At 43.8% G+C, this 60,948-nt stretch overlaps 1 protein-coding gene across 3 annotated transcripts; it reads left to right on the top strand.

Moving 5' to 3' along the window:
* The first annotated feature begins 2,993 nt into the window (after positions 1-2,993).
* KIF3B (kinesin family member 3B) lies at positions 2,994-43,017 on the top strand. 3 transcript variants are annotated; one of them, XM_032858905.1, is made up of 9 exons: positions 2,994-3,091; positions 26,299-27,766; positions 32,122-32,223; positions 32,437-32,559; positions 32,667-32,785; positions 38,816-38,929; positions 39,519-39,624; positions 41,551-41,729; positions 42,618-43,017. In XM_032858905.1, the coding sequence occupies exons 2-9, from the start codon at positions 26,363-26,365 to the stop codon at positions 42,712-42,714; spliced, it is 2,244 nt and encodes a 747-aa protein (XP_032714796.1). In that variant the 5' UTR covers positions 2,994-3,091; positions 26,299-26,362; the 3' UTR covers positions 42,715-43,017. The 3 variants fall into 3 exon arrangements, with proteins under 3 accessions (XP_032714796.1, XP_032714795.1, XP_032714797.1); XM_032858904.1 differs by lacking the exon at positions 2,994-3,091 and adding an exon at positions 22,003-22,236; XM_032858906.1 differs by lacking the exon at positions 2,994-3,091 and adding an exon at positions 23,544-23,674.
* Positions 43,018-60,948: the final 17,931 nt, after the last annotated feature.

The following is a 60,948-nucleotide window of genomic DNA, read 5'->3' as shown; positions in this document are numbered from 1 at the left end:
CAAAACAGACACCCTATTAAATACAGTGGATTGATGACATTTACATGAACTCCACTTATATGACAATAAGGAATTTTAAAAAAATGTATCACCCTACGATGCTAATGGTACAGGAGGGAGACATTAGTGGTCCAGAAATTTCAGAAAGCTTTTAGCAGATAGAGACAGAGGGCAAGAAGTAACTGACTTTACAGAGGGAGGAAGTTAGGACCTAGAGTCTGCAGAAGGGAATATTGATGACTGAAAGGTGAGTCCAGAATCCTTCCACTGAGAGGTTGAATGCTAAAGTGGAGGAAATCTCCCAGACAGTAGGGGAAAAAAAAGCCAAAAAGAGGGAAAATAAGAAAAAACAATGAGAAAATTAAGAGCTCATTCCATGAGATACAACTGACCAAGAGAAGTTCCAGAAAGAGAGAACAGAGGGGGAAAAAATAGAGAGGAGAAAATCATCAAAGAAATAATATAAGAAAATTTCCCAGAACAAAGAGATACAAGTCTCCAGATTGAAAGGACTCAGCTAACACAACGAGGGAAAAAACTCACTGAGGAGAATCATCATCACATATCATAACATTATAGATAAAAAGAACAGCCTAAAAACTTCCAAAGACTAAAAAAATAATTAGTCTTCTACAAAGGAACAGGATTCAGAACAGGGTTAGAGGTCTTAAATATAGATACCAAAAAGAAAATAGGGCAATACCTTGAAAATTCCAAGAGAAAGTAATTTTCAACCTAGATTTCTATACCCTGCTAAACTGTTAATCATGTGTGAGACTAAACATATTTGCTTCCATGCACCTTTTCTCAGGAATCTACTGAAAAATGCGCTACACAGAAATGAAGAGTAAATCCAAAAACTGGAAGACGCTGGGTCCAAGGAACAGGAAATCCAATCCAGGAGACAGACACAGGAAAGAGCAAGTATGACAGTTGTGCATTAGGTTTGGTGAGCACCAGTCCAGATTGGAGCCAAGGTCTTCAAGAGAAAAAACAAAACTCATGGACTATTTGTTGTGTCTAAGCATCTGGAAAATCCACTGCTAAATATTTGCCTGATTTATTGACACTATACAAAACAACAACAACAACAACAACAACAAACAAACAACTAAACTAACAATAGCTACAAAGAAAAGTAATGAAAAAGAAAAAAAAAACAAGGCAATTACTAACCTCAGAAAATACCAAAAGATGTGGAAGAAAGGAAACATAAACATAAACATATTATTTGATTCAGTAGAAAACAGTATGTTTCTTTTTGTTGTTTAAGATTTTATTTATTTCGGGTGCCTGGGTGGCTCAGTGGGTTAAGGCTCTGCCTTTGGCTCAGGTCATGATCTCAGAGTCCTGGGATCGAGCCCCGCATCGGGCTCTCTGCTCAGCAGGGAGCCTGCTTCCCCTTCTCTCTCTGCCCACCTCTCTGCCTACTTGTCAAATAAATAAATAAAATCTTTAAAAAAATTATTTTCTTGTCCATCTTAAATGGTAGGGGTTGGCTGGCTTCTGGCCAGCTGTCCTTTAAGAGATGTCTCATTGATCTCCTCAGGCCTTGGAGTCCTTCCCTTTTTTTTTTTTTTTAAGTTTTTATTTTAATTCCAATTAGTTAATGTGCAATGTTACGTTAGTTTCAGGTGTTCAATGGAGTTCTTCACTTTATTTATTTTTTTTAAGGTTTTATTTATTTATTTGACAGAGATCACAAGTCTGAGAATGTGCATATCATACTCAATTGGCCAGAAATTGGTCTTAACTGCAAGGAAGGTTGAGAAATGTCGTCCGCTTGTGTGTTCAGGAGCAAGGAAAAAAGCTCTGGGGAGCAAGTAGCAATATCTGCTAGAGTAAGCAGAAGTAGAGTGTGGGGTAAGGAAGAGCATCTCAGGTATTCATTTATGTAATACTTAACATGTATTTATTGAGCACCTACTATCGACTAGGCAAGGTTTTAGGCATGGCAGCTATAGTAGTAAACAGACTCTGCTCCTATGGAGCTTTCTGTTTGGTGGGGAATGGCATATGGATTTTATTTTTAATAAGTAGGCTTCAAACCTAGCATGGAGCTGAACACCAGGCTTGAACTCATCAGCCTGAGATCAAGACTTGAGCTGAGATCAAGTGTGAGAGGCTTAACCCTGGGAGCCACCCGGGGCCCCCCAGCATATGGATTCTTCTTGAGGGGGTGGTGGTTAGACTGGCCTTTCAGACCAACGTGGCTGGAACAGATTTATAGCAATTTTGTGGAAGCAATAGGGGTTTTGGATTTGATTCTAGGAGCAGTGAGTTTCCGTCAAAAGGATGTTAAGCCAGGACCGTGACATGCTTTCTTTTACCTTTTGAAATGATCCCTCTGGCAGCCTTAGGGTAAAATGGCTTGGCAGGGCAGGGCTGGACATGAACAGAAGCAGATATTTCAGCCAATCTAGAGGTGAGGGGAGAGCGGCCTGGCTTGGTACGGTGGCACTGAAGATGGAGAAAGGTGGACCGACGGGAGAGATATCTGAGAGATAGATTAAGAGATATGGTGGCTGAGTGGATGAGGGGGTGAAGGAGAGGGAAAAGGCAGGAATAATCCCTAAATGTTTTCGGCTTGAGTGACTGAATGACTCTAAATGAGAGCAGTCTCAGTAGCAGTTCAGGACTTAAGTCAGATAATGAATGTGAAAGCGCTTTCGGAAAGGTCAAATGGCGGCTGAAATCCTGTGGCGCGACCAAGGCAGTGAGTTCCATTTTACAGATGGGGAAACTGAGGCACGATAGTCTGGCAGATGGAGGCATTCCACGACGCGCTCGCCTCACACCTCTTGGGTGGGTGAAAGGACCCAGGCACGTTGGGAACCTACTAAGCGCCAGTACCCTGCCCCGCCTGGCTCCGCTCCGCGGGTTTCCCTGTTCGCCGCTCGTGTTCCAATAAAGTTATTGAAATTGACACCGGTTGCTAAGGAAGTGGGTCGCTGAGCCGGGTTGCTAAGGAAGTGAGCGGCTGCCTTCTCTCCCCATCCGGGGCAGCGGGGAATGGCTGAGCCCGGGGTTTGCCGCCGCCCCCGCCGCCGCCGCCGCCGCCGCCGCCGCCAGCTGTCGGCTAGAGCCGCAGGTGAGTCCGGGAGGGTCCCGGGCTGCAGCGGGGCAGGCCCATCATGCCCGAAGCCCGCCTTCTGCCCGGGGGCCCGCGCCGCAGCCGCAGCCGCCGCCTGGCTCTGCTGCTTCGCGAGCGGGAGCATCCTCTGCCCTGCCTCCCGGGCATCCTCCGGCGGTCTGGGCGGCCTCGCCCCTTCTCCTTCGGGCGGAGGTGCGGCCCGACCCTCAGACCCGGCCGCGAGGGGTCGGGGTCCACCCCGCGGGGTCTGCGGCCGTGGTCAGGGACCCAGCTCTGGAGAGAGGCGGGGGAGCGAGAGCCTGGGGTCTGAACCTCGCCGCTGCCCCGGCTCACTGTGTGACCTTGGGCAAGTCCCTTCTCCTGTCAGGCTTCGGTCAGCCGTTCAGGGATCTCCGAACACTTGCTGCTCAGAGTGGTTAAGATGATGAGTTGTGTACGTTGAAAATGTCCTGAATGGGGAGAGGGAGAATTCTTAGGGCACCCCGACATGAGGACCAAGAGTCCGGTTTCAAGTCGAGAGTGTCTGAGTAGGAGACTGCATCTCCATTTAGTAATTGTGTGGCCTTGTCTTGGGCAAGTTAATCTCTGAGCCGCCTTTTCTGTATCTGTAAAATGAGTTAATGAACCACGGAGGGAAGCCCGTGAAACAGGGTATGTTAGGTAGTTTGGTGCATAGTAAGTGTCCTGCAAGCTTATTAGCAGGCATGTGGGGAGGTTTGGGCGAGGCTTCCTGGAGATGACTTTGAGACGGGTGGGATTTAGGTGTGCAGAGCACCGGCTCCTATGTGTATTCCTCCGCTTTTGACATCCCACTGCCCCCAGTTTTCCTTCTCCATGCTGGTTGGAGCATGGGAGGTGAAGCGGCCCTGCGCAAGTAGCCCTGGTGGTGGAGACCGAGAGTTCAAGTTCTTGTAGATGACTGAGCTTATGGTCTTATTTTCAAATACTTGGGCTTTGTTGACCCTTCTGGAGCAAAAGGGTGTGTCCTTTTTTTTTTTTTTTTTTTTTAATGTCTCTTGGAAGGTGCTTAAAGTTTAATCGCTATTTGTAAGTGTATAATTAAGAAGCACTTCTCAGGTACATTATCTCATTTAATCTTCACGTAGACTTGGCCAGGTAGGTGTGATGTTATCCCCATTTCATAGACGAGGAGACTGAGGCTCAGAAAAGTGAATGACTTGCCTAAGAATCTTATCTTTATAAAGTGGTGGAGCTGGACCCATTTCCAGGTAAATCTCCTATTTTCTCCCCTGTATCCTGATGTCTCTGCTTTCTCAACAACAGCTGTTACAAAGCCACCAGGTATTCTCTGTTTTTCTAACTGCTATGGCTAGAGCCTTTTTTCCCCCCAGTGGCAAGGAAATAAGATCTTATATAAAGCTTCATTTAATAGATACCATCCAAAGTGTGGACCTCAAAAAAGAGCTGGCATGTTTAAAAGGGGGCTTCTCTATCCCTCAGTCCCCTCCTCTTTAAAATGAAAGAGGAGGGCTAGATGACATCTGAAGGGCCCTCTGTTGTGCAATTCTGATGGCAAGCTAGTAGTTTAACAACATGGAATCTGGTGTCTGGGTTCAAAGCTTGGCTCTGCCGTCTCCAGGCTGCATGCCACTGATCAACAGACTTCATCTCTGTGCTGCGCCTTCCTCATCTGTAAAATGGGGATAATAATAGCATCCACCGTGTATGGCTGTTGTGAGGATTCATTTAAGCTTAATACACGTAAAGTGCCTGGCATGTTTGATATTTGTTAGCCATTATTATTTGGGCTTAACATAGCACCTATACTCTATATTCTATTTACAGTTGGTGAGTGAATAAAGTATGTGCTCACAGCACCAGGTTTGTCAACCTCAGAAGATCACTGCAAGCTTGAAACAGTGGCTGTCACAGTATAATGTAAATGTTAGTGTTATTACAGGGTGGCTCCAGGAACCTGCAACCCCATGCCAGAATGGGTTGAGAAGAAAGATGAAAGCTGATGGTAGGATGTCAGGTGGTAGCCCAGCTCCCATTTCAGTAAATGTGTACTAAACCCCTCGGTGCCGAGCACAACAGAGGATGTGGAAATGGGTCCCAATGCCCTATACTTCAAGGGCCCCAGAACTTAGTTTGCATATCACTGGCTTTGGAAATAATCTGACTTCTTTTTTTTTTTTCTTTTTAAGATTTTATTTATTTATTTGACAAAGAGAGCAAATGAGGGAACACAGCAGAGGGAGCAGGAGAGGGAAAGGGAGAAGCAGGCTTCCCACTGAGCAGGGAGCCAGATGCAGGGCGATCGCAGGACCCTGGGATCATGATCTGAGCCAAAGGCAGACGCTTAATGACTGAGCTACCCGGGCGCCCTATGATCTGGCTTCTTTAAATGAATTCCTATCTTGTGTTTGCTGCTACTGCAGAGTAAAGCTGCTGGTCCACATGTCTTCTTTTGTGTCCCTAGGCTTCTGTTGGGTGCCTGGGTCCCTGAGAAAGAACCTTCTCTTGTGCTGGTTGATAATACAATGCTCTCTGTATGGTGCCTACTGGTTTACAAAAGTGTTTAAGTGTGCCTTCACTCATTTGGTATTATTAGTAGCCCTATAAGGAAGGTAAGGTGAAGATGTAAGATCCCCATTTTGCAGTCAAGGGACGTAAGATGAGAGAAACCATGCTGGTAGTAAGTGTCCCGTTTCACCTGGGAATTGGGTCTTCTAGCTCCAAGTTCAGTGCTCTTGCCCTATCCTGCCTCAGTTTTACTCATGCCGCATTTGCTGATCACCTCATATGTGTCCGGCCCCTGTTGCAGCCTGGAGATATGACGGTTCAGAGGTAGATGAGGGTCTTTGCTTCCATGCAGTTTCCATTCCAGTGGCAGCAATGGAGAAATAAACCAATAAATGAACAAGGTAATTTGGATAGAAATAAGAACTGTGAAAACCCCTAAACAGTGATGTCAGAAACAGTAGCTTCTTATGGGGATTGGGACGCTGCTACTTTATTTATTTTTAAAAGATTTTATTTATTTACTTGACAGAGAGAAATAGCAAGAGAGGGAACACAAGCAGGGCGAGTGGGAGAGGGAGAAGTGGGCTTGCGGCTGAGCAGGGAGCCCAGTGCGGGGCTCGATCCGAGGACCCTGGGATCATGATCAGAGCTGAAGGCAGACGCTTAACGACGGAGCCACCCAGGGGCCCCTTGACACTGCTACTTTAATTAGATGGTCAGAGAAGGCCTCTCTGTAAGGTGGTGACTTTTTTTTTAATCAATTTTTTTAGTCCATTTATTTAATTTAGTGAGAGAGAGCGCACCTGCACACTCACGTATAGTGGGGAGCGGCAGAGGGAGAGAGAATTCCCAAGCCGACTCCCCACTGAGCAGGGAGCCTGATATGAGCCTTGATCCCAGAATGCAAGATCATGACCTGAGCCCAAATCAAGAGTCGGATGCTTAAGTGACTGAACCACCTGGGTGCCCCTAAGGTGGTGACACTTTTGCTGAGATTTGCTGCCAGAAGGGGACCAGCCATTTGGAAATGTGGTAGAAGGAACAGCTAGGGTAAAGCCTCTGAGAGAACAAGTTTGGTAAGTTCTGGGAACTGAAAAAAGGCTCAGAGCAGCTGCAGCAGGTGAGCTGGAGGTGAGAGGAGGAGAGTGGAGAGGTGGGCTGAGGAGAGGCCTCAGGTCTTACAGGGCTTATAGGCTAGAGTAAGTGATTATGATTTGATTTTAAAAGCATGGGAAGCCATTGAAGGCTTTAAGAAGGGGAGTGACAGTAGTCTTTTTTTTAAGGTTTTTATTTATTTGAAAGAGAACACGAGCAGGAGGGAGGGGCAAAGAGAGAAGCAGACTCCCTGTTAAGCAGGGAGCCCTATGTGACTCTATCCTAGGACCCTGAGATCATGACCTTAGCCTATGGTAGACACTTAATTGACTAAACCACCCAGTCGCCCCTGTTTTTAAATCACTTTGACCTCTTTGTGGCCAATGAATTTTAAGGGGGATAAGCGTGGCAGCCAGAAGGATAGTGAGGAGGCCAGTAGAGAGGTGATGGTGGCCTGCTAGAGGGGTAGCACTGGAGATGGGTACAGGAGTGTGAATCGGGGAGGTGTTTTGGGGGCAGGAGCCGCAGGATGGTGGTTGCGAGAAGAGCCGAAGGAATCCAGGATGACTGCTGGGTTTTTGGCCTGAGCAGTTAGGTAGATGTTGGTGGTGCCATCTGCCTGTAAAATGATGAAAGAACTTTTGGTAAGGTGCCCTGTGAGGAAGAATGAGCGATGGCTTGCGCTGAACCTGCTGGAGGGGCAGAAGGCATAAACATCATACCTTCTAGTCCTAGGGGAGGAGAGCCCAGCTCATGCTGCAGGAGGACAGCCAGATGCGTCTCACGGAAGCCCCCACTTTGGACACCCGCAAGCCCTGCTCTTCTTGCACGCTGGCTCTTGGCCAGTTTGTGGAGTGGCAGGCGTGGGCTTTGCCAGGGCAGTGCCCATCTGTCTCATGCTGTTGCCATTGCTGTCCTGACTCGAGATCTTGGCTGATGAAGGCTGGAAGGAGGCCGGCCAGCTCGGGGAGAGAGAATGGAATCGCTGGAGAAGCTCACCGTCATGCCTCACATGGCCACAGTTTCCCTGCCAAAGTGGTTCTTTCCTTGGCCATCAAATGACATTTCTAAAGTTTCAGAGCTTTTGATTTGGGGATCCCTTGAAAAGCTGTTGTGTCCTGCCAGAATTCCTAGAGGATCCTTGAATGGAGGATCTCTTCTGAGCAAGAGAATTCAAGCCCTTTTTTCATACATGTTAATAATTGCTCTTGTAAAGTTAGGCTTTACAATGTTCTAAGTTCCACGCTGGGAATAGTAAGACTGATAATTCCATCACCTCCACTTGTAGAGCAGTTCAGAATGCTCTTTCCTGTGCATTCTTACTTACTAATGCCCGTCAGTGGAGATCACGTGGAATATGATCTACCCTCAGTTTATAGACGAGGCGCTGAGATGCTAAGAGGTCATTTGTTTTTGTCAGTGTTAGGCACCTGTTAGGTGCTGGGTTAGGTAGATCCTTGCTGCTCAGATTGTGTTTTGCGTGACCGAAGTACCCATGTCCCCTGGAAGCTTGTTAGAAATCTGGACCATCTTAGATAATTCACCAGGCTATATTTTACCAAGACCCCCAGTGTGTCCTGCATGAGTTAAGAGTTTCAGGTGCACTGATAATAATATAAGTGGCAAAACTAGGTCTTGCCCATGATAATGATAATAAAAGTAATAGGACTAGCCAGCACTTATCCAGCCAAGCACTGTCATAAGTGCTTGACACAGGTTGTCTCTTTCAGTCCTCAAGGCAGCCCTGAACATGGGTACTGATATGAATCTCACTTTCCAGAAGAGGAAAGTAGAGGCATACAAAAGTGAAATAACTTCCCCAGATCTTCTGAGTCCAAGTCCGTTCTTCTACCACTGAGTTCATTCATCTTTCAGGGGGACAGTATATCCTTGCTGTCTTGTCTGGAGCCCTTCTCTTCTCTTCGTGGGTAACCAATGTCAAATGCTGATGAAAAAGTGACTTCAGGGGCACCTGGGTGGCTCAGTGGCGTCTGCCTTTGGCTCGGGTCATGATCCCAGGGCCCTGGGATTGAGCCCCACGTGGGGCTCCCTGCTCAGTGGGAAGCCTGCTTCTCCCTCTCCCTCTGCCCCTGCTTCTGTTCCCTCTCTCACTGTGTCTCTGTCAAACAAATAAATAAAATCTTAAAAAAAAAAAACCAACCCTATTCATTTAAAAAAAAAAAGTGACTTCAAAGAGTGTTCGAGGAAATCAGGGGAAAAACTCTTGAGCTATATTAACTGACCTGGATGTCAATCACTTGACCGATAGTCAGTAAACAGATTTCCAATTTATAAGATAAGCCACCTCTGACACTTCTTAGCAGTCCAACACTCAAGGCCAAAACAGCTGACGCCAGTGGGAACTGTGAGCTTGTACTGCTTGTACTGAGTCATTTGGCCCTACACTGTCTTGATAGTGGTGATAACATCTGTATGGGTGAGAAGAGGGCAGCCCAAGTCCTGTACTACCCTCTGACTGACTGCGAAGGCTTCAATTTTGTGGTGCCTCAGTTTTCCCTCTCTGCCCCATGGGCTCATTATTTTCCTTTCAATATCTCCTGATCTCCCCAGAGTCTTAGAGAGATTTCTTGGTCAAGGTATGCCATCATGGGAAATTCTGGTGTGAAAAGGAGGTAGGATCTGAGGAGTTGGGGCAAGAATTTTAGTAGTGATTCTGCCACTTGCTGTGTGACCTGGGGCAAGTAACTCAACCTCTCTGGCCTTCAGGTTCTATATACACAAAATAAGGACGTGGGACAGCCTTCTAAGGCTCTTCCAGCCCTGCCTGGAAGACTGAGCGAGGAGCTGAGTGGTATTTTCTTCTTCCTTGGTGACTTCATGCTGGGCTTTCACCCAGACCTTCCAGGGTGGGGCTTTTAGACCTGATTTCTTGGCAGCCAGAGATCATTGATTGCAATCAGCTCATCTTATTAGCGTCACACATCTGCACTGCAGCTCGGGATGCTCATGTTTAAGGCTCAGTTAGTCATGGTGACACATTGTGTCTCCACACTTTGTCACACGGCAGGCATTGAGTTCTTCACACGGGCAGATCTATCTTTAGTATGCTGATTTATTTAAATCAGAGTTTGCATTAGAGAGCACCCAGTGATAATTGTGGTGGGTGTGGTTTTATTTTTAAAAAGTTTTTTGGCAGGGTATTTGCAGCATTTGCATTTTGTCATCTCTGAACACAGTGTATAAATGGAAGCCGGTCCAAGGGAACTAGAAACTGTAGTGATTATTGGGAGTAGAGACACGACCTGCTCTTACCTACTCTGGGGTCCTTCAGATCACCTTCAGCAGTGGTTCTAGGAACTGCTTTCTTTGGGGCTTCCGTGTGGGAATAAAGTAAATAGAAACTAAAAGCTTCTAGCACAGTCTCCAGCAGTAGAGTGGATTGCAGTAGTCATTACTTGGTAACACATTTCAATAACCTAAGCAAAAAAAACCTAGCTAGTAAATCACAAAAGATTCCATTCAGGTGAGATGAAGTATCCGTTCAGGTTACTTACAGTAACTGCAAGAAGATAGCGCTTAGTTATTGGTTTTGCAAGATCTGCAGTAACAAATCAGATTCTAGCCTAAGAAATACATCATGTTTTTCCTTCCTTATTTCTTCAGTTGCCAGCATTTTATTTTATTTATTTTTTAATTTTTATTATTTATTTATGAGAGAGAGAGAGAGAAAGCATGAGAGGAGAGAGGTCACCGGGAAAAGCAGACTCCCGGGACACCTGGGTGGCTCAGTTGGTTAAGCGGCTGCCTTCAGCTCAGGTCATGATCCCAGCGATCCTTGGATCGAGTCCCACACTGGGCTCCCTGCTCAGCAGGGAGCCTGCTTCTCCCTCTGCCTCTGCTTGCCACTCTGTCTGCCTGTGCTCACTCTCTCTGAGAAATAAATAAATAAAATCTTAAAAAAAAAAAAAAAGCAGACTCCCTGCTGAGCAGGGAGCCTGACTCAGACTCCACCCCCGGACTCCAGGATCATAACCCGAGCTGAAGGCAGTCGCTCAACCAACTGAGCCACCCAGGCGCGCTTGCCAGCATTTTTAATTAATTATTTTGCAGCATTTTTTAAATATAATTTTTCTTCCTCATTATAAAAATAATGAATTTGTGCTGAGGAAAAATGAGGAAAGTCCTGAAAAGATTAAATAAGATTCACTTTGGGGGCCCCTGGCTGGCTCAGGTGGTGGAGCATGCGACTCTTAATCTCAGGGTTGTGAGTTTGAGCCCCATGTTGGGTGGGGAGATCATGTAAAAATAAAATCTTTAAAAAAAAAAAAAAAAAGGCTTTCAAAGATTCACTTTAAATCCTACCACCCAGGGGCGCCTGGGTGGCTCAGTGGGTTAAAGCCTCTGCCTTCGGCTCGGGTCATGATCCCAGGATCCTGGGATCGAGCCCCGCATCGGGCTCTCTGCTTAGCGGAGGGCTGCTTCCTCCTCTCTCTCTGCCTGCCTCTCTGCCTGCCTCCCTGCCTGCTTGTGCTCTCTCTCTCTGTCAAATGAATAAATAAAATCTTAAAAAAAAAATAAATAAATAAATAAATAAATAAATAAAAAAATAAATAAATCCTACCACCCAGAACTAATCACTGTAACATTTTACTATCCAAAGGCAAATATATCCTAAATATATTTTTTTCTCTGGGATGTACCATTGTTACTTGTTTCCCCTATTATTGTCTTTTAGGCTACTTTCAATATTGAATATTATAAATAATGCTACAGAGAACATCTTGATGATTATCTTTGCATACACCATTGTCTGCATTTCTGACAATTTCCTTAACTAGCTGATTTAATTGTTAAAATTTTTTAATTATAAGGGTAGCCTCCTTCAATAGTGTTTTGAATAAGGCAGTGTCTAAATAAAGTTGCAAAAACAGACATTATTACAATTTGGTGGGGAGGGATTACCAGTGAAAATGATATCCTATGTCAATTTCAGCACACTTGTCTATTTACAAATACACTTTCAGATAAATGTACTCAAAGTGGACCTTTCATTTTCCACTTGGAAATGTTCATTTAACACTTCATAACCATGTTTCCATGTTTATAGTAAACTCTCCCTAGCACTGGGCGTTTGTTTCCAACTTTTTATAATCACATATAGTGCTTTAATGGACATCTCTGCTTCTCTCTTAGCCGCATAAGAGAACAATTCTAAATAAATACTTTGAGGAAAGTTAGAACTTGAAAAAGTTCTAAAGGAGAAGTGTTCATTTTCCTTCTTAAAATTTTATTAGGTGCTTCTAAAATAATTTTTTAAAACCCCAGCTTTATTGAAATATAATTCACATTCCATAAGGATCTTTTAATAATTTTTCTTAGCTTTCTTTGCTGTTTGTCCTTAATTACTTTTCTTTTTGATACAAAATTTCCAATGTGTAAGACCCAGAAGGTGGTTCTATTTTAACCCTCCATTCCCTGAACAGGCTGTTGGTTGGTTGGTGACTAACCAGAAATGCTGTACATACATTGTCAGGTGTGGGCACTGTGTGAGCTGGGAGAGCACGCATATTGTTGCAGACCTGGACAGTGAGCCATGACAGTACTGGAGGATTTTTGGAGAGGTTTTTAAAAAAAAGGATTTCCATCGTCACATTACTGAAATAAATCCTATAATTTATAGGATATTCTGCTTCATCGACTTTGGAAACTGTTTACTCTAGAGGTGGCACATGTAGGCAGAGCTTCTCCAACATTAATGTACACACAGATCACCAGAAATTTTGATAAAATGGGATTCTGATTTTGGGAATCTAGAGGGGGTTAGATTCTGTAGAGTTAAACCAGAGTGGGACAAGAGAAGATTTTTGGTGGCACTCAAATACAACATCCTAAATTACATTGAATGGCATGATGAGTATTCCTATTTTTTTTTTTTTTTAAGATTTATTTATTTGAAGGATGCCTGGGTGGCTCAGTTGGTTAAGTGTCTGCCTTCAGTTGGGTCATGGTCCCGGGGTCCTGGGATTGAGTCCCACATTGGGCTCTCTGCTCAGGGGGGAGCCTGCTTCTCCCTCTCCCTATGTGCCCCCTCCAGCTTGTACTCTCTCTCTGTCACTCACTTTCTGTCTCTCAAATAAATAAATAAAATCTTTTTAAAAAGAGAGATTTGGGGCAGCTGGGTGGCTCAGTGAGTTAAAGCCTCTGCCTTCAGTTCAGGTCATGATCCCAGGGTCCTGGGATGGAGCCCCACATCGGGCTTTCTGCTCAGCAGGGAGCCTGCTTCTACCTGTCTCTCTGCCTGCCTCTCTGCCTACTTGTGATCTCTGTCTGTCAAATAAATAAATAAAAATCTTTTAAAAAAATTTAAAAAGAGAGAGGTTTATTTATTTGGGGAGAGGGAGAGCCAGGGGGAAAGGGAGAGAGAGAGACTCTAAGCAGACTCCACACTCAGCATAAAGCATGGAGCCCAAGCAGGGCACAGTGTCAGGACCCCGAGATCATGACCTGAGGCGGAACCAAGAGTCAGAGCCTAACCAACGGCACCCACCCAGGTGCACCGAGCATTATTCCATTTTAAGCTCATTTGGTTATTCTCCTGTGTCTAGAAGAGTATTTGTTTGGCTCCTGTTTCTTAACACTTGCTAAGCTGGCTTTCCAACCCAGAGAGATCAGACCTCAGTCCTTAGGGAAGCTAAAGTGCTGGCTAGAACTGAGTAACATTGTTATGTGTCCTTGTATTTATTTTCATAGTTACCTTCTACTTACAGCATGTGATACTGATTTTCTAGCATGTTAGTGATACAAAGTTTCTTTTAAGAATAAATTTGGGTTAAAAGAAAGATTTAAAAAAAAAAGTAGATTTAAAGAAAAACCTTGAGTAAATAATAATACAGGTGGTGCCTGGAAATGGTAAAAAAAAAAAAATGTGAAGAGACAACCTGATGACTGATATCTCCGGCTGGTATGGAAAAAAGGCCATGAACTTTGGAGCCAGGTAGACCTGGTTTCTGGGTATTTTGCCACTTATTAACTTGGTGTGCCAGGTTACTCCCCACTCCCCATCTCAGGACTTTTCTGCTCTAAATTGGGTGGGGGCGGAAGCCCCTCCTGCAGGTCAGGCCCTGTAATGCTTGTTTCCTCGGATCCTCACACAGCCCCCCTGGCGTTGGTGGTCTTCCCATTTTACAGACAGCAGATAGGCTGGGAGTGCTGAGGGAACTCATGCAGAGCCCCAGAGCTGGGACAGTGGGCCTGGGTTTTAATCTCTGATGTGCCAGGATCTCTCCCTCCGTATTCCAGGCCACTTCCCTCTTCTAAGTGTAGATTTTGCTGCGGCTCTCTGCCCAGCTGGAAGGCAGTCTGATTAAAATGAGACGTCATTGAGGGGCTTCTGGGTGGTTCCATCAGTTAAGCATCCGACTCTTGATTTCAGCTGAGGTCATGATCTCAGGGTCCTGGTCTGCTTGAGATTTGCTCTCTCCCTCTCCTTTTGCCCCTCCCCCTGCTTGTGCACTGCACTCTCTCTCTCTCAAATAAAAACATTTAAAAAAAAAATGAAAAGTCATTGAGCATACCCGTGTTCACTACAGCATTATTCAGAATACCCAGGAGGTGGAAGTAGTCCAGATGGCCATGGACAGATTAGTGGATTAAAAAAATGTGGCATATATGTACAATAGGATATCATTTAGCCTTCCAAAAACAAGGTGATCTTGTCACATGATACAACATGGAGGTGCAGTGGTAGTTTCCAGGGGCTGGGGAGAGGGGGAAACAGGGAGTTTTTGTTTAACAGGTATAGAGTTTCAGTTTGGCAAGATGAAAAAGTTCTAGAGATCTGTTACAAAACAATGTGGATGTAATTGACACCTACTGAACTGTACACTTAAAAATGGTTAAGAGGGTACATTTTATGTAAGTGTGGGGGTTTTTTTTACTACAATTAAAAATTTCTTTTTTTAAAGATTTTATTTATTTATAAAGATTTTATTTATTTGACACAGAGAGAGAGATCACAAGTAGGTAGAGAGGGAGGCAGAGGGAGAGAGGGAAGCTGGCTCTCTGCTGAGCAGAGAGCCCCATGCAGGGCTCAATCCCAGGACCCCGAGACTATGACCTGAGCCAAAGGCAGAGGCTTAACCCACTGAGCCACACAAGCTCCCCTAAAGATTTTATTTGTTTATTTGACAGAGAACACACAAGCAGGAGGAGCAGCAGGCAGAGGGAGAGGAAGAAGCAGACCTCCCACTGAGTGGGGGACTCTGATCCAGGGTCCATCCCAGGACCCTGGGATCATGACCTGAGCTGAAGGTAGATGCTTAACTGACTGAGCCAGGCAGGTACCCCCACAGTTATAAATTTCTTAAAAGTAGAAAAAAAGAAAAGAAAAGCATTGATCAGAAGGCATTTTTTTTTTTCATTTTGGAAAATTCTAAGGATACATAAAAATAAAATAGTATAATGAGACATGAACCCATTACCCACCTCCAGCAGTTATCAGCACATGGCACTTCTGTTCTACCGATAACCTCCCATCCACCTCGCCCTACCCTGGTTTATTGTGATCCCAGACAACACATAACTTTATCTGAAAACGCTTTTGTGTGTATGCCTAAAAGGAAGAACTTTCTTTAAAGAACACATTTTCACACCTTAAAAAAGGTAATAATCTTTTTTTTTAAAGATTTTATTTATTTATTTGAGAGACGGAGATCACAAGTAGGCAGAGAAGCAGGCAGAGAGAGAGGAGGAAGCAGGCTCCCCGATGAGCAGAGAGCCCGACGTGGGGCTCTATCCCAGGACCCTGGGATCATGACCTGAGCTGAAGACAGAGGCTTTAACCCACTGAGCCACCCAGGTGCCCCATAATAATTCTTTAACATCATCTAATATCCAGTTCAGATATCCCTGATGGTCTCATACATTTTGTAACAGTTGACTTGTATGAATCAAAATCCAAAAAGTGCCCCAGTCAAGAGCCAGATGTTATATTTGGTTGATATAAGTGTCTTACATCAACAGAGTGTACATTTTTAGCAGGGAAACAACTTTATTCCTTTCCTGGATTAGTACATCCAATAAGAAGTTCCTGGCAGGAGGGCTCATCTGGCTTTATAGTCTCGTGGTGGTTGAGAGTGTTAAGTTCTGTATGTTGGGCTGGTGTGGGCAACAGGGTGCACTGGTAGTAGGGGAATTAGTAAGACAGCAGGGGGATTGTTACTGGGGTAAGATGGCACCCTCTGTCAAGAGAGGAACGTGTGTAGCTTTTCCACCTCTGGGAAAGGATCCTGCTCCTTACTCCTACCTGTAGTTAAAGGTGTATGCTCAGGATATTCCTGCAGCATTGTGTGCAGTAGCAAAAGACCAGAAACCATGAGAAGATCCCTCAGGAGTTGAATAATCAAATATATTATAAATTTATTTTATTTTATTTTTTGGTGTAAACTCTACACCCACTGTGGGGCTGGAACTCATGACCCTGAGATCAAGAGTTGCTCTACTGGCTCAGCCAGTCAGGTGCCCCATCAAAAACGTTATAAAGCAACCACACCATGACATCTGGGCAGCTGTTTAAAGGGGGAGGTGGTGCAGAAATTACCTCATTGATCTATAAAGTAAAATGGAGAATATAAATAGTATACATATGACTGAGTTTAAAAAAAAAAGAAAGGTGGGAGAGCAATATAGATATATTAATCCTTTGCATATGCATTGAGTATCTCTCCAAGTGGTAGGGGGTAGATTACTGGTTTACTGTATACTTACCTGTATGACTTGAATTGTTGTAATCTATGCATATATTGATACACAAATGTACATATGCATATGTGTATGTGTTCAGAGCAAGTTCATATGTAGGTCTTTAATAAGATAAGCCTAGTTTTGAATTTTGACCGTTCCACTTAATTGCCTTGAGGAGATTAATTTCTCTGAATCTCCCATCCTTTTTTTAAAAACAAGGCTAATACCTCTATGCCTCCTAAGGTGATTTTGAGTATTAAAAGAGGAATATACATTAAACTCTTTTTTTAATCTTTTTTTTTTTAAGATTTTATTTATTTATTTGTCAAAGAGAGAGAGCGCTCAAGAAGGGGGAGCAGCAGATAGAGGGAGAAGCACTCCCTTCTGAGCAAGGAGCCAGATGTGGGACTTGATCCCAGGACCCTAGGATCATGACCTAAGCCGAAGGTAAATGCTTAACCAGCTGAACCACCCAAGTGTCCCTACATTAAACTCTTGACAAACTATGAGTTGTGACTATTGAATATAACAAAACCCCAGACCCACACTGATTCTAATGGGGAGTATCCTCTAGATTTGAATATATATATACATATATATATTCAAATATATCCAAATATATATATTCAAATATATTCAATATATATTCAAATCTATATTTATATATTTATAAATATAGATATATATATAAATATATATTTAAAGATTTTGTTTATTTATTTGACACAGAGAGATCACAAGTAGGCAGAGAGGCAGGCAGAGAGAGGGGGGAAGCAGGCTCCCCGCCGAGCAGAGAGCCCGATGTGGGGCTCGATCCCAGGACCCTGAGACTATGACCTGAGCCGAAGGCAGAGGCTTAACCCACTGATCCACCCAGGCACCCCTAGATTTGAATATATTTTTAATGTATTTTGTGAGTGTTTCACAACTGGATAAAAAAGGGGGGGATTTCTTTCCCTCTTTTTCCCCCTAGATAAATGCTTTCTTTGTTTGCCTGTTTGGGTTATCAAATGATAGGGCATGCCTGGCGCCAATTTGAACTTAGGACAAGAATTTATTTGTTCATGTTTCTTTTATGTGACCTTTGTAGGTATTTTTTTCCAGATAAGTAGCCTGTCTTCCTAAGACACTTAACCAGAAATCAAGGTGCTAAACTTTCTTCCCCCAAAGAAAAAAATAGCTTTATTGCAGTTTTCCCACTTGATTATAAGAAACGAAATATATGTACCTATCAAAAACGCCAAAGAAAGCAAGAAAAAAAAATCGCTTGCAAGCTCACCCCTGAGATCAGTGTTGCTTGCATTCCCTGAGCGTTCATTACACATCTTGCACTAGGCTAAGCATTGAGCATTTATTAGTTTATGTAATCCATAGAACATTTCTTTAAGGTAGGTGTTATTAACTGCATTTTATGTAAGAAACTATGACTTCTGTAACTCTCAAGATTTTGTAGCTATGTGGCAGTGCAGAAATTCAAACTCTGTCTTGTTGAACACAAAAGCTCATGCTTTTTTTTTTTTTTTAAAGATTTTATTTATTTATTTGACAGAGAGATCACAAGCAGGCAGAGAGGCAGGCAGAGAGAGAGGAGGAAGCAGGCTCCCTGCTGAGCAGAGAGCCTGATGTGGGGCTCGATCCCAGGACTCCGAGATCATGACCTGAGCCGAAGGCAGCGGCTTAACCCACTGAGCCACCCAGGCGCCCCAAAGCTCATGCTTTTAACCATGACTTTATACCATTTCCCTGAGATCTTTCTCTGAACATGTGCATGTACGCATGTAAACATAAATCACATCATAATACCTCTTCTGTTCGGTAGCCTGCATCAGCAAAATGTCATGAACGCCTTCCTATAACTAAATACCTAGAGGTGTAATTGCCAATTTGATGACTGCATAACTTCCCATTGTAGAGGTGTGTCATAGCCAGTCCTTTACTAATGAATATTTAGGTGGTCAGAGAAAGTACTGTAATAATTATAAACATGTATGTACATCTTGCACATATATTCCACTACTAATGTCCTCAAATGATGTCCTTAAAATACTTCCAAGAAATGGAGTTGCTGTTTCAAGGGATTATAACATTCTGAGTATTACATTTCAATCGATTGATTGATTGACTGAAGGTATTGATTACTCCAACTCTTCTCAAATAGTCTTTGCCAGTTTGAGAAGCTGTGGCTCTCATATGTACTATAAGGGACAGTTTAAAAAGTTTTTAGACAGTTTGCACAACTATCTGGCTATAAACATTGCCTGTAATAACAACAGACTATATTTTATTAGTCTGGTATTTTGCCATCTTTGCTCTAAATGCCTTTAGGACCGAGGCTACATGACAGACTGTAATGATATTAGAATATCAAAGTTGCCATTGCCGTAGACCCCATGGAAGGGCTTTATGACCCTTCTCCAGAAAGTTGAGATAAGTACTTTTACTCCTAGGGCCCTTTTTCATCAATTGAAACATTTTTTTTCTTTTTTTAAAAAAAATATTTATTTATTTTTATAAGTAATCTCTACACCCAGCATGGAACTCAGACTCACGACTCAGATCAAGAGTCGCACGCTCCACTGACTGAGCCAGCCAGGCGTCCCAAAACATTTTATTACCTTATGTCCATGGTGGCCAGTGAAAAGAAGAAAAGAATGAGTTTTAAGACCTGGATATTAGTTTACTAATTAACTTCCCCAACTTTATCCATCTTCTTTTTCCCATAATTTTATTTTTCTGACCACATAATATACCCCTACAATTTAAAACTCAAGAGATCTGGGGCACCTGGGTGGTTTAGTGGCTCAAGCCTCTGCTTTCGGCTCAGGTCATGATCTCAGGGTCCTGGGATCGAGCCCTACCTACATCGGGATCTCTGCTCAGTGGGGAGCCTGTTTCCCTCTCTCTCTCTGCCTGCCTCTCTGCCTACTTGTGCTCTCTCTCTGTCAAATAAATAAATAAAATCTTAAAAAAGAAACCAAACTCAAGAGATGGAAAGATAGACATACAAAGTCTCTCTCCTACTCTTGGCCCTCACCATACAGCTTTTTCCCTACAGGCAACCAGTGTTGTTTTCTGGCTCATGAATATCCCTTCAAATATATTTTATGCATGTATAAGCAGTTATAGAAGTGTTCCCTCAACACAAATCCAGTGTGCTTGTAAAAGTTCTGCAGGGCAGTGAAGTTCTTTTTCAACAGGCGCTGAATAATCCTGCTTTGAAAATTGTGTAATTCCTATAGTGATCACTGGCCATTATGGGAGCCAGGGGCCCAGAATTGGACTTGCTCTCTTGGGGTGGTTCAGGGATTGCAAACAAGGAGCCCTCGTACTTCAAAACACTTAGCAGCAGCTGTGAGAGAGTGGTGTTGATGTTGATGAGGTGGATACAGAGTAGAAGCAGCCACTTCCCCTGGGAGAAACTTGCACAGGGAGTTGTTTTGGGCTGCTTAATAGGGAGTTGCTTTATCTTCTTGCCTGAGAGTTGCAGTGGTTTTTTGGATGGCCCACATGACTTCAGCTGCCTTCCAGATACTCTGAGTCCTTGAACTCCTGGCGAGGCAGTTGGCAGGTGGTTGCCTGGTCTGTTCTTAAAGGACACTGCGTTGGAATGCATTGATTAAAGATGCATTAGTGTGCACTTGCAGGCCTGTTGCCAGTAAATTGCTGGGCCTTTATTTTTTTCCCATTTGAAGATACCGCATACTCATTAAAGAACATTTGGAAAACACAGGAGTGTTGAAGAAGCAGGGAAAATCACCTCTAGTTCCATCACCTAAAGTGGACCACTGTTGATCTTGTGATGTGTCTTATTTTTATAGAATTGTGATTGCATGCATTCAGTTTTGTAAACTGCTTTTTCATTTATGATAAACATTTTCCATGTCATTACAGGACCTTGGTAAGTGTCATTTATAAAGATAGGCTGGGGCGCCTGGGTGGCTCAGAGGGTTGGGCCTCTGCCTTCTGCTTGAGTCGTGGTCTCGGGGTCCCGGGGTCAAGCCCCGCATGGGGCTCTCTGCTCAGCGGGAAGCCTGCTTTCCCCTTTCTCTCTGCCTGCCTCTCTGCCTGCTTGTGATCTCTCTCTCTCTCTCTGTCAAATAAATAAATAAAATCTTTAAAAATAATTTTTAAAAATAAAAAATAAAAAGATGGGCTAGCATGGCAGGCCTTTCTAGTCAGATCATGTGAACATGAATTTGGTTATAGGCAGAGATGCCTATAGGAGCCAGGCAGGAAGTACAAATGAGCAAAGCATGCTGGGAGTGAGACATCGGGAACAGGATTGGGGAGGATTGGAGAGCTCAGGTCCTCCAAAGAGGCAGCTGTTTCTCAGCTCCCGTTGCTGCAGTTAGCGCATGGGCCAGGGGCTGTCAGATATTCCCATTCTTCAAGAGAAGCAGAAGACCTGGTTTTTTTAAAATGTGAAATTGGTAGGGTTTGGGTTTTTTTGTTTTTTGTGTTTTTTTGAGAAAACATTTTTGAGAAAATTTTAAACATTCAGAGAATAATATGAGAAACAATCAGGATTTACAGCTGTTAACATTTTCTCTTATTTTCTTCAAGCCTCGTTTCCCATTTTGTTTTGTTTAAGTATACTTAACTTCCAACACAGGGCTTTAATTCATAACCCTTGAAATCAAGAGTCACTCACTCCACCAACTGAGCCAGTCCAGGGCCCCTCCCTATATTTTTTTTTTAAGAGAAATGATAAACTATTATAGATAAAATTGAAATATCCTTCCCATTTTTAATCCCATTCTCCACTTCTCACCCTGCCCAATTTGGGCAGCTGCTATCATAAATTATTGTATATCTTTTTTTTAAATTAACATATAATGTATTATTTGCTTCAGGGGTACAGCATTTTTTTACTACTTACATATACATAAATGCAATTCCATGAACACCATATTGTTTTGTAAATTTTTAATCATAATTATCGCTCTGCACTTGTTTTTTCACTCAGCCTGTTTATTTTTCCATGTAAATTTATATAAGTCTAATTTGGGGTTGGCAGACTCTTTCTGGAAAAGATCAGGCAGTAAATATTTTAGGTTTTGTGAGCCAGCCTGTCTCTGTTACAGCTACATAGCCCTGCCATTTCATAGCTAATGCAGCCATAGATAATATGTAAACAAAGGGTTATGGCTGTGTTCCAATAAGATTTTATTTACAAAAGACAGGTTGTCGGCTCGGTTTGGCCCATGGGCTATAGTTTGCTGACCCTTACTCTAATGCATTCCTTTTACCTACTGAATAGTATAGTGTCTATGATATGATTACACCACATGTTATTTTTCAGTTCCCCTGAAAATAGATATCCAGGTTGTTTCCCATTTTTCTATTTCAACATGCTGCAGGAAGCATCCTTGTCCATGTTTCCTTGTGTACATGTGCAAAAGGTTTTTCACTAGGACATACACATACATAGTAGTGGAATTGCTGAGGCTTTTTTTTTTCTTTTTTAACAAATAAAATGGTCCGAGTAAAATGCTTCAGGTAGAATGTGACCGGTTTGTGACCTCTGTCCTAGAATCTCTGTAGGAAGCCAATAGTGAGATTCTAACCCACATCTAGTTCTAGAATTTGAGGTAAGACTCTTGACAACTAGCAAAGGTGAGGGTGGTTAATCTAACTGTAAGGGCGAGAGCCATCTGGAAGAGGTTATTGCCATGAGCAATGTGAAACTGACTTCCTCAGTGGACAAAAGAGGTGAAGTTGGGGAGAGACGCAGTTTTTCATGGGGTTTCATTCAGACTGTGGTTGTTCATGTTGGAATAACAAGTTCTAACAGAAAATGTCTTCAGGATGAAGGTGACGAGCTGCTGACCTGTGGTTGCTTCTTTCCTGGCAATGCTGTGAGTTCCTTTAAAGATTTATCACTGTAATTAGACCGGCTAGAAGGAGAATAAGGAAGGTAATAAAGTAAAGAAAGAGTGTCAGGGCATCCTTCCAAGAAAACCCTCTCCTTTGAGGAGGACCCACAGCAAGTTTTTAAGCCCTGGTGGCAGGAAATTAAATTAGCCCATCTTCCCAAAGTTCTACGTCAATAATACATGACTAGTTCAGTCGAGCTCAGTGGGTTCTGAAAAGAAATGGTGTTCTGTGTTCTGAGTTGAGATTTAATTAAGGGGATGCAGGCTTTGGGAATTCTTCTTTTTAAAACATTTTAAACATGATTGTAGGTCATTATCATACCTTTGTTTTTATCATTTCGGAGAGCTCAAAAAATAGACCGTGCTCTAACAGAAGCAGCTGAACATGAAGGTCACCCTGCTGCAGGCTTTTTTTTTTTTTTTTTTTTTTTTTAAACAGACTTGGGGCCACGTTGTTCTGGTAGGTAAGAACTGGGCAGCTCTGCCTCTTTAGGAATATGCAATGCAGAAAAATTGATCTCTCCACTGATGCATTTGCCACTTACCACCCCCCCACCTTTTTTTTTTTTTAAGTTTTATTTATTTAAGTAATCACCCAATGTGGGACTCGAACTCACAACCCAGAGATCAAGAGAGTTGCAGGCTCCACTGGCTGAGCCAGCCTGTCACCTCCTCACCCCCACCCCTACCATTTCTTACTCTGAGTCTAGGACCTTGTGTAAACCATCCCATGTGCTGCAGCAAAGGCCTCCCCAGTGAAGGCTCAGGGGGCTGGGGTTTGAACTTGGCACCTGCACAGCTTTTGCAGGTCTCTGCTGACATGGAGGTAGAGACAGGCTCGGGTCATAGCTGCAGAGGTAGCTTGGGGGCCATTGCCCTGGAAGAGAAAGGGAGATGTAGTAAGCAGACTGGCCATTCTAACATCCAGTTCTTTCTTCTCAAAATGGTGATAGCACATAACAGGTGAAGAATGAGGGACTTTTACATGGTTTTCCTTAAATGGCTTGAGCTTCACTTTTTTTTTTTTTTAAGATTTTATTTATGTATCTGAGAGAGAGAAAGAATGAGCAAGCACAAGTAGGGGGAGCAGTAGAGGCAGAAGCAGCTGAGCAGGGAGCCTGATGTGAGGCTCGATCCCAGGACAGTGGGATCATGACCTGAGCCAAAGGTGGATGCTTCACTGACTAAGCCACCCAGTTACCCCGAGAGTGTCACTACTAATGGAATATTGATTAGATGTTTGGATCTCAGTTTAATCTGATTTTTTTTTTTAGGGTGATGACTACAAACTGAACAAGAGATTAAAAGTTAGGGCTCACCAGTAATCTCTGGAATGACCCTTTGATGAGGGTTTTGGATGAATCTGTATCGGTTTATTTTAATACAGCTTTATGTTAGTTCATAACGTACTTCCACCTTTGTAAGTACCCCTTAGCCTTAAAATCATCCATAAAGAAGGAGAATTATCCCTGTCTTACCAATTTTATAGAAAATGGGTTCCAAGAGGATTAGAGGTCTTCTAGCTCTTCAGTCTAGACATCTAGACATTCTAGACATTATTTGATTACATGTAATGACTAGAAAGTGCAAAAAATAACTTTTCATGTTTCCATGTGCTTAGCAGCAGCCAATTTTTGATAAAAGCTTAATGGGAGAACATATTAACTCTATATTTATTAACGTACAGCACATAAGCCACAGACTGGCCCATCACTGCCTCACATTCTCACACTCCTTTGTTAGCAGGGAATAGGTCACCCTCACAACTAAAAAGAAATTGTTCGCGCTATCCTAAGTGTCTGTTGAAATCACAAATGCATATATCCTGTGAGCCAGCTAGAAATTTATCTTACAGATACACTTTCCCACATGTGAAAGGATGTGGGCCTAGTTTTTTTCACAGTAAAATATCAGAAACAGCTTAAGTGCTAGGATTGTGGTTAAGTAAATTGATGCTTCCAGGCAGTGGGATATTTTGCTGCTGCTACAAAGAATAAGTTAGCTGTATATTTATTGAGGGAACATGGTTTAGTGAGGAAAAGCAAGGTGCAGGACACTGTTATTACTGTGTATAACATTCTACACTTGTGTTAAGAAGGAGCGGGTAGGTATGTACTAATACGTATTTGCTTGCTATGCATAGACTAGCTCAGGAAGATTAAAAATCTAATAATACTTGCCTTGTGGGCAGGGACCTGGGTGGCTAGAGAACATGTAAGGGAAAAGGACCTGTCATTAAAGAGGTCACTGAATCAAGAGGCAGGAAAATCACCTACTTAAAACAAAAACCAAAAGACACCCCACACTGAGGTTTTTAGGAATTTGGGATCCTTGTATGTATCTCTTCACTCTGATCTGCTTGCTTCCTACCCTTTCCCAAAGGACCCATTTAGTCATCCTTTCTTCCGTTCCCTGAGTTTTCTGGCACTAAATGAAGTTCTCGTTTTTGGTTTTACTTTTTTTTTACTTTGGTTTAAAGATTTTATTTATTTATGGGACAGAGAGAGAGAGAACGCACAAGCAGGGGAGGCAGCAGAGGGAGAGGGAGAAGCCGGTTCCCCGCTGAGCAAGGAATCCGATATGGGACTCGATCTCAGGATCCCGAGATCATGACCTGAGCCGAAAGCAGACGCTTAAACATCTGAGCCACCCAGGTGCACCTACTTAAAAATTTTTTTTTTAAAGATTTATTTGTTGGGACGCCTGTGTGGCTCAGTGGGTTAAAGCTTCTGCCTTTGGCTCTGGTCATGATCCCAGGGTCCTGGGATCAAGCCCTGCACTGGGCTCTCTGCTCAGCAGGGAGCCTGCTTCTTCCTCTCTCTCTCTCTGCCTGCCTCTCTGCCTGCTTGTGATCCCTGTCAAACAAATAAATAAGTAAACATTAAAAAAAAAGAATTATTTGTTTATTTTAGAGGCAGGGAGAGGCAGAGGGAGAGGAGAGTCTCAAGCAGACTCCGTGCTGAGCACAGAGCCCCACTCAAGGCTTGATCTCATGACCCTGAGGTCACGACCTGAGCAGAAACCAAGAGTCAGGAGCTTAACCAACCCGCTACTCAGTCGCCCCTACTTTAAAAAAAAAAAGTTTTTAACACCTATTTTTTTATTTGCATTCATGTTGTCTTCAATTTTTTGGTTGAATAAGTGCTTTCTATAATGTATTACACCACATCCTCATTTATTTGCGTACATTTTGCATAAGCCATAGTTTATGATTTTAGAATGGAAGAGTATTATTGGCACAAGGTAGGAAATTCAAACAGTACAAACAGAGCATAAAGTGAAGTTTTTTTTCTCTCTCTCTCGACCTGAGAGTCCTCTAGGCCCACAGTTCCCTTACTGAGGCTGCCGCTGCTCCCACTTTGATATGCATGCTTCTAAGAATATTGTTTTGCATATCACACATAAACGTGCATGCACGTATCCACCTGCTTATACCCCGTGTTAACTGTACTGTGCACACGGCTCCTCATCTACTCTTTCCACTTAGCAGTGCATCTCAGTTTAGGGTTACATTTAGATTAGCACATTCTTTTCAGTTACTGCACAGGATTCCACTGTATATATGTTATTACATATGTATGTATTCAGGCAGCCCTCTCTTGATGGGAGCTGGGGTGGCCCACAGTCTGTTGCTACCACAAGGAATATCCTTGTATCTGTGGGATAAATTCTTAGAAATACAACTGCTACGTCTAAAGGTATCGATAGATAGTTTCAAATTGCTCTCCACAGAGGTTTTAGTAGTTCAACAGGACAGAAGATTATCCAGGCTTCTAAAAGGTTTCTAGCTGCTGCAACCTGGAGTATAAGATAAAGTATCAGTCAAGGGGAAGACAGGCCCATTCACACAGCTGGTGGACTAAAGTGTGTACTTTTCCTACTGAAGCTTGTTAAGAACCCGTGAAGAAATGCAGCGTGCATTGTAGTCCTTTCCGTAGCCATCAGAAGGGTAGCCAGAGGAAGGTGACGTGGGTGGGCTGGGTGCTCTTGACCAGCCCTCAGTGACAACTATACTGTCCTCACTTAATTTTGCTTTTTTTCTAGGACCTTAGCATCCTGAGACGTTTTGGATTCATAGCCCTCAAGGTTGACCCTGTCAGAGACCATCATGTCCAAGTTAAAAAGCTCAGAGTCCGTCAGGGTGGTGGTTCGCTGTCGGCCCATGAACGGCAAGGAAAAGGCCGCCTCATATGATAAGGTGGTGGATGTGGACGTGAAGCTGGGGCAGGTGTCAGTGAAGAACCCCAAAGGCATGGCCCATGAAATGCCCAAGACCTTCACCTTTGATGCAGTCTATGACTGGAATGCCAAGCAGTTTGAACTCTACGATGAGACATTCCGACCGCTCGTGGACTCTGTCTTGCAGGGTTTCAATGGGACGATTTTCGCCTATGGACAAACTGGGACTGGGAAAACCTACACGATGGAAGGAGTCCGTGGCGACCCTGAGAAAAGAGGGGTCATCCCTAACTCGTTTGACCACATCTTCACCCATATCTCTCGATCCCAGAATCAACAGTACCTGGTCAGGGCTTCTTACTTGGAGATCTACCAGGAGGAGATCCGAGATCTGCTCTCAAAGGATCAGACCAGAAGGCTCGAGCTCAAAGAGAGGCCTGACACTGGCGTGTACGTGAAAGACCTCTCTTCCTTTGTCACCAAGAGCGTGAAGGAAATCGAGCACGTGATGAATGTGGGGAACCAGAACCGCTCTGTCGGCGCCACCAACATGAACGAGCACAGCTCACGCTCTCATGCGATTTTTGTAATCACCATTGAGTGCAGTGAGGTGGGCCTTGATGGAGAAAACCATATCCGCGTAGGAAAACTGAACCTTGTGGATCTTGCTGGCAGCGAACGGCAAGCCAAGACCGGCGCACAAGGAGAAAGACTGAAGGAGGCCACCAAGATCAACCTGTCCCTTTCAGCCTTAGGTAACGTCATCTCTGCCCTAGTGGACGGCAAAAGCACTCACATTCCGTATCGGGACTCAAAGCTGACCAGGCTCCTCCAAGATTCTCTCGGTGGCAATGCTAAAACTGTGATGGTAGCCAACGTGGGACCTGCCTCGTACAATGTAGAAGAGACTCTGACCACTCTCAGATATGCCAACCGTGCCAAAAACATTAAGAACAAGCCAAGGGTCAACGAGGACCCTAAAGATGCCCTCCTTCGAGAATTCCAGGAAGAAATTGCTCGGCTCAAGGCCCAGCTGGAAAAACGGTCCATTGGCAGGAGGAAGAGGCGGGAGAAGCGGAGGGAAGGTGGTGGCAGTGGTGGGGGCGGGGAGGAGGAGGAGGAGGAGGGAGAAGAGGGTGAGGAGGAAGGGGATGATAAGGATGATTACTGGCGGGAACAGCAAGAAAAACTGGAGATTGAGAAGCGGGCCATTGTAGAGGACCACAGCTTGGTTGCAGAGGAGAAGATGAGGTTGCTGAAGGAGAAGGAGAAGAAGATGGAGGACCTGCGGCGGGAGAAGGACGCGGCCGAGATGCTGGGCGCCAAAATCAAGGTACCACAGCCTTCCTCAGCCCCTCTGTTCTCTCAGGGCTTTCCATTTTATCCAAAAATGGTATGACAGATGACATCCCTTTCAGTTTTACATTCCTAACAGCTCGGTGGGATCCAGTGTCTAGTAAACATTTGTTGAAGGGAAGTAAAAACCATTTCTTCAAGTTTATGTTGAACTCATAGGAAGAATAATTATTACATATGTGCAAGGTATAAAAAGCAGCAATAAAACTGACACCCAGGGGCCCCACAGCCTGTGTGACAGAACTGAATCCCTATCTTCACAAGCTTTGTGTCCCTCTCCCCCAGAGCTAGCCCTTGTTTCGAATTTGGTGTTTCCTGACTTTTCTTTATGGTTTTCTCATATAGGTATGTGTCTCTAAAAAAAAGAGAGTTCCACACAGTTTTGTACCTTTATATAAATGAAATCCCACTCCTACAGTTTGCTTTTACTTGCCCAACCTTACGTAGTGAGATTTGTCCAGATTGACACTTGTAGCTGTGATTCATTCATTATTACTGCTCTGAGAAGCATGTGGTATTCCATTCTCCTGATAGTGGGTTGTTTCCATTTTTTGCTATGAATGTTTTTGTACTTGGTTCTGGGAGAACACACATGAGCAAGAATTTCTTACCTGGCACCATTAGGTCCTCGGGTTTGTACAGCTGTAATTTTGCTAGATAATCAAAAGTTGTCTCAGTGGTGGCCATGTGAAGCGAAGCTTCTACCAACACAGTATGAACTCTGGTTGCTCCTCGTCCTTACCAGCGTTTATGACTATCTGCTTTTTTTTCCTTATTGACATATAATGTATTATTTGCCCCAGGGGTACAGGTCTGTGAATCATCAGGCTTACACACTTCACAGCACTCATCATAACACATACCCTCCTTAGTGTCCATCACCCAGCCACCCTATCCCTCCTCTCCCACCCCTCAACAACCCTCAGTTTGTTTCGTCAGATTAAGAGTCTCTTATGGTTTATCTTCCTCCTGATCCCATCTTGTTTCATTTTTTCCCTCCCTACCTCCTCTGCCCTGCCTCTCAAATTCCTCATATCAGAGAGATTGTATGATAATTGTCTTTCTCTGACTGATTTATTTTGCTTAGCATAATACCCTCTAGTTCTATCCATGTATGACTATCTGCTTTAATTCTCTATAAAATGGTATCTCATTGTGGGGTTTTTTGTTTGTTGGTTTAGCCCAACTTGGGGCTTGAACTCACAGTCCTGAGATCAAGACCTGAGCTGAGATCAGTCAGGTAAGCTCAGGTCTTGAGCTTACTTGACTGCGCCACATGGGTGCCCCCCCTTTGCGGTTTTAATATGCAGTGCCCCCAACCATAGAAGATACAGAACAGTTCCCTCGCCCCCCAAATGCTCCCTTGTAGTCAGCCCCTTCCCTCAACTGACTCCAAGCCCTGTGAGTTAGTGGCTGACTAGCATTCTAGAGCGTGGAGACTCCTGTGTCTTTTCTTTCTGGTGCCAGTGTACCATTCCATCAGGCGCCCAGACTCTGGGCTTCCACTGACCTTTACTGGCAGAGGAGGGGACAGAGCCAGCCCTGGAAATCTGAGGATGACCGCTGCCTGCCCATAAGCCAGAACGGCTCTGAGGTGTCTGGTTCTTTCTTAATGAATTTATGAAAACTCTGACTTCGCCTCTCAGATGTATCCTTGTTTATTAATTTTAAAATGACCAGTGATCTCTTTTTTCTCACCTCCCCTGCCCCCACTGTATGAAGCTGTGGCTTTATCTGTGGCTTCATCTGTGGCCCTTTCCAGAGCTTTCAAGACCCGATGTGAAAATGGAGTCCAAAACAACACAGTTAGGGGGTCACTTTGTTCCAGGGAGGGGCTTAGTCTGGGATTCAACGTCAGACGCCACTTCATCCATCCTCATTCCTGCACTTGACATGTAACAGGGAGTGTCCATGTTTGATGTGCACGCTGGTTTTTAGGATCACATCTGTTATTCGAGCCCAGGAACACCTAGACTCTCTAAACCTGGGTTATTTGGGCAATTCTCAGAGGCCAGGTCTGGCAAGACTCAATATTACCTCATAGTCACTTAGACTTTTTTTTATTGGAGAATGATATTACTTCTGTCTCTCTAAATCTCGGGATGCTATAAAATCATAGGACAAAAGTATTGCAGAGCTAGGGGCGCCTGGCTGGCTCAGTGGGTTAAAGCCTCTGCCTTCGGCTCAGGTCATGATCCCAGGGTCCTGGGATTGAGCCCCGCATCGGGCCTTCTGCTCAGCAGGGAGCCTGCTTCTGCCTCTCTCTCTCTCTGCCTGCCTCTCTGCCTACTTGTGATCTCTGTCAAATAAATAAATAAAATCTTAAAAAAAAAAAAAGTATTATAGGGCTAGAAGAAATGTGTGTGGGGGAGGGTTAGTAATCTAGTACAACCACTTCATCTTGAGAGAAGAAGAAATGGGCCTAGGGGTTCCCTGAAAGATGTTTGTAAGTTTCTTAAAAGCAAGGTCATCGGGGCGCCTGGGTGGCTCAGTGGGTTAAGGCCTCTGCCTTCGGCTCAGGTCATGATCCCAGGGTCCTGGGATCGAGTCCCGCATCCGGCTCTCTGCTCAGCAGGGAGCCTGCTTCCTCCTCTCTCTCTCTGCCTTCCTGTGTGCCTACTTGTGATCTCCATCTGACAAATAAATAAATAATTAAAAAAAAAAAAAGACAAGGTCATGGAGGTTTTGGTTTCTCTGCTTTTTGGGTACAAACTGTTCCCATGGCTTTACCCACCATCTAAATATTTGCTCAAGGTGACCCGTCTGCATAGCGAGCCCAGAGCTGTCTCCTAATTTTCGATCCTGGTAGTCTCTGCCCACTGGACATTTCCAGAGATGGCCATGGCCACCCAGAACCTGTTTCTGCCTGCCTTTCCTCAGTCAAGCCAGACCCCTCGGAGTTATCCCTGCGAGCTGTCCTTCCCTCTCCCTTATGGCCCAGTCAGTCCCCAGGCCTCTGAATCCTGCATCATCTGATTGGCTCTCTTGGACCCATCCACTTTGCGCTCTCCCACCATTACTGCCCTAGCCCAGGCCTGGATCCTCAAAACAGCCTCCTGACTGGTCTCCCTCCACCTGGCCTGTCCTTTTCCAGTCATCCTTCCTGTGGTGAGGGAAGAATGTTTCTAAAAACCCAAACTGGCTGTGTAAAACACAAATCTGTGTACCCTTAGGCTCAAAGAATGGTCAGTGTGATTCCTGCGGGTCTCAAATCAACTTTAGTTTCCCTTAACAGGGCTTTGATGTTTTTGAACTGAGCCCTGATTGCTTTACCAACTTTGTGTATCATCACTTCCTACCCTACCCTCTCACACACCATGTTTTTTCTTCTTTCCTGAAGATTTTATTTATTTATTTATTTATTTATTTATTGGGGGGCGGGGCTTGTGCAAGCAGGGGGAGGAGCAGAGAGGAAGGAGAGAGAGAATCTCAAGTAGATTCCACGCTCAGCACTGAGCCCGATGGAGGGCTCAGTCTCACGACCCTGAGATCATGACCTGAGCCGACATCATGAGTTGAATGCTTAACCGATTGAGCCAGCCAAGCACCGCTACATCAATTTTTTTTTTCCTTAGCTAATTCCTGTTTTTACTTCAGCACTCTTGAGACAGGAAGCTTTCCTTGATTCCCTCCAAAAGCCCGAGTTCTCTCCCTCCTGTATGCCTCTCCTATTATCACTCTGTCTTTTCTTTGCTTTTTTGAAGATTTTACTTATTTATTTGACCGAGAGAGACGCAGCGAGAGGGAACTCAAGCAGGGAGAGTGGGAGAGGGAGAAGCAGACTCCCCACTGAGCAGGGAGCCCAACGTGAGGCTCGATCCCAGGACCCTGGCGCCATGACCTGAGTCGAAGGCAGACACTTAACGACTGAGCCACCCAGGGGCCCCTGCTCTGTCTTTTCCTCATGCTCGTGTCTGCCTGCATAGCACGAGAGCCTGCTTGCTTATCCGTAGCCCTCAGTGGAGTCTTCAGCCTTGTGATTCATATTCTGTTGCCTCTCTAGTACCCAGCACATAGGAGGGACTCAATATGTTTTAAATAGGGTCAACACTTTGTACATACAAAACTCCCCAAAATTTTTTTAAGAAAGCTGAAATTCCAATAGTCCTGGGGGAGCTGTATCTTTAGTGTTTCTGAGGTAAAGCCCCAGTGGAGCCACCTCAGCCCTACCTTGGTGATGGTAAGGACACTGCTGTGCACAATCTGTCTTCCCCCCAGAGTTCACCCGTTTGGCTCAGTCCTGAGCTCATGATGTTTTACAGGCTTCCCTCTGAGGAGATATGTTCTGAGGGAGATCATTCACAAGATGGATTCTACTCTTTTCTCACTCAGGCCATGGAGAGTAAGCTGCTTGTTGGAGGAAAAAATATAGTAGATCATACAAATGAACAACAGAAAATCCTGGAGCAGAAACGGCAGGAAATTGCAGAGCAGGTAACTTTTCATTCCCTTTTGAGGAGAAGGGCGTGGGACAAGGCACACCAATGCTACAGAGTAAATATCTCTTTTATTAGATTCTTCAGAGGGAATGAAAATGGGGTGTTCAGCCCCTTCCCAGTGGGAGACTCCGATCTGGAGCACCCAGCCCTGTATTCTTGTTTAGACATAGTCTGTAGGCAAGCTGATGAATTTTGTGATGTTGCCCAGAAACGTCGAGAAAGAGAAATCCAGCAACAGATGGAAAGCAGAGATGAGGAGACCTTGGAACTGAAAGAGACGTACAGCTCATTGCAGCAAGAGGTGGACATCAAGACCAAAAAACTCAAGAAGGTATAAAGGAACGAGGCCAGGCAGAAGTGTCTTGAGACTTGGAGGAAGGGAAGAGCTCTGTTGTCTGGAGGGCTCCCCTCCTCACCTGCCTTTCCCCTCGGTTCCAGCTCTTCTCCAAGCTTCAGGCGGTGAAGGCAGAGATCCATGACCTCCAAGAAGAGCACATCAAGGAGCGTCAGGAGCTGGAACAGACTCAGAACGAGCTCACAAGGGAGCTGAAACTCAAGTAAGTTCTGGACCTTTCATAGCACCCTCAGCCACTTCCCAGGTAGTTTGTTGAATAAGAAACGTGAATCTAAAGGCAGGGCCCCTGCCTACTTCTCCCCACCTTGTCTGTTTTTTGTTTATTCTGAGAAAATCACTTTCTGTCTCTGGATCCCATCTGTTAACGCAAATGACTTCACCAGATCTATGAATTTCCTTCCACCCTACCTGTTGGAAGTTTTTAAAGGCTCCAGCCTCTATTGATAAAAGGGAATCTTTCTTAACTACAATTTTCTGAGTGGTATAATGAACATCCAAATGTCCCCCAACCCAGATTCATTGATAAACTACCTTTTGTCATTTATCTTTCATAGAAATATTCTAAAATCTCATGTAATGTTAACCTCATGTAATCTTATTCCTACAGACTTACATACATGATTATAATGCTGTTTCAAAAAATGCTTTACTGGGGCACCTGGGTGGCTCAGTCATTAAGTGTCTGCTTTCGGCTCAGGTCATGATCCCAAGGACCTGGGTTCAAGCCCTGCATCGGGCTCCCTGCCCTGTGGGAAGCCTGCTTCTCCCTCTCCCACTACCCCTGCTTGTGTTCCCTCTCTTGCACGCTTTCTTTCTCTGTCAAATAAACAAACAAAAAATCTTTAAGAAAAAGTAAATAAAAAATGCTTTACTGAGATGTAATTTACGGACCATACAATTCACCTATTTAAATTAGTATACAAGTCAGTGGGCACCTGGGTGGCTCAGTTGGTTAAACATCCAGCTCCTGCTTTTAGCTCAGGTCATGATCTTTGGGTTGTGAACTTGTGTCCCATGTCAGGCTCCCCACTGGGCACAGAGCCTGCTTAAGATTCTTTCTTCCTTTGCCCCTCCCTGCCCCATAAATTAAATAAATAGGTAAACAAATAAATATACAAGTCAGTTTTAAAAACATGTATTTAGGGGCGTCTGGGTGCCTCAGTGGGTTAAGCCTCTGCCTTCAGCTCAGGTCATGATCCCAGGGTCCTGGGATGGAGGCCAGCATAGGGCTCACTGCTCAGCAGGGAGCCTATTTCCTCCTCTCTCTCTGCCTGCCTCTCTGCCTACTTGTGATCTCTCTCTGCCAAATAAATAAATGAAAATCTTTAAAAAAACAAACAAAGAAAACATATTTATAAAGTTGTAAAGCCATCACCAAAATCTGATTTTTTTATTTTTATTTTTATTTTTTTATTTTTTAAAGATTTTATTTATTTATTTGACAAAAAGAGAACACAAGGGCACAAGCACGGGGGAGTGGCAGGCAGAGGGAGGGAGAAGCAGGCTCCCTTCTTAACAAGGAGCTCAGTGCAGGACTTGATCTCAGGACCCTGGCATCATGACCTGAGCTGAAGGTAGACACTTAACCAACGAGCCACCCAGGCACCTCTACCACAATCTGATTTTAGAACATTTTTTGTGTCTCCCCGCCCCCCTCAAAGAAACCCTGTACCAGTTAGCAGTCATTCCGTATTACCCGCCCCCGCTTTCAGCCCTAAGTACCTACTAATCTACTTTCTGTCTCTATAAATTTGTCTATTCTGGACATTTCATATAAATGGAATCGTATAACATGTGGCCTTCTGTGACTGGTTTCTTTCGATTAACATGACGCTTCCAAGGATTCTCCATGTTGTAACATGTAAGGACTTCATTCTTTTTTATGGCTGAATGATACTGGGTTTTACAGGTATACCATATATTCAATTCATTTATCATTTGATGGACATTTAGGTTGTTTCCAGTCTTTGGTTATTATCAATAATGTTTCTGTGAACCTTCATGTACAAGTTTTTAAATGGATGTGTTTTCATTTCTCTGGGATATATATACCTAGGAGTGGAATTGCTTAGGTCATATGGTAACTCGGTATTTAAGTTTTGGAGGAATTGCCAAACTGTTTTCCAGAATGACTGGATCATTTTACATTTCCACCACCAATTTTTCCACGCCCTGTTGACACTTGTAACTGTCTGTCCTTTTATTATAGCCTTCTTAATGGGTGTGAAGTAGTATCTCATTGTGGTTTTGCTTTGCATTTCTCTAATGACTCATGATGGAATGTCTTTTCATGTGCTCTTTGACCTTTTGCATATCTCCTTTGGAGAAATGTCTGTTCAAATCCTCTTCCCATTTAAAAATTGGGTAATTTATTGGGTCTTTTTATTATTGAGTTGTAAGAGTTCTTTGTATATTCTGGAGACAAGTCTCTTATCAGACATATGATTTGCAGATATTTTCTCAAATTCTGTGGGTTGTCTTTTCACTTTCTTTATGGTATTTTGTTTGCAGCACAAAAGATTTTAATTCTGAAGTAGTCCAATTTATCTATAGTTTCTTTTGTTGCTTAAATTTTTGGTATTGTATCTAAATCTTCCTGGTCTGGATATTGTGTATCAATTTATAATGGAATAATGTGGCCACTGGTGGGTGACTTTTTTCACTTAGTATAATATAGTGTTTTCAAGGGTCATACATGTTGTAGCACATATCAATATTTCATTCTTTTTTTTTTAAGATTTTTTTTTTATTTGACAGAGAGAGATTACAAGTAGGCAGGCAGAGAGAGATGGGGAAGCAGGCTCCCTGCTGAGCAGAGAGCCAGATGCAAGGCCCGATCCCAGGACCCTGGGATCATGACCTGAGCTGAAGGCAGAGGCTTAACCCACTGAGCCACCCAGGTGCCCCAATATTTCATTCTTTTTTTGTGGTTGAATAATATTGTATTGTATGACTATACCACATTTTATGTATCCATTCATCGGTTGATGGACCTTTGGGTTATTTCTCTTAGCTATTATGAATAATACTGCTATGAACATTTGTGTACAAATTTTATTTTATTTTATTTTTTAAAATTTTATTTGTTTGTTTGACTGAGAGAGACACAACGAGAGAGGAAACATAAGCAGGGAGAGTGGGAAAGGGAGAAGTAGGCTTCGCACTAAGTAGGGAACCCGATGTGGGGCTCAATCCCAGGACCCTGGGATCATGACCTGAGCCAAAGGCAGACACTTAACAACTGAGCCACTCAGGCGCCCCTGTGTACAAGTTTTATTCTGGACTTCTGTTTTCAGTTCTCTTAGGCTATCTTAGAGTCTTACAGTTTGAGGTCTTACATTTAGGTCTGTGATCCATTTTGAGTTAACTTTTGTATATAGTCTGAAGCACAGTTCCAAGTGCATTCTCTTGCATGTGGATATCCAGTTGTCCCAGCACCATTTGTTGAAAGGGTCTTCTCTCATTGTCTTTGCACCCTTGTCAATTATAAATGGAAGGGCTTATTTCTGAACTCTCAGTATTGTTCCATTGATCTGTTTGTCTTTATGCCAATACCACGCTGTCTTGACTACTATAGCTGTGTAATAAGTTTTGAAATGAGGAAGTATGAGTCCTCCAATTTTGTTCTTTTTCAAGATGGTTTTTGGCTGTTTGGAGTTTCTTGCATTTCCATATACATTTTAAGGTCAGCTTGTCAATTTCTGTGAAAAAGCCAGCTGGGATTTTGTTGGGGACTGTGTTGGATCTATAGATCCAATTGGAGAGTACTGTCATCTCAACAGTTAAGTGTTTTGATCCATGAACATGGGATGGGATGTCTCTTTATTTTTTTAGATCTTCTCTAATTTTTGTCAAGAATGTTTTGTAGTTTTCAATAGACAAGTCTTTGCACTTCTTTTGTTAAATATATACCTAAGTGGTTTTTTGCAATTGTATATGGAATTGCTTTTCTTAGTTTTATTTTCAGAATATTTATTGCTAGTGTATAGAATCACAATTGATTTTTGTATACACAACGATATCTTTCCACCTAACAAAATTAGTGTTGTTTCTTACTATTATCTCATACCTTGCTCATATTCGGATTTTATGGGTTTGTTCATATTAATATCTATATGAAGGCCACATATTGCATTTAGTTATTATTTCTCTTCAGCTTATTTTAATCTGGAGCAGTCCCTTTTCCTTTTAAAAACTTTTTTTGCAGTTGACTTATTGAAAAGCGAGGTCAGCCACTTGAAGTGTCTCACAGTCTGGATTTAACTGAAAGGTTTAATTGAAAGCTAGTTCCAAAGCACTGGTTCTCAACCTTGGCTGCTCACTGAAATCATAGGAGGAATTTTAAAAAGGCCCCACCCCAAAGATTTTGACTTAATTGGTCCTTCAACTTTAGCAGGCACCAGATCATCTGAAGGGTTTGTTAAGTGTAGATTACTGGGTCCCAAACCCAGAGAGTCTGATTCAGTTCATCAGGCATGGAGCCTGAGAATTTGCATTTCTAGAGAATTGCATTTCTAGAAGATTCCAGTTGCTCCTGTTGGTTCTGTGAACACACTTTGAGAACCATGAGGTCTGGCCAAGCTATTTTTCAGAACTCTGTAAGTGGTATTAACGTGCAGCCTGGCTTAAGAACCACTGAGTTAACAGTTTCAACCAACAATAATTTGTCTGAAATTATTATTTCATTAGGGGTTACATAATACTGTTTTTCTCTATCAGTCCTTCCACAATATTTGCTGAAATTTTGCTTTTTTTTTTTTTTTTTTAAGATTCTATTTGACAGAGACAGACACAGTGAGAGAAGGAACACAAGCAGGGCAAGTGGGAGAGGGAGAAGCGGGCTTCCTGCTGAGCAGGGAGCCCGATGCTGGCTCAATCCCAGGACCCTGGGATCATGACCTGAGCTGAAGGCAGAGGATTTAACAACTGAGCCACCCATGCGCCCCTTCTTTTCTTTTCTTTTTTTTAAAAGTAATTTCTACACCCAATGTGGGGCTTGAACTCATAACCCTGAGATCAAGAGTCACATACTCTGCAGACTGAGCCAGCCAGGTACCTCTAGCTAGAACTTTTCTTCAAAGAACTCTTCAGAGGGATTCTTTTAATGACCAAGTTTTAAATTTGGAAGGAGCTTTTATAATTAAATGTATCCTCTTTCTAGGTATGTACACCTAGGAAAAAAAAAAAAAAAAAAGAACAAAATATGCCAAAATATTAATAATAGCTATCTCTGGATAGTGAAACTGTATGTAGTTGTATTTTTCACATTTTCTGTTGTATAAATAGGACTTTTAAAATCAGAAAAAAGCAAATATATGTCATAAAAATAATTTCTTAAATGTTTCAAATAAAATAAGTAGAAAATTTCATCTCTCTGAAATATTTTTCCCCTAGGGAAGCCATTTTCATGGCTTTAGCTCTTATTTATATTTTTTGAATGAACAGTGAGTCAGCCTCTTTCTCACAGTCTGTACCCTACACGTCACTGGTGTCTGTTGTGTGTCTTTCCCACTTTAACACCCCTTTGGCATTGTTCTGTCCTGAGGTTTTGAAAGCATGAATGCAGAGGTGTGGGACAGCTGTCACCATGGAGAGACACAACCCAGTGGGTTCCAGTTTCATTGTTCGCTGTGTTCCTTAGCACTTCTCAGGCTGAGACTCTTCTCGGGAATGGTCCTTTATTCTCAGTAGTCTAAGGGGACTGAAATCCACTCAGTCTTGTCTTTTGTCCTGGCGACTAGTGTGGGAAGTTTTCTAGCTTGGCCAACAATCCATGGGATTGGAAGAAGACCATTTCACTTCTAATCTCTTTTCAGCATTTTGGAAATTAACGCGCTAGGTTGGGGGGTACCAATGGCCCCCTAAGAGACACTTCAGTTAGTGAGTGTGCACTCTGGGATAGGCCGGGCATGGCCACTTTTCTTCCATTCTCCTCCTCAAGCTGTTCCTCCTTGGGCAGAAGTGACCTCTCTAGAGTCTTGGGGCAGCCCACTGTCAGCACCTGTCATATCTAAGAGGGCCACACCATTACCTCTCTGTCTCAGGCAGGGACGAAGCGTCATTCCTGTCTGTACCCCAGCTCTCTGCCCAATGTCCAGCCTGCAGGGCCTGCCCAGGAAGTACTTGTGGAGTGGCTTGACTCTTATCCAATGACTCCCACATGTAGGATAGCCAGTACTCTAGCTGTCTTCTTTGTCCACCTTTGTTCATTCATGATTGTGTGCTCTTACAGGCATCTTATTATAGAAAACTTCATCCCTCTGGAAGAAAAAAGTAAAATTATGAATAGATCCTTCTTTGACGAAGAGGAAGATCATTGGAAATTACATCCTATAACCAGACTGGAGTAAGTCACTATTCATTTTAAGGTGGGGAAGAGGGAGAAAATATGGATAAGCTGGATTTGGCCCAAGGGGTATGGTAGGATGGTGCTGTTAGGAATTGGGGGACTATCACAGTGAATTCATGTCCTTTCCCAAGTTCCTGCATTTGCGCTTCCTCAGCTGTCATGGGAAGCATGCTAGGCCAAAGGGGGCAGTACCTGGGTAGGCGTCATATTGTATGGCCGTCTGATGCAACGTTGACTTCCAGTCTACTTCTGGGTCTTGCTAGAATAGTGGAAAACGGTTTGCCAAGGATGTGGGGGTGGGGAACACTGACAGCTATGTCTTGCGCCTGCCATCTAAGAACTGGGTGATTACACCAATCCCTTCCAGCTTAAGAGATGCATGATGTCCACATTTGAATCAGAACGTGACTCAGAAAATATAAGCAGTTCCTGCCCCATTCACGTGGTAGCCCTTAGTCCCGGGAGTTACTAGGTTCAGTTCTATTTAGATAGGCTCAGTGTCTTCTGAGGGCTGGTTCCACAGGACTGTCCTGGGACTGTGGAACACACTCCAGCCAGGGCTTTAACCACTGCAGTCCATTTCCAGGAATCAGCAGATGATGAAGCGGCCAGTCTCAGCTGTGGGGTATAAGAGACCGTTGAGCCAACACGCAAGAATGTCCATGATGATTCGTCCAGAGGCCCGATATAGGGTAAGAAGATTGTCCTTGTGTTTCTCTCCTATCTCTTTTCAAGGAGTTTAGGTATATGTAAAGCTTCAGGCACCATTCTGCAAAGTCACAGAGTATGTGTCCTGATTCCAGAGGTTCCTGAGGACATTTATATTAACCTAATTATAATTGATAATAAACATACTAAGTAAAGAAAAAATAAAAAGAACAAATAATTATGAATAAGAAGGCAAAGTAGAATGAGATTTAGAAAATTAGCCTACAGAAGGAGGAGAGTACAAACATACTGTCAGTAATGGCCAAGAAACATCATCACCGCGAAGCCTGAAAATGGCTCCGTGCGAAGGCTGGAGGGAATGCAGATGTGCAATGATGGGAGATGGAGATGGGTTATAGAACCTTCAGTACTTCTGTTTAACGGGATGTGGGTCAGTCAGGTAGTTATTTCAAGTGACATAATTGAGGACTGTTTAAATGACCCAAACATATTTTGCAATAATCCCAATGTACGAACTGCTACGCATAAGCACTTGCTGTATGCCGGGCATGTACTCAGCGCTTGATGGCTTTCTCTAATTGAACGCTCCCACCTCCTCTCTGCTGCAGGTCCCATGGCTTAATAGGTAGCTGGTAAGTGGATGGACCAGGAGACACAATGTATTGTTAAGTTATAAAACAACTGGTACTGAAAGTTTATGTATGAATTAAATACAAGGACTGGTTATCTCTGGTTCATGGACGTGTACTCAATTTAATTTGCCTTCTTTTTGCTTATCTGTATTTTATATCAGCAGGGAGCCTGTATCATTGATATCAAGATACAAGCCTGTATCTTGAAAATTTTAAATTGTTTTTGAGTCTCCCTTGGCCACCAGAGCAAAACAGATTGGGATTAATTAGTTGCTCAGGTGCTGTTCTTCCTGTTGCTGAGTTATTTAAAATAAAGGAAACAAAAGCAAAAAAGCTACATTAGGTGGGGTTTTCTGTAGTGGAAGGTGAATAATGTATCTGTGTCCTCAGAAGCATTTTCCTAGCAGTTTCAGAGGGTGCATCTCTTGCCCATTATTTCAGGTCTCAAAGCTAGAACATGATTTCAAAGCCTTCAAATCAGAATGTGTGGGTTTCCAAGGGGCTAACCTGATACAAAGGTAGAATTTAAAGCAGCGGCTTTCAGATGTTTTTAGCAATGGACACACTCCATTAAGAGAAAATTTAAGCAATGTCTCAGTATATAAAATTGATTGATGGAGCCACTCCATCTCCCCACCTTCTCCCCGCATTGACCCTCCTGCCCCCTCTGGAGTTCTGGGGCTTGAACTCTACTGGGTAGGAGGAGCTGAAGGACGAGATGTGTACCGTGGGGTGTTCTTCCCTCTACACACTCATTTCAGCATATAGGACCCAGGGAAAGGCCCGCTACAGGCTGTCAGGTGAAGGAATCCAGCTACAAGGCCAGTTATGAGGCAGGGCAGGGTATGATAAAAGATAAAATGTGGTTACAAGACACACACTGCCACACACCTTCCATAAATGTACTCCCTGCCTGCCTCCTTCCCATAGCAACCAAAAGGTTCATCAGAGCCACTGTGGGTGGTGAGGTTATCAGTGATAACCCTCTTCTTCTTTATACCTTTTTGTATTTTCACATTATCTGCAGTAAATGGGTTCTACTTATTATTTTTCCCTGCTTATTCCCCTTAGGGTATAATATGTTCATTGTTTAAAAAAACATTTTTTTAAGGAAATAGAGGAAAGCCCAGAGAAGAAGATAAAAACATCTGTGTCCTCACCAGGAAAAAAGTTATAAATCTGTGTCATTACAGGCTCTCGGTAGGCTCCCAGTAGCAAAACATGTGCCGTTCTATCTTTTGGAGGGGGGCGAGATTGCTTTTAGGCTCTGTGTCTGATTGGAGGCCAGCCTCACTGGTTATGGCTGTGCTTCTGCAGGCAGAGAACATCGTGCTATTAGAGCTGGACATGCCCAGCCGAACCACCAGAGACTACGAGGGCCCCGCCATCGCTCCCAAAGTCCAGGCTGCGCTGGATGCAGCCCTGCAGGACGAAGATGAGATACAGGTGGATGCATCGTCCTTTGAAAGCACGACAAATAAGAAGTCCAAGGCCAGGTGAGTGGCTTTTGATGACCTGCGGTTAAACAGAACATGCTCAAACAAGGACAAACAAAGGTAGAGGTTTATCATGGAATGCTTTACAGACACACCAGAAAATGCTGCAATATTACTCCTGGGTTTGTTCATTTATTCCACAAATACTTATGGCCCAGTCAAGTATCATGAACACCAGAATGGCTAAGGAACGTGTGTTCCCGTGAACTAGGGGACAGTTCTTTGGTCCCCGCCAGGTACTAGGCGGTTGTAAGTCCTTTGACAGAATGATCTTACTGTTTTCTGCAAAAACTTACGAGATAAATGTTATCATTAATCCCATTTATAAAATCTATAAAATAAGAAGACTTGAGTCTTAGAGAATTTGAGAAAGTAGCCAAGTTCAAGGAAGTAAGTACAGATCCAGAGTTCAAACCTAGGTGTGTCTGAATCCACAGCCCAGACTCTGAGCCTCACTGCTGAATTTACCTCATTTAAATGACCCGTGAAATAACCAAGTACTTAATTTAGTGCTAAATTAGAAGTTCTGTCTTATTAAATTTTGGACTAGAGGCTTAAGGACAACAAATGGGTGAAAACCAAAAATGGAAGAAATTCTACCTGCAAACAGTATTTTTTACCGGAAAAGACAATCAAGATCTGATGTAAATGGAAGAACAGTTGCCAAGAAGCAGGTCCCTTTCCCTGAGGTGTCACGCCTCGGTTGGCCGGTCATGTTGGCCATGCACAGAGGGTCAGGCTGTGCCGGTCTGGTGGTTTTACAGTGGAGAGTGTACTGGCGTTCAGGCCATTGAGGAAAGGCTAAGGCTACTTGGTGAGAAAGGAGTCTGATCTGTGTCAGGGACAGAGACAGGACATGACATGTAAACATGTGCTTGACTTTTGCAGGCCTAAAAGTGGAAGGAAGTCGGGATCCTCCTCCTCTTCCTCAGGAACCCCTGCATCTCAGCTTTATCCACAGTCTCGAGGACTGGTTCCCAAGTAAAGCCAGTTCCTCCTCTCCCAGGGTGTAAATAGCATTTGCCTTCTGAGAGAAGAGACGAGAAAAACCTGCAGAGAGGACTTCAAGCCCAAACTCAGAACTGTGCCCCTGGGGAGAAGCGATGGCCTCTTTGCAGACTAACCATCGTAATCTGGTTGAAACGTGCCGGCACTCACCTGGCACACAGCGACTCTGGGAAATATCCTTTAATTAGCATCTCAGAAATGCATGGGTAAGGTAAAGTGTGATAGTCAAAGTGGAAAGCAAGGGAATGACCAGTGACCTTGCTTCCCTTCTCCCTTGCCTTCTCCTAGGTTCTCCTCTCCCTTCCCCCACCCTCCCTCCCACTCCCCTCTCCTTTTCTAGCCTGTTCTTTGTGTTGGGCTCCTTTCTTGTTGAACAACAGGGCAGAATCAGGAGTCACCTGAGCAGGACCAAGTCTTTGGAGCCTCAGGATGAAATGACAGTGAGATTGAGAAGTAAAAGCCCTAGAACTTGAATAGGTGCTTGTTCCTGTAGGTAGAATGAGAATTCTCATTTGGATCCAAGCCCCCGATAGGCTTGATGGGCCTTTGGGATCTGCTGAATGAGGAAATGTTTCCCAAGCATGTTGGAAGCAATAGAAACAACATTCCCTTTGCCTCCTTGGAGAGTTTTAGGGAAACAGCTTCTTCAAAACCTTAAAACTATGACCATCCTTGTCTAAGACGTAAATCTGTAAGCTGATGCCATGTCCATACACTGTGTCACTTTACTCTTCATTTGTCACCATCTTTCCCCTTGCACACATCCTCTGAGCATCCCTGCCTCAGCCCATCCTCTGCCCGCACAGCTGCTCAGCCATGGGCCTGTTTTACGGGAAGAGGAAGGTTGGGTCTGCTTTCTCTGACCGGACAAGAGCTGGGAGAATGAGACGTACAGTGGCACTTTTGGAATTCCCTGTTTTGTTCCCTGTCTGCAAAAGGGTGATGAGGCAGTGCAGACACAGAGATGTGGGACTCCAGGCGGTGGGAGAGGATGATAGAATGGATGGGAACGAAGCCGTCCTGCCGGCCTTCTGCAGGACCCTCACCTGAGGCCAGAAGAGCGGCTCGCTGCCAGCAGAGCCGAAGGTGGTGGCCCGGAGTGGCCGTGCAACTGAGTAGGCTCAGAGAAGAGAGTTAGAAATTCCCGTTGACATAGACTAGTTTGGTTTTTAAGTTTTAGTTCTTCTTATTATTGAAATTCAAAGCTTCATTTTATGTTGGTCCTTAGGTGAATATTACTCATTTTCCCCCCAAGAGAAGCTCAGAAGTATGCGTGCGTGTGCAAGCACAGTGGTGCCTGTGTTCTCCGAGTGTGTCCATGTGTGTCTGTAAGAGAGAGACCAAGGACTTGCCCAGTTTTAGAAATACACTAATGTGCAGTTATTGCCTTTGTCTGTATTGAAGGCCCACTGAAAGACGAATCCAGGCGGAAAGTGCTCCCATGTGAGTGTCTGAGTCCACGAGCCAAGCCTGAGGGCACAATAGGAGTCCCCAGGTCTGCCACCCTGGTGCACCCTGCTGGCACGGTGCCCCAGGAAGATGGCGACTCAGGTGGGCCTTGAGTTATATTTTAACTCAGCTGCTGAGTTCCCAGGGCACATTTCTGGATCAGAACCCGTGGGAAAGAGGAGGTACCAAGTGCAATGTCTTAGCATTCTACAAATGGAGATCTGGCATCTGGCCCCTTATCTCCTTTTTAGTTACTGTTCTTTCTGAAACTGGGGCCCTTTGCAGCAATTCCCAGAGCATAATGGAGCCTTTCCTCATCTTCCTTGGGATCAGACCCTGCTTCTTATTTATTAAGAATTTACCTGTTTGAGTGGGAACCAAATGATGAGGTGGATAGTCTGAGATGCTTATCTGCCAGCTACACCCGTCTCTTGCACCACATTCCCTCAAAGCTAGTCTGAATCCCATAGGCTGAAAATATTCACCTAGCACATCTGAGAACTGAACACTGAAGATAACACTGTACCTTAATACCGATGTCTTGAGGTGGCTGTTCTGAGCAAGGGTGGTTGAGTGACCGTGGAACTTTTCTAAGAGGGCGAAGGAAGAAAGCCAAGCGGGCAGGCAGGATTATTAAAACAAGCTTGCCTTATGCATAGCTGTGTTCGTCTGGCAGTCTGTGAGCCCAGGTAGAACAGCTGTGAGGAGGTGGAGCTGTCCCTCCCCGAGCAGTCTCTGGTGCTTTTCTTCTCTCAAAATGGATCCGATAAATATTTGAGTAGAGCATACAGGAACATGTCTCACTGCTACCAGAAAGCTGCTGCTTTGGGCTCTGAATTGAGCCAAACACATGGAGGACCGACCTGGTTTTCATGTCTAGTCATGCTAGAATGTTCCAAGCCGTCTGAGGGTCTTCATGCAAGAGCAGCTAGTGAAGTCTGGAAGCAAGTCTGAACAGGATCTAAGAAGATCATCTGGGAGAAGGAGTTTGAGACTGTGTGTGACCCTCATCAAGCCCGTTTTTGCTCTGATCAGTAAGAATGTATCTGGCTTCCTGTTTGAAAGTCACATGTCTCCCAGATCCCTGGATTCAGAACCCAAGGACACAAATCATAGGCATGAAGCACTTTCTTAAGACTCTGACCTAATATTGGATTGTTCCCCGTCAAATGCCTGCATGCTGCTTGAATTGTACCACCCGCACCTCCATGACCAAGGGCGTCAGAGAGTTCTGCAGTTCAGGCCCGGGCCACTCTCTGCTTTTCCTGTCTGACTCTTGTAAGTCCTCCCTTACTGAATGTAGAATTGTTGCCAAGTTCTTGAGAAGCGTCGACTCCCCGCTAACATGGGATATCAGTTCTGCCTCACATTTCCGTATGGTCCAGGCTCATCGCAAACAACACCTTGGGCCATCTCAGCACCATCAGTGGATGAAAATGGGGCTATTAATAAGCCCTAAAAGCCATAATCAAAATGCTCAGAGGGAACTGGATAAGGACAGTGGGCCTGGCTGTTGTCTACTGCACATGGTTTTGTCCAGTACTATTTGGCAATCTGCCCCCTCTCTCCCCGCCCTTGTTTTCTTGAATGAAATGCTTTTGAGGTTGTTTATGAAGGGAGTGATCCTGGGGCAGGCAAGGGGCAGCGGGCTTTATGGCTTTTTGGAGTTACTGTTGATCTTGACCTTCTCTTTGGCTACCTTTAGACAAAGAATATGCCAATACTTGGGGCTCTAAGTTTTACAGTTGATATTTATTTGTATCATCTCTTTGTCTAGGAATGTAAAAGTGATTCTAAACTAAGATGTGTAATAAAAATCAATCAGATTTATTGTACCTACAAAAAGGTGTCCTTATATAATTTATAAATTATAAATTATAAATGACTAATGCTTTTGAAAATGACATGCTCATGGCTGACACACTGCCACTCTCTTTAAACATTTAAACTTCCAGGGAAAGGAGGGTGGGAATAGAAAATGAAGACTGAGTTGGAAGGCTGGCATTAAAAAAAAAAAAAAAAAAGATAGCAACAAGGTAAAGGGACATAAAATGAAGAAAGAGCGACAAATAAGTGCTTCTCATGTTTTTCCACAGAGGTTTTCCACAGGTAGGCCTGGGCATCAGGCGTGGCATTTCTTTGAACTTCTGTTGTTTTGGGTTCAAAATTTTTTTTAAGTTCATTTCACATTATACTTTAAAATGTGTCCCTTTTTTAACACAAAAATATATGATGTTACTTACCATCGGGTAAAAAAGGAAATAACCAGAAATGGGCCGCATGCTGCTCTCGTGGTCTCCCATACGCCCAGGGCTTTTGGACTGTCCCCCCGGGGGCTTGAGAAGAAGGGGCACAGACCCTGGACTCTGAGCTGGGTTTGAGTTCTGATTCTGTTTGCTTTCTATTATGTGACTGTGAGGAATTCAGTTTACCTCTCTGAAGCTTGGTGTCCTTGTCTATAAAATAGGACAGTAATCCCCACCTCACGGGGCCATTGTGAAGATTAATAATGTAGTTAAACCAACAGCGCACAAGTGTGTGGACCATAGCAACCATTTAAAAATGTGGTTATTGCTGTGACCTGGTTCTGTGTTCAGAAGACACTAGGAATAGTTTGTATCCCAAGAAACTAGAAGATATGACTGGTCACACCATGTTTAGAAAATTCTAGGCCTTTCCAGAAAAGCTGCTAACTGCTTAACAAGTGTATGTGAAGTACCTACTATGTGCCACATTGTTCCGGGCACAGGGTACACAGATGTGAGCCACTCTGTCTTGGTCTCTGTCCACACAGCTTGTCCTTAAATGAGGAGGGAGGCAGGATAAATGTTAACAGAGTGCACACAAGTGTACCATTACAAATTATGACAGATCCCATGAAATGTTATTATAGCATATTATAGGAGACTAAGAGGGTCCTAATCGGGATTGGGTGGGTAAGTAAAGGAAGGGCTTTCTGAAGAAATGGCATTTACAGTAAGACCTAAAGAATGAGAGATTTGGGGGCGCTGGCTGTCTTAGTCGGTAGAGCATGCGACTCTTGATCTCAGGGTTGTGAGTTCAAGCAGCATTCTGGATGTAGAGCACACTTTAAAAAAGACAAAAAACAAGAAAAAGGGGGGGCATCTGGGTGGTTTGGTTGGTTAAGTGTCTGCCTTTGGCTCAGATTGTGATCCTGGGGTCCTGAGATGGCTCCCTGCTCAGTGGTGGTCTGCTGCTCCCTCTGCCCCTCTCCTTGCTCAGACTCTCTCTCTCTCTTGCAAATAAAATATACTTTTTAAAGATTATTTATTTATTTATTTATTTGACACAAAGAGACAGGGAGATCCTGTCCCCCCATTGAGCCCCCTGTTGGGCTCCCTGCTCAGTGGGGAGTCTGCACCTCCCCCTGACCCTCACCCCGCTCTTGTGCTTGCGCTCTCTCTCAAATAAATAAGTAAAATCTTTAAAAAGTAAATAAACAAGTATGAGAGGTTAGCTGGGTAGAGAAGGGGAGGGAGTCTGTGAAGGTCTTGACGCAGAATTTCATAGGAAGGCATCTCCAGTCCTTTTTACCCTCACTACAGGGAGGCATGGAGAAATATTAGGGAAAAAATTACAGCATAGGACTTAAAACAAACCAAAACAAATTTAAAGAGCATAGAACAGATAGCATCCTATGTGACTTAGGCAAAGGAGTTTTAATTGTGTTTCTTCGTAGGTTGCCCTCAAACTATGTGTAATGTTCCCATAACCCCCTTTCCACCCCCCCCAAAAAAGTTAAAAAGCATAGCTTGGCTTAGCCTAAGTAATTATTAATTTAGGATAATTCAAAATCCATTAGCCAGAAAGCAAGAGTTCAAAACGTGATTTGAAGAATTATGAGTGTGTTCTTGAAAGTGACAGAATTCTGGATGGGACAGGGGCTCATTCATAAGGGAGGTATACGACAGAGCAGCTGAGCAACCTGGAAATTCCTGTGACTCACCAAGTTGTCTTCTTCATCTGCTCGGTGGTTCTTCTAAAAATAAATAAGTAAAAATTTAAAGACCATACAAGCCTTGTGTGATTCAGCAAGAAATATATATTTGGTCTTTGTCCCTGAAGAGCTTCTACAGCCCTTGGAATTTCTTGAGTGACAGAGGAGATGGGAGGATTTTTTTGTATTCCTAACAAACCCCTCTCAACCCTGCCTGAATCTACGATAATAAAGTGACTCGAGGTGGGTCCCTAGATAGCTTCCGAATAGGAGCTAGTTGCCGGAGGAACCAGTCTTGTGACTAGAGAGTTGGAACTTTCAGCCCCACCTGCTGACACCCTGGGAGGGGGGAGGAGCTGGATTGGGTTAATCACCAATAGGCAATAATTTAATCCATTGTGCCTGGGTAGCAAAGCCTCCATAAAAGCCCCTAAATGACAGGGTTCCAAGAGCTTCCAGGTTGGTGAACACAGTGAGATGCTGGGGGGGGTGTCACATCGGAAGGCAGCATGGAGCTCCACACCCCTCCCCCCATCTTTGCACTGTGCATCTCTTCCATTTGACTGTTCCCGAGTTGCATCCTTTATAATAAATTCGTAATAGTAACTAACAGTCTCCTGAGTTCTGTGAGCTGTTCTAGCAACGATCAAACTTGGGGCATGGGTCATAGGAACTCCTGAGGTACAGCTAGTTTATAGTTGGCTGGAAATACAAGTGTCAGCCTTGAACTTTGAGCTGGCATCGGAAGTGGGGAAATTTTGTGGGGCTCAGCCCTTAACTTGTGGAATCTGTGCTCCAGGTAGGGTCAGAATTCTTGGTGTCTGCAGAATCAAAGATTTGGTTGTTGCATGGAAGGAAAAAAAATATTTGGTTGTCAGGGTGTTGTGAATAACAACAGTTGGCCTTGGAAACTGTATTTTGAACTTCATGCTAATGGCTTAAGTCTTGGGGCATGTGATTTTGGCAAGCCCTATTGCACTAGACTTGCCATCTGATTGAAGTTTACCCTGAGAATCTGGTCTCCAAGGATCATGTGGTAGTTACATCTGTCACCTGGGTCATCAGTAGCATTCGTCAAGGACGTAACTGTAGCTCTTGCAGCTGCTCCTGTTGTGACCTCTGTTTCCATCACCAGAATTGTGGTTAACCATCGCCGGGTGCTTCAGTTGGGTGAGCCAACTGGGGACTTGCTTTTTTGGAGTGGGGGAATGGGCAAAGAGAGAGGCATCTCTGAGGGCAGTATAGCCCTCAGGTACTTGTTGAATCCTATTTTGCACCAGGTGTCTTGCTCTGCAGTGGAGATGGGGAGGAGTAGAATGTTCTCAGGCCCTTCGAGGACACAGTCCAGAGCAATTAGGACCTGTAAGAATGCCTGCCTCCTCCCCTCATATGCTCTCCCAGCCCTTCGAGGCTGGAGCCACACAGCTCTCCTTTTGGTTCCTTGGTTGTGCCAACTGCTTTCATGCCTTGGCACCTTCACATGTCCTGTGTCCTCTTTCTGGAAACTTCTCAGCACTCTTTGGTGGGCTACCTCCTACTCATCCATCAGGTACCAGTTTAATGTCACCTCTTCAAAGAAGCCTTCCCCAAGCATCCATCCTGGTTTCTCCCCATCTCCACCTGACTGTATGGTACCTCTCATCTTGTTTCCCTCTTAGCCCCTTTCCCAACTTATGATGATGGGTTATGTTTTTTGTTTTTGTTTGTTTTTTGTTTGTTTGTTTTTTGCTTTCCTCTCCCCTGCCAGACAGTAAATTCCCTGAGGGCATGTCCTATAGTTTTCTCCAAGTTTGACACTTATATGAGTTGGAGGCGTGCAGACACCTACAGTTGAGAACAGTGTTTTCTAGCAGAGGAAGGAGAGATGTGCCACTCCAGGAAGGAGAGGTGAAGCAAGGCTTTGCCAAGGAGACAGCATTTGAGCTGTGCTCTGTGAAAATGGGTAGGGTTTTACCCATCTGGGAAGGAGGGAGGAGCATACGGGACAAAGGGCAACATGAAGGAGCTCCTGGGGAGTTCTGGTGGTTGGGGAACTGGAGAGTGATGGGAGTGAGAATGACTGGGCTTGGGAAGGGTCTTGACTTTGTGGCACAGCCTGAAGATAGAGAGTCCTTGAAGGCTGTGTGTGTGTGTGTGTGTGTGTGTGTGTGTGTGTGTGTGAAAAACCTCTATTTACACTTGAGCATTTTCTCCTTAAGCCAGCCTCATATGCTATTATTTCCTCTGAGATAACAGAAAGCAATTTCACTAAGTGCTGCTTTAAGTTTGCCTGCTGTTTCATGCAGGTTTTTCTGGGCTTGGCTGGCAAATTCCATTCTGCAGGGAGCTTTCCCCGGCACAGCTCGCTACCCAAGGAATTCCAAGAAGCACTTGAACTTGACTTCAAGGTCTTAGTTTCCTGAGAATGGGGCTGAGGCATTTTTCAGTGCAGTGGTCTGGAAGGTGGTCCCTTTGCTGCCTTTGGGAAGAGAAAAATTAAATTGCTCCTGGTTTTGAAATTACCCTTCTTTATCCAGCCAACAGAGGATTTAAGTATGCTGTTCAAGTCTGCACTAGGTGTCATGGGCTACAGCTTGGGAACTTGCCCTTCCAGAGCTCCCAGTCTGGTAGGGAATGACTTGGCCATTCACAGATAAGTCCAAGTCCAGGTTATCAGTGGTACCTCTGATGGGATGCAGAGGGGGTCACAGATTTGTGTAAGGAGCGTGTTAAACGCAGCGATCAGTCTCTTTGCTGGATTATCTGAGGGGCAGCGAGAGAAGCCAGAACTTTGGAATTCGATTAATGTATTCATTTTTTGATTATCTACTATGTTCTATCCAATTGTTCTAGTCCTAGTGTTCCAGGATGAACTCCTGTGCCCAGGAATGTCACATTCTAGGGGTGGGGACAGATGGTTAACGAAGTGTGTGTTGGGGCACCTGGCTGGCTTAGTCAGTAGAGGATGTCTTCGTCTTGGGGTGGTGAGTTTGAGCCCCATATTGGGGGTAGAGTTTACTTCAAACAAACAAAAAAGAAGTTATGTGTTATGTTGCATGGTCAGAAATGCTCTGAAGGAAAACAAGGCAGGTCTAACGAGACTGCCAAGCAGGGGGAGGTGGGAGCTGGGTTAGATCAGGAAGTTAGGGAAGGCTTCTCTGCAACGGTGATATGCTATGTGACATTTGAGCAGAGCCCTGAGTGAAATTAGGGAGCAAGCATGTGGGGATCTGGTACCCAGAGGAAGAGTATTCCAGGGAAAAGACCACGGTGCAGAGGCCCAGAGGTGGGAGTGTGTTTGGGGAAAGCAAGGAGGTGAGAGTGGCTGGTGGGCAGTGAGTTTGGAAAGGTGGCCAGGGGCCAGCTCTGAATTGTAAGTCAATTTTATCTTTAGACCATTGGAGGCTTTTAAGCAAAAGAGGGAAATCTGACAGGAATGCTTTAAGCAGATCTCGCTGGCAGCTTCGTGGAGAAGAGAGGTAGCGAGCAAGGGGACAAGACGAGGGGTGCTTGAAGGGGTGCAATAGTTGGGGTGAGGGGCCATGACCTGCCCCAGGTGCTGGGAGAGGAGAGGAGAAGTAGGCGCCTCCGGGTGTGTGTTGATTTCTGGTAAGTGGATGCACGAAGCGAGAGACATAGAAAAGGCCGCGGTGGTACCAGTGGTTCCCGGGTGTTTGATCTGAAGCCAGTGGAAATTCCACCACTGCTACTTCCTCCTCCGTGTCCTCCCCACTTTCAAAATAAAAGGCTTGATTAAGATATAACTCACTTCCCACACCGTTCACCCACTGAAAGTGTATCAGTCACGGGTCTGGAGTGTATTCACAGGGAGCTGTACAACCATCACCACCATTAATTTTGAAAACATCTCTGTCCCCCTGGTGCACCAAATGCAGCCACGGCACCTTCGCTCCCAACTGCAGAGGGTCAGGCTGCCACTGATCGATTCTCTGTCCAGGTCTGGCTTTTGTTGGGTCTCAGAACCCCGGTTTGCTCATGTACAGCTTCACAGGGCAATGGCGAGGTTTAAAAGAGAAGATGAAGAGGGATACACGAGGGCATGCCTGATGGGCCAAGCAGCCCAGCCTTGACCTTGGTAAGTGCTTTGGAGATGCCGGCCCTCTCCGATGCTGGCTCTTGGTCCATCACCTTACCGAGGCAGCACGGGCAGTGGAGAACAGCGTAGGCACTGGACCCACACTGCTGAATTGTGAATCCAGAACTCACCATTTACTAGCTTTGTGATTATGGCGATGTTTTTTAACCTCCCTAAGGGCCTCAGACTCCTCCACTGTCAGAAAGGAGTCATAGCAACTAGTTTCCAAATGGAGAGAGAGGCCGTGGATCTATTTTTAGTGTAGTCCTGTTGTTGGATCTGTACCTTTACAAAAGTCACTTGTTGCATCTAAGCCTCATGTTGCTCATCTGTAAAGTGAAGGTAAAAGGCATTTTTAAAAAAGATTTATTTGAAAGAGAGAGAGAGCACACATGCGCACAAGCAGGGAGAGGGGCAAAGGGAGAAGAAGCAGACTTCCTGCTGCGCATGGGCTCAATCCCAGGACCCTGAGATTGTGACCTGAGCTGAACACCAAGAAACCAAGAGTCGGGCCACCCAGCTGACCGAGCCGCCCGCGCTCCCTACTTCACAGGGCTCTGGGGAGGACTCCGTGACCTCCTGAGCCACCAATATGCCAGGCACTGCTGTGAACACAACAGAGAAAACCTTGCCCTCCTAGAGCTTTATGGAACTAGTTGGAGAGAGACCGAAGGCAAAGAATAATCATAAGGATAATAATCATCAAAATAAGTGAAATCTACACAGAGAAGTTAGAGTCTCTGTAAACCGCCTGGTGCCTGGCCCCTGGCAAGCACTCCGTAAATGGTGGCGATGACAGTCACGATGTGACAGCGCTTTGTAAAGCCAGGCAGCGCAGCACAGAGGTACGGGTACAGGTGGCAGATGTGAACACGTTGCCTTCATTGAAGCTTTACCCCCTCTCTGCTCAGTCACATTTCATTCAGCCCCCAAGGCCCCCCTCCAACTGCCTGCTTGAAATCCTTGTCTCTTAGGGTACAGAGCTTTCTCCTTTCTTCTTTTCAGCCAGCATTTAGTGACTGCCACTTTTGGCTGTCAGGTAGTCAGGGAGTGGTCAGGAGGGCAGATGGAGGGAGCCCAGAGGCCAAGCAGAGGAGAGCCAGACTGGGGAGGAGCAAGGCAGCCTTGGTTTTACTTCGCCGGTGGGAACGTCACAGCATTCTTGCTTAAATACTACGCGGCAAAAGTAAACCTTTGCATTATGGTCAAAGGAGTAATAATCTGTATTTAAGGACAATCAAATCGAAGATCTACAAGATGGAGAGGGAAAGGGGCACCTGGGTGGCTCGGTGGGTTGGGCCTCTGCCTTCGGCTCGGGTCATGATCTCAGGGTCCTGGGATCGAGCCCCATGTCGGGCTCTCTGCTCAGCGGGGAGCCTGCTCCCCAGACCGCACCCCCCCCCCCCCCTCTCTCCCTACTTGTGATCTCTCCCTGTCAAATAAATGAATAAAATCTTTAACAAAAAAAAAAAAAAAAAAAGATGGAGAGGGAAAGACATATGGAGGAGCAGAGACCTCAGTGCAAATAATGTCTCAAGGTGAAAACCATATGCTACTCCATCAGCGAGAAATGTGGCAAACGGAGCAGGGAGGTTTTGGAGCTGGATAACCCTGGGTTAGCGCTTACTACCCGCGGCAAGCTACTGAGCCTTGGTGAGAGGGTTACTACCAGCCCTGTTGCTTTGGGAGTCCATCGAATGCCTGGCACTCTCTAGGCATATAATAAGAGGCCCATACTATTGGATAGCAATGTTAGTTGTCAGTAACCGGGCAGGCATTCCTGAGAGAGCTCTGTCTGTCAACCAGAACCGAATTCACATCCTGATAATGTCCGGCACAGTGTGCTTAACCTTTCTGAGTCCTGAGTTGTCTTCTTTCCTGTAAAATTATTAAATAATACCTTCCTGGTCAGGTTGAGGTAAGGAATAAATGTGACAATGAAACGTTTCTAGGCTCTATGCTCGTTGTTCACTTAAGTGCTATTTTTAAATCAAATGCAGTGAGTTTTATTGAATAGTCTAGTCTGATTATAAGAATCACATATTCTTTTTTTTTTTTAATACTTAATTTATTTATTTGACAGGCAGAGATCACAAGTAGGCAGAGAGTCGAAGGGTGGAGTGCAGGCTTGGGGGGAAGCAGGCTCCCTACTGAGCAGAGAGTCTGACGCAGGGCTCGATCCCAGGACCCTGAGATCATGATCTGAGCCAAAGGCAGAGGCTTAACCCACTGAGCCACCCAGGCACCGCAAGAATCATATATTCTGATGACAACAAATTTAAATAGTATAGAAACATTTAAAGGAGTAATGACAAATCACTGGAAATTCCATTAACCGTAGCTAGCTGATGGCCAATCTTTTAGATAACTCCTTATACAAACTTCTAGTTTGATTTTCATAATATACATGGGTTCATAGTTCAGACCTGTCGGGTTTTTACTCTGTAACATGTTCTGGACATATGTCCAGTTCATAAACATAGACATACCATTTTTAATGGCTGCCTGGTAATCTATTTTACGGAATACCAGAATTTACTTAACGTCATTGATAGTCACTGAAGGCACTTCCAGATTTTTACTATTTTATACAATGTCGTATTAAGCAAACTTGTATGTAGATCATTGTGCTTATGGATAGATTCACCTGTTGAATTTCCTCTCTGGGATAAATCTCTGTAAGTGAGATTACTAGATCAAAGGCTTTTCCCATTATAATCTGTTCACACACTGCTAAACTGCCTTGTAAAATGTGTGAATTTGCACTCCCACCAACAGTGCAGAAATCGTTCTTGTCTTCCCATACCCTTCCTTCCCAGCACTAGATTCTGCCAGGCTTTTTAACTTTGTCATTCTGGTCTATTGAAAAATGGTATCCAGGGTGGCTCAGTCTGTTGAGCATCTGACTCTTGGTTTCTGCTCGGGTCATGACCTCGAGGTCATGGGATTGAGCCCCGAGGCAGGATCCACGCTCAGCGGGGTGTCTGCTTGAGATTCTCTCTCTCCCTTGCCCTCTGCCCCTCCCCCTCCCCTCTTTCTCTCTCTAAGGTAAATAAATATATCTTAAAAAAAAAGAAAAATGGTGTTACAGTCCTGTGATTCCAAGATTACTAATGAGATTGACAATCTGTTCAAGTATTTACTTCATTCATCTTTCTTTTTTTGTTAATTGCCTACTTAGGCCATTGTTATTTGACTATTCTCCTATTGAGGTGCTTCTATTGACTTTTAAGAATTCTGCTTATTAGGAATCTTAACTCTTTGCTGTATATGTGAAAAATATTTCCCCTACTTCATTGTTTCCCTTTAACCTTTAACCTTGTGTGTTTGCCTTTATCCTTGTTACGGATGCACTTTTAATTGTATTTAGTCAAATATATCGATTTCACTTGATGGATCTTTTTTTAATTTGTATAGCATGTTTAGAAATACCTCCAGTTCCAGGATTATAAAAATATTCACTTTTTTTTTCCTTCCAATGCTTTGTTTTTTTCACGACATATAAATCTTTGATTGAGGTGGATTTTTTCCTCCAAATGGCTACCCAGTGGTCCTATGCTGCTTATTGCCATCCAGCTTCTCTCCATCAATTTGAAATGTTACCTTTATCATATGCTACAGTTCCTTATACACTTGGTTCTATTTCCGTACCCTGTTCCATTTAATTGGTCTGCTTTTTTTCTTTTGTCAAAATTGCACTGTTTCAGTTGGCATAGCTACCTAATACATTTTAATATCTGGTAGAACAAGTCCCAACTCACTAATCTTCAAACTTTTGGGGGTCAGTAGGGTGAAGTGGTTAAATTCATGGAGCTCTGGTTCATTCAGCCAGCCCTGAGCTTTAATTCCAGGTCAGCTGCTCACTAGCTGTGTGATCTTGGGCAAGTTATTTCCTTCCCTCTGAACCTCTCCTTCCTCATCTGTATAATGTTGATAGTAATGGTACCTACCTTATGGTATTTTTGTGAAGATGAGCTGAAATGAGGCATAGCAAGTTCATGGGATAGGGTCTGGGACGTGATAAATGGTCAGTAAATGTTAGATCCTTTTGTTATGAAAATAATGCATCTGTCTTTCCCGTTGAATTTTAGGACCACTAGGATCTTGACTGGGGTGACATTTACTTGATAGGCTAATTTGGGGATAATTGATATCCACATGTTACAGGGTCTTCCAGTCTAAGGCCAGCTGTGATCTTTCCCAGTTCAGACTTCATGCTCCTTTGTAAAGTTTGTAGCTTTCTCCATATGAGATGTGCACAATTTCTGTTAACTTTATTTCCAAATGGTTGAAGTTTTTTTGTTGTTGTTACTGTTCTTGTGAATGGGATCTTTTATCCACCGTTCTGTTCAAATGGAATTATTATTGGTCCATAAGAAAGTTATTCATTTTTCAAAATTGAGATAGAACTGACACATAACATTGTATTCATTTCAAGAATGCAACACAATGACTTGGTATTTGTACACATTGAGAGACAATGACAATGAGTCTAGTCGGCCTCCATTACCACACAGGTACAGATCTGTTTTGTTCTTGGGATGAGAATTTTTAAACTTTTTAACTTAGCAACTTTCAAATATACAGCAGAGTATTGTTAAATGTAGTCGCCATGCTGTACACTGTGTCCCCATGTCTCTATAACTGGGTTTGTCACCTTTACCCATTATGTCTACCTCTCAACCCTGCCTCTGGCAGCCACCAATTGTTCTCTGTATCTAGTTACTCATTTCTCAATGTTTATTTTGCACCCTAAGTAACTGTAAATGTTGAGTTAGGAAACAATTTCTCCCCTATACGGTGTCTGCTTTGGGGGCATCCTCTTCCTTCAGCTCCAAGGAGCACCCCTATTCCGCCCCACCCCTGGCTCCTATCACCAGGGCTCCTACCGCATTGTTTTGCCATTGCTTGTAATCCAAGCTATGTAATGCAGAACGGTGCTGTTAGTCCCCAGGGCTCAGCACAGAGTTTATATCCCTGTAGAAGCTTATCAGCGGCAATGAAAGGTGCTCCATGCCGTATTTACTGTTTTCTGGGTTAGAGGAGCCTCTCTTCTGGGACACAGCACAGGGCAATAATCAGGCCTACGGTACCTGACCTCATCTGGCTGGCAGTCTAATTCAGAAGCAGACACTGAAGACATCATCATCAATGTTAATAGTGAATTCTATTTTCCCTCATGATAGTTTGAAGGCAGCATTGGGTACTGTGGGACCATGAAAGACTCAAGGAGTATAGGGCAGCATGGAAAGCCTTGCTGAAGAACTAGTCAGGGAGGCATCCAGGATGACTCTGCACCGCTCTCTTACTCCTCCTCCACTGTGGACCTGCCTTAGCACCCAGTCCCGCTTGACTAAATCCATTCGGCGATCTAAGAGCCCCCTACTCTGTGTCAGGCCCTGTGTTGTTGGGTCTGGGTAAAATTTATCTGGAAAAGGGGTCCTATGCTTTTTAGTAGACTTCACAAAATGTAAGAGCCACTCAAAAGGAAGGTACTATGTCTGTGGTAGTTACCTACTGCTGTGTAACAGATTACCTCAAAATATCGTGCCTTAAAATAGTAAATATTTATTACTTCATATAGTTTCTGTGGGTCAGGAATCCAGAAGTACTGTATTTGGGTGATTTGGGCTCTGGATCTCTCATGAGGTTGCTGTAAGGATGTTGGCAAGGGCTGAAGTCATTTGAAAGCTTGTCTGGGGCTACCGCCTTGTCCCTGGGGCTGCTTACGTGTCCTCATGACACAGTGGCTGGCTTCCTCCAGAGAACAAAGTCGAAGCTGCCATGTCTTTGATGACCTAGCACCAGAAGCCCCCCACAGTTATTTCCAAAATATTCTTTTGGGTCCACAGTTCAGCCCTCTTCCAAGGGGAGCTAAAAAGAATGTGAATAATCAGGATTGGGAATCACCGGGGGCCATTTTGGAGACTGGCTACCAGTGCCTTAGGAGGTTGGAATGAGGAATTTGAGTCTAAGTCTTGACGGCAGCACAACTAACTGTGGGATCTTGGGAAAGCTCCTTTGTTCTACTGGCCCTGCCATTTTACTTACTCTTCCTCACATGGCAGTTGTGATACAGCTAAGTCTGTGAAAGCCATTTATCTGAGCCTTTAACTTCACACACAGACACTGGTGATCCTTAAAGAAGGGGAGGAAGAAAAGCCAATCGGTGGCAGGGTATAAGCTGTTTTCATTATAAAACACTGAAAAGGAAGAAATAATATCAATCTATCAGTCATCACATTAGCACTACCACTTTTAGAATTTTGATGTTAAAATGCCCTTTAAGGTTTCTTTTCCTTCTTTGCAGAGCAAGGTGAAATGGCTTAAATTAAGACCAGAAAGATTTATGGTAGGAAGGAGTACATCTCTCTGGCATTAAGAGAGATTAAAAATGGGGATGGGCTCCTCAGTGAGGTCTTGAAATCTCCATCTGCAGGGGGATGATATTTTCCACAATTTTGGTAAAAACTAGTTCAGGTCATCCTTTGAGGCCATTTTTAGGGGGTCCCACAAATCTTCTTAAGTAAAATGAAAGGAAGAATTATTATTAAAGATGGTCTCACACTGCTGAGCATTAAAATTTTAATTTTTCAACATACTCATATGAATAGCACATACTCATTCTAGAAGATCTGGAAAATACAGACAGGTATAAAGAAGTGAAAAACATTACATCTGCCACCATAATCTAAATGCTCTGTTTTGTGGTTAAATGAAAAATATATTTTTTCAATTAAAAAAAATGTAATACTTTGTAGGAAAAAAAGAAAAAACAAAAACTGACCTCAGTCTTACAACCCAGACATAATCATTATTAACATTTTGGTGGGGTAAATGACATTTAAACACCTTTTTTAGTCTCATGGGAGACTGAAAAAAAGGAATGGACTTAAATGATAGAGAATGGCAGGTAAGCTGAGTTAGGGCTCCCCATCATGGGGGCCAATTCTGTGCCCAAAGACAACAGGGAGGTCAGGAAGTCTTTATTCTTGAGCATCTTTACAATTTGCATAGATATGTTTGGGTGAAATCTTGCCTCAGTCTTTCCCAATTCTGCTTGGGCATGTTCCAGATAACTATTTCAGGCTCTTCAGTGGGAAATAAATCCTCAGGGATTTTGTCCAATAAAGTAATTATTGAGTAAGTTCATTCATTCAACAGAGTGAGTGCCTGCCGTGTGCCAAGACTGTGCCAGATGTTGGGCGTGTGTGAAGATGAACCCAAGATGCTAACATGAGCACAGACATTACACCAAAAATCATACAAGGAAATGAAATGTGGGAGGGACAGGAAAGATACACATCTTTCAATCATCTGCTGTTCTGGAAGTTTAGTAAATGTGATATCATGTAATCATCTGGAACCCGGAGGAGGAAATTTGCCTCTGAACCTCAACTTCACTTGAAAATGGAGACAGAATTATTGGAAGAGAACCTTCATTAGAGCAGCAAACTCTATTCTGGAGCTTAGTTCGCCGAAGTATAAAAATGAGGCATTTTTTCTGCTTCACACTGAACCTTCTCGGAGGCAAAGAGAGCTGGCATTTAGTGAGTCTACTGTGTGCTAGGCACTTCACAAAGATCCTACTTAATCCCAGTTCTACACTTTGAGTTTATGTATCATGTTGTCCAAATGATGGCATTGAGTCAGAGAGGTTTCAGAACTTGACCAAGGCCAGTTAGCTGGAGAATGAACAGCAAGAAGATTCAGACTCAGGACTGCTGAGGTCAAAAGCCCCTGGCAATCCATTAGCTCACAGTGAGGTTCAAGAGGTGTTTTTGTCGTATTGGGAATTCCTGGGTCTGCTAGCGGTGTGTTATTCAAATTCCTGAATGTGTGTGCTGCTCATAACTGTTCAGTTTGAAAACAGTGACTCATCCCCAAACAGAGCAGGGTTGAATACAGACCTGTTTATCTTAGACGGTCCTGCGGCACCTGTGTTGATTTCAAAGGTAATTTGTAATCAAAGCACTGTGATTAAAAACAACACACACACACACACAAAAGTATAGGTTTATGTTTTGGTGCTTCTGACAACAGAATAAATTTGAGTCTCATTCACTTAAAAAAAAATCACATAATGAAAATAGTTCATTTTGGGGCTTCCTGTGATCTTTGTTCTCTCAGGAACATTCCTATGTAGTAAAATGTTATTTGTATAAAAAAATAAAATCACAGCTCTTTAAGGTTTAATGACTAAAATCAATTTCTCAACATATTTTGTACAGTCCTCCGAACATACTCTTTTCACACTTTACCTATGATGTCAGTAGTTTCTGTTTGATTCTGTAAGGGCAGGGACCTTGAAATAGTCACATCTGGATTCCCCCACGGTTTGACCCAACTGTGAGAGAGCCAGTCACTATTGTCTGAAAGAATTAAAGACATTATCAGTGTATTAGCTTTTTTAAATTTTATTTTAACTTTTTTGCCACTGTAAGAAGTTGCCACAGATTTAGTGGCTTAAAACAAAATCCATTTATATCTTACACTTTCTGTGGGCCAGAAGTCTATATATATTATGGTTCAGTTGGTTTTCTGATAAGACTAAAATCAAGGTGTTGGCAGGATTGCATTCTTCTGCAGACTTGGCAGGAGTTGTGGGGGTGGGGGACTACCCTGATTGCAAGCTCATTCAGGTTGAGAGTCCTGTTTCATGAGGTTCTAAACTGAGGTCATGTTACTGGCTGGCAGGGCTTTGAGTTACTGGCTTCAAGAGGCTGCCT

The sequence above is a fragment of the Lontra canadensis genome, unplaced genomic scaffold (assembly GCF_010015895.1).
Source record: "Lontra canadensis isolate GAN:19392208 unplaced genomic scaffold, GSC_riverotter_1.0 scaffold16, whole genome shotgun sequence".
NCBI lineage: Eukaryota > Metazoa > Chordata > Mammalia > Carnivora > Mustelidae > Lontra > Lontra canadensis.
Note: the sequence above shows the minus strand (reverse complement) of the source record. Positions and strands in the feature narration are given on the sequence as shown.

Excerpts from the sequence above, each read along its gene's own strand:
- KIF3B (XM_032858905.1), top strand. The coding sequence starts at position 26,363 with ATGTCCAAGTTAAAAAGCTCAGAGTCCGTCAGGGTGGTGGTTCGCTGT. Across the intron at positions 32,560-32,666 it reads AGACCAAAAAACTCAAGAAG|CTCTTCTCCAAGCTTCAGGC; the intron begins GTATAAAGGAAC and ends CCTCGGTTCCAG. Across the intron at positions 38,930-39,518 it reads CATCCTATAACCAGACTGGA|GAATCAGCAGATGATGAAGC; the intron begins GTAAGTCACTAT and ends GTCCATTTCCAG.